Genomic DNA, 64975 nt, shown 5'->3' with positions numbered 1-64975 from the left:
GGCGAGAGGATGCCTGGTCCTCCAGCGTCACTGCCTTCTGATTCGGGGAGCACTTCCTTTCCAGCTGCACCACAAAGTCTCCCCTCTGCCCCCTGCCCCGTCTCCCTGATTTCTGAAGGTCCAGCCCCCGGGGGCCGAATCTTCACCCCCTTTTCACCTACGTTCCCTCTGATCTCATCCAGCCTCCTGCTTTCCACGTGGTCCATACCCTGATGGTCCCTAACCCATATCTCCTGACCAGAGTCCCGTCTGTCACTGCCCACCTGACATCTGCATGTGGAGACCTGAGCGGCGGCTCAAGTCCTCTCCTGGGCTTCCTAGCTCACTCCCCACCGGCGCTGTCCAAACCCTGGGGGTCATCCTTGGCTCCCCTCCAGCTCTCACATCCCATACGTGCTCCCCCGGCAAGCCCCGAGAGCTCCGACTTCAAAATTTACGATGGTGCCGCCACTTCTGTCCCCCACACCGTCCCAAATAGCTCAGGCCACCAGCACCTGTCACGTGGCTCAGGGCAGCAGCCTCTCCCTGCTGTGCCCTGGCCCCTTTGATCTGCCCCAACACAGCATCCACAGGACCCTTTCCTGAGACCCTGCCTTGCCCCAACTCCCGTGCCCCCCTCCCTCTCTTCTGGGGAAAGGAGGAGTGGGGAGGGACAGGCCGCCTTGCACGGACGGTGGCCCAGCTGCTGGTGGCTCTGGGCTCATGTGTGACGGGCTCTGCTGTGTCCAGTAGCCATTATACAGCAACCAAGATAATCAGTCAGGCGTACTGATCTCTCCCCACCTCTAGGGGGGTGATCTGGTTGCAGAGGCCAGTCCGCAATAATACCGCCCCTCTTAACAGCGATGGTTAAGGTTCTGGAAGTCAGTCAACGCAGCCCTTCTTCATGCCACGGTGAGCAGTGAAGGCCAGTCCAGCAGGATAGTTGGGGGAAGAGAAATCCTGCTTTCTCCTGTTCTCCCCCCCCAGCCCAGATGAGGAAGTTTGGTGCACTAGAGACACGGGGCTGACCACAAAGAGATAGAGGCAAAGAGATCTACACAGAGACGGCAAGGAACTGGGTCCTTGGTGACAGTGCAGAGCTCCTGGATCAAACCTGCCCCGAAGCCCGATCCGCCTCTGGACTTGCTAGTTAGATGCACCAAGAAATTCTCTCATGGTCAAAACTAGTTTGCGTTTTCTGTTTCTTACAACCCAAAGCATCTTCTGATAACATACCCTTATACAGTTTAACCAAGTTGTAGAGTTTGTTTCCTGACAACCCTGGCGAACAAACACACAAACAAACAAAAACAGGGAAGGCCTCTGACTGGCTGAGTCTGAGACCCATAACCTTTCCAGGAGTGGGAAAGGAGTTAGACCAAGCCCTGATCCTCCCCAAAGTCGAGACAGCAGGCTTCCTGCCAGTTTTGCTAACGATGACCATGAAATAAGCGAATGTGGATCAGTGTAGACAGGACCAGTGCCCGGCACTAAATGTTGGTTGTTTCCGTCCCATGGCAGGCCAGGGCCGTGAGGCTGTTTGCTCTCTGCCTGCCTCAGAGTTGGCACCAGCTTCAACGTGAATGAAGAAACAACCTCTGTCTCCTCCTAAGGTCGAAAGAGGACTTCCACGGCCTCCATTCTGACCTCGGTCTGTACCTTCTGATTAAGTTTTTTTTCCCCGGCGTATGTCTTAACTCAGGCAAAAGACCCTGCAGGCCAAGAAACCCGTGGCGGGAACCGAAATTACGCCCTTAAGCATTAGGGACCTGCCCTCATGCCAGCAAGTCCCCGAGTGATCGACCCCAGGACAATGGCCGGCCTTTACTGCCCACCTGCACGGACGCACCGACCTTCGTAAACCGGGAAGTATTTTCAGCTCTTTAGAGAGAGTCTTTGCGATGTTAGTCTGTTGCCTACCTGGTGTCACCTCACTGAAATAAATTCCTTTCTTCTTTACCCACCACTCGCTCCTCTGCCTTTGGATCTTGTCAGCCACGGTGGCTGAACGTGGTCCGTGTGGGAGCCCAGAGCCAGGCGCTCCCGTGCCCCTGTGCCCCAGCTACATCACCTGTCACCCGAGCGGCTGCCTTTTTCTGTGCAAAGAGTCTGTAAGGATCGTCACCGGCCGGCCCGTTCAACGGACACAGTGCACCTGCGGGTTCTTATTAGCACCGTCCTGCTCACGAGGGACTCTCGGGTGGAGGGGACTGTGGCACTCACTTCTCCCACGTCCACGTCTGAGCCTCTGGATGGAGCAGGAATGGGCCTCTTTCTACACCAAATACTTGGCTCCCAAAACAAGACAGTGAAATCGGGGAATTTGATCCAATTGATCGGATTGCCTTGGTGCTGTTTCTCTTTTCCTGTTTTGGAAGGCAAACGTCTTTTTTTAGTATCAGTGCGAGATCAGTCTTCCATGCAAGGGGGACAGTTTGCAGGATTTCTGTCCTAAAAAGTGACTTTGGGGGCGCGTGGGTGGGTCAGTCGGTTAAGTAAGCGTCTGACTCTTGGTTTCCTCTTGGGTCATGATCTCGCGGTTGTGGCTTTGGGCCCCAAGATGGGCTCTGTGCTGACAGTGCAGACCTTCTTAGGATTCTCTCTCTCTCTCTCTCTCTCCCTCTCTCTCTGCCCCTCCCCTGCTCCTGCTGGCATACTCACTCTCTCTCTCTCTCTCTCTCTCTCTCTCTCGAAATAAATAAACTTGGGGTACCTGGGCGGCTCAGTCAGTTAAGCGTCCCACTTCGGCTCAGGTCATAATCTTACCGTCGTTCCTGGTTCCCAAGTTCAAGTTCCACAACCGGCTCTGAGCCTGGAGCCTGTTTCAGATTCTGTCTGTCTCTGCCCCTCCCCCACTAGTGCGCGCGCGCGCGCGCTCTCGCTCTCGCTCTCAAAAATAAACTTTAAAAACATTTTAAACAAATAAACTTTTAATAAAATTAAAAGCGACCTTGGACAGAATTGCCCCCATAATTTCATGGTATTAAGGCCTGGAGGGGAAAGGCCACCCTCCTCGTATTTGTGTGTGTGTGAAAACCTCCTACCAATTCCACAACTGTAGCTTAGCGAGATTAAGATTCGCACAATCGAGCAATAATAACACAGACCGATTACCAGGGAAACAATGCAGGTGTGTTCCAGCATTCATAGTAAAAGGAAAGAGAGACAGAAAGGAACCGTAAAACCCAGGCGAATCCCGGTGAGGTTCTCGCTTCTGTTTTTCCCCAAGTGCGTCTAATCGGCAAGCCACCAGTCCCTCGTTTCCTTTTGTTGCTGTAACAATGACTCCGTGCATTTCAAACGCCCGGCAATAGAAGAGGAAGAATAATCATGTGAAACGGAGGAATTACATCTGAATGGCATTATTCCCGGCTTTATTAAATTTGCTCTTACAAATGTTTATGAAGTCAGAGTTGGCTCTCCCCCAAGGAGCCAATTCCACATTAATAAGCACTGGGGGTTGGAGAGCTGGAAGGAAGGAGGAAATAAAGATCCTTCGGTCCAAGGTCTTAGGCTTCACGTTTGTTTTCTCCCAAATTAACTCTCCCTGCAGCTGCTTGAGCCAAGACTCGCTCAGCTTTGAACCTTATTAAAACCGCGAAACCGCAGTTTCCCTGCTGAGCGTGGGCGAGGTAGCCGGGCTGAGCCTAAAGGGATCTAGAACGCGTCCCACGCCGCAGCCTGGAGGGCCGGGACCCTGAGGCCCAGCGAGGGGAGGGGCTTCTCCGCAGGCCGGCTCCCGCCGGCCTCCTGACCCCGGCCTCCTCGCAGGTGCCCCCCCTCCCCCCCGTTTCCGTTTCCGAGCAAATGCGCGTGGCTGTTGGCACTGCGAGCTAAATGCAACCCATCCGTGCTCCGCAATGTCTTCCGGAATCGTTTGGACCCAGCAATCGAAATCCTTTTGATTTCCAACTGAGCAGGCCACACTCTTGATGCCCTAGTTGATTGACATCAGGGAGGGCGTCGGGGTGGGGCGCTGCTTGTGGCCTCCGGACCCCGGCACCTTTCACATGCCCCCGCCACACTGGGATTCCTGATCTCACTGGTCTCTCTGCCCAGTGTGGCCAGACAACGGGTTTACCCAGAGCCTGCTTTGCAACCGGGGCCCAGACAGTGACTTAGGCTCCATCACTGTGATGTGGGCCTGGAGGGAGGAAGCAGCCCTGGGGTACATTGCGGTGGAAAGGGCAGCTGCGGGATGTTCAGCATGGGGGGTGGGGGAGGCTGCAGTGGCTACAAGTACCTGGGACACGATTGGTGGCAGCTGTGGGTTCTTCCGGCACAGTGGGAGCATCTCTGTGCGGGGGGAGCATCTCTGTGCCGCGGGAGCATCTCTGAGCCGGGGGAGCATCTCTGTGCCGCGGGAGCATCTCTGTGCCGCGGGAGCATCTCTGAGCAGGGGGAGCATCTCTGTGCCACGGGAGCATCTCTGTGCCGCGGGAGCATCTCTGAGCCGGGGGAGCATCTCCGTGCCGCGGGAGCATCTCTGAGCAGGGGGAGCATCTCTGTGCCACGGGAGCATCTCTGTGCCGCGGGAGCATCTCTGAGCCGGGGGAGCATCTCTGTGCCGCGGGAGCATCTCTGAGCAGGGGGAGCATCTCTGTGCCACGGGAGCATCTCTGTGCCGCGGGAGCATCTCTGAGCCGGGGGAGCATCTCTGTGCCGCGGGAGCATCTCTGAGCAGGGGGAGCATCTCTGTGCCGCGGGAGCATCTCTGTGCCGCGGGAGCATCTCTGAGCAGGGGGAGCATCTCTGTGCCGCGGGAGCATCTCTGAGCAGGGGGAGCATCTCTGAGCAGGGGGAGCATCTCTGTGCCGCGGGAGCATCTCTGAGCCGGGGGAGCATCTCTGTGCCGCGGGAGCATCTCTGAGCAGGGGGAGCATCTCATCCCAGTGGGAGCATCCCGGTACAGTGACTGCAGGAGCGGCTGTTCTCTCATCAGGTGTGAGTTGGGGGGGGGTCGAGGCACTGCTCCTGGAAGGCGCATGACGTCAATGTTGGCTCTCCCACGTCCCGACAACGCTGGGGGTCTCCCAGCATCCTTGAATGGCCTGCTTCTCCACAACCGGCCAGAATCTGCTTCGCTTGCTTGCAAATAAGAACCCTGCCCGGTCCCACATCCTAGCTCATGTTCCTCTCCCCCCACCCAAGCCAGGCTGACATAAATCCTCGCAGTGAACAGAGAAATGTCAGCACGAGAAATTCTTCTCGCCACGATGTGGATGAGACTCTACATTTTTATAGCTTTTTACAGCCTGTTCAAGCGGTTCTGAGCTCTAAGCAAACACATCAGTCAACGAGGAAGAGCGTTCTTGGGGTAAGACCATCCGTTTATTACGAAGCCATTATCACTTTCAGGTCAAAACCCGTTAAGTACTTGTCTGCCCGACGCACCATCATCTGCGTGGAGTTACTTAACCAGGGACGCTGGTGTCTAGGATCCTATGGTCTTATAGCTATGCTCTGCGTGTGTCCATAGTGCGTGGACAAGCAAAGAAACATCACCAGTCGCAGAATTTTGTATGTGAAAAGTCCTCGCTACAGATGCGGAAACTGAGGATAGAGGACTTGCCCGATATCACACAGGAAGTTAGTGACCGTTCAGGCTCAGAACCCAGGGTCCCGGCTCTGCCGACGAGGGCATGCGTTACACATACATATAAAACAGCATATCCCCCATTCTGCCTTCTCCCCACTCCTGTAGAGGATTCGGGAAAGAGGAGCGCGTCGGTCAGACTCAGCCAGGTTCACCACAGTAACAAACATCCCCCAGTCTCAGGGGTTTGCGCACACGTAGGTCTCCTTTTCATCCACACTACATGTCTGCAGCCCCCAGGACCCCACCTACCCCATCTGGAATCTGACCGGTCACCAGGCAGAGGAAAGGCGAGCTCTGGAGAGTCTTCACCTGGCAGAGAAGGGGTCCGGCTCCAACCGAAGCGTCCCACATCCCTTCTGCACGCAATGCATTGGCCAGAGCTGCTCGCGTGGCCCCCCACCAGCCACGGGAGACAAGGAGGGACGGGCCTTCCGTGTGTTCAGGAGCCAGGGCCCAGAAGAGCATCGTGGGGTCAGGGGCTCGAGTCTGTGCCCTGTGCACCCCGGGCTGGTGCTCCACTGAATCCCCAAGGTTATTGCCCACTCCACTGCTGGACGCTCGTGGAGCACGGGGACCACAGTCCCCACTAGAATGATGCTCCTCTCCACTCGTGCCTCAACAGAGGAGCCAGCACGGGGCATTGCACACTCCCCAAGGGGACTGCTGCAGGGAGGGGAGGAGGTCTTTCCTCTTTTCTCCTTCCCTCCCTTCCTCCTTTCCTTCCTTCCTTCCTCCCTCTTCCTCCCTCCGTCCTCCTCCTTCCTTCCTCCCTTCCTTCCTCCTTCCCTCCCTTCCTCCTTTCCTTTCCTTCCTTCCTTCCTTCCTTCCTCCCTCCCTCTTCCTCCCTCCCTCCCTCTTCCTTCCTCCCTCCCTCCTCCTCCTTCCTTCCTTCCTCCTTTCCTTCCTTCCTTCCTTCTTTCCGTCCTTCCTTCCTCTCTCCCTCTTCCTCCCTCCCTCCCTCTTCCTTCCTCCCTCCCTCCTCCTCCTTCCTTCCTTCCTCCTTTCCTTCCTTCCTTCCTTCCTTCTTTCCGTCCTTCCTTCCTCCTTCCCTCTTCCTCCCTCCCTCCCTCTTCCTTCCTCCCTCCCTCCTCCTCCTTCTTTCCTTCCTTCCTTCTGTCCTTCCTCCCTCCTTTCCTTCCTCTCTCCCTCCTCCTCCTTCTTTCCTTCCTTCCTTCTGTCCTTCCTTCTCCCTTCCTTCTTTCCTTCCTTCCTTCCTCCCTCCCTTCCTCCCTCCCTCCTCCCTCCCTCTTTCCTTCCTTCCTCCTTTCCTTCCTTCCTTCCTCCCTCCCTCTTTCCTTCCTTCCTCCCTTCCTCCCTTCCTTCTTTCCTTCCTTCCTCCTTTCCTTCCTTCCTTTCCTCTCTACCTCCCTCCTTCCTTCCTTCCTTCCTTCCTTCCTCCCTCCCTCCCTCCTTCCTTCCTTCCTCCCTCCCTTCCTTCCTTCCTCCTTTCCTTCCTTCCTTCCTCCCTCCCTCCTTCCTTCCTCCTTTCCTTCCTTCCTTCCTTCCTTCCTTCCTCCCTCCCTCCCTCCTTCCTTCCTTCCTCCCTTCCTTCCTTCCTTCCTCCTTTCCTTCCTTCCTTCCTTCCTTCCTTCCTTCCTCCCTCCCTCCCTTCCTTCCTTCCTCCCTCCCTACCTCCTTCCTTCCTTCCTTTCCTCTCTACCTCCATCCATCCTTCTTCCTCCTTCATAACCATTTCTTTTTTTTTTTTAATTTTTTTTTAACGTTTATTTTTGAGACAGAGAGAGACAAAGCATGAATGGGGGAGGGCCAGAGAGAGGGAGACACAGAATCTGAAACAGGCTCCAGGCTCTGAGCGGTCAGCACAGACCCCGACACGGGGCTCGAACTCACGGACCGCGAGATCATGACCTGAGCCGAAGTCGGCCGCTTAACCGACTGAGCCACCCAGGCGCCCCCATAACCATTTCTTTTTTAACAAATGTTTATTTATTTATTTTGAGAGAGAGAAAGAGAGAGAGGGAGGAGGGAGGGGCAGGGAGAGAGGGAGAGAATCCCAAGCAGGCTCCCGGCTGTCAGCGCAGAGCCCGACGCAGGACTCGAACTCACAAACCAGGGGATCATGACCTGAGCCAACGCCAAGAGTCAGACGTTTAACCGCCTCGGCCCCCCAGGCGCCCCCTTCACAACGCCTCCTAAGTGCGCATTGCACGCACATTGTGCGGTGTGAACGGGCCGGACTCTTTCCGTCCTGCGACGCTGCACCTCTCCTCCCAACACCCCATTTCCCCTCCTTGAGCCCCTGGCGACCACCTTTCCACTTTCTGCCCCTATGAGCGTGATGGCTCTAGGTGCTTCATAGGAAGTGGAATCCGGGGCTCCCGGGGGGCGGCTTCAGCCCCGCAGCCTGTGATACTGGTTGTGGCCGCAGGAGCTGCGACGGCAGATGCGGACAGAAGCCTCGGACGACCGTTTCTCCACACCTTTGTTCAGGTGGCAACGGGAGGAGGGCTCTCTGGGGGCGACGGGAGGTGGTCGGAGGATGTGTGACCCTCCTGTGCACGACCCCCCCCCCCCCCGCCCGGGGGGGGGGGGAGGCTGGTTTCCCAGAACCACGCGAGTGCGTGCAAACCTGCAGGTGTGTGTACGTGTGTGCGGGGGTGCGAGTGTGAGCCAGCACGTGCATGCGAGCGCAAGTGGCTGTGGTGTGCGTGTGCCTGAATAGCTCGGACCCGGGGAAGGTCACCGACACCACGGTGGGGACAAGCCCGAGAGCCTTCCCAGCGCGGGGCTCCGGATCTGGAGCCCGGGGCTGGAGGAGGGCGGGGCATCGTGCCCGGGGAGGCCACGGAGAGGCCACGGAGAGGCCACGGAGAGGAGGGGAGTTTCAGCAGTGGGAGGAGTGGACGAGTGGCCAGCTGTGGCAGGGGTGGGGCCTCCTGCGGCAGCTCGGTTCCCCGCCCTCAGCCAAGAGGCGGCCAGGGGAGCCCGGCCCGGCCCTCGGGACCCAAGATCGGGGGCCTCCCACGGCCTCGGGACGGCCGGTTCCAGGCACGTGGGTGGTGGATTCTGGGACGTCTTGGCTGTTGTGAGTGTGTGCAATTGCGGGACCCGCGTCCTTGGGAGCACGGGTCCTCCGCGTGACGGGGCGGCGATGAAAGCCGAGCGCAGCCCCCTCCCCAGGCGCGGGCCCTGCGTGGGGGTCCTGGCTGCCGGGAGCAGCGGTGGCGGCAGCTGAAGGGGACTGCTCGGCATACCCCACTGGGTCGCGCGTCCCCGTCTGCCGGTGAGGCTGGGAGGCTGTGCGTGCGTGTGCGTGTGCGTGTGTGTGTGCGTGTGCGCGCGCTCCCTGCGCGCCCCACAGGTGACCGCTGCGTTTGCAGTGTGCCCCAGCCTACAGTGACGCCCTGGAGAAACGCCAGTGGCGTTCTGAGCTGAAGTCTGGGACGACGTGAAGGAAATGGTAGACGAGGGGCCAAGAATACGTAGGGTTTCGGTTTCCCTTTTCCAAGAACAGGATCCAAGGCTCCCTCTGGCCTGGACGTCTCTCCTCCGAAAGGATCCTTTTCCGTTCAGCTCAGCCCGCAGACGTGTGCCACACGGGCAACCCCTGAGCCAGGCCCCGGGGGGTGCAGGCCCCCAGCCGTGGGTCCCACGACCCGTCCCCAAATGCTCGGGCCAGCGGCCACCAGAGCTCCGCAGTGGGACAGAGCTGGGACAGCGTTCCGGGGCCGCCATTCTCAGAGCCGAGGGACCACAGCCCGTCTCACACCCACCTCTTGGAGCCGCTGCCACCTGTCAGGTAGGGCGGGGACGGAGACAGGGATGGGGGACGGGGACGGGAGGACCGAGCAGACGCTGGCCCAGAGCGGGTGCGTGCGCGTGTATGCACGTGTGCCTGCATGCACGTACGTGGGCGTGCACGTGTGCGTGCATGGGTGTATACGTCCTGCACATACATGGAGGGAGTGGCGTGTGGGGAGCCCGCAGGGGAGGAAGGCCTGGAGTCCCTCCTGCCCTTAGAGGTGAACTGTAGGGTCTGGAGCGCCACTCCAGGCCCCCTGAGCGACCTCTGACCTCTGGGTGGAAGTTAGCCCCGCCCCCCCGTCCGCCGGGTCAACGAAGCCCCGCCTCATGAGCAGCCCCCAAGGTTTGTCCCCAGCAGAGATCAGACATGCTCACACCCTGGGGGGGGTCGATGCCCCGACCAGTCACGTCTGCTCCAGGCCCCTCCAGACTCCCAGTCCGCGTGGGACCTGCGTGAGATCGGGCAGCTGACGGGGTCACGGACACGCGTGGATGTTCCCATTGACTCGTTTCAAACATGTGTCAAATGCTGCTTCAACAGACAAGGTTTCCTTTGGGATCTTAGGTGTTTTGTTGTAAAAGCTATTCTAAGAAAAGTGTCCCTGGGCTTCCCTGGACGCCGGAAGGAGTCACACGGACCAACTCAAGACCCCCTGAGACAGAGTGGGACCCTGGCTCTGGTTTCCCGAGATGAATGAAAAAAATTTTTTTTAATGTTTATTTATTTTTGAGAGAGCAAGAGACAGAGTGGGAGCAGGGGAGGGACAGAGAGAGAGGGAGACACAGAATCCCAAGCGGGGTCCAGGCTCTGAGCTGTCAGCACAAGGGGCTCGAACTCACAGACTGTGACATCACGACCTGAGCCGAAGTCGGACCCTTAACCGACTGACCCACTCAGGCGCCACCCCCCCCCCCCCGAGATGAATTTTTTAATGCAATTTTTGTTCCCCCGGATCATCCCGCTGCGTGGCCTTCTGTGCCCTGCACCCCTCTTCACCATCCCCGTCATCTGGTGAGGTCGCCAGACAAAGGGGGCACCCCTTCCGACACGTGCGACGGTCCACAGCCTGCTTTTTGGACGTGTTTCTACCTGAAGCGCTATTGGTTTTGACTATGTAGCGGGACTTTTCGTTTCAGACTTTGGCAGCACCTGCCTTGGGCCGAGAGGGTTTCCAGTGTCTGGTGTGGATCGGGGCACAGGGATCCGGATCCCCCTGGGATCTGGCTGAAATGCAGATGTAGCATCGGCAGGTGTGGGCTGGGCCTAAAATCCCATATTTGAAAGGCAAGGTCATCAGAATCTACCACAAACAAACAAGGACAAAAACACTAAGAAGGTTTCTTAAACCCCAGCCCTGGGGATGCATAGGAAACATTCCATTGGAGAAGGTTCCCTGGGGATGCTGCCGACCGATCCCAATTATTTCACTCATTCAACAGATCCGTTGACCTGTGGCTGGGACAGGACAGGTGGCCTCCTCATAGGGGCAGACCGATCACGGACTCATCCGTCAGAGCAGGTCTCCCAGGAAGTCATGAGGCTAACGCCTGGGGGCCTCTCTTGGACTCAGGTCTTTTCCAGGGGGTACGGTGTTGCAGATGTACGGGTTTTTCCACAACTGGAATCTCTCTCCAGTCTGCTTTTAAAGAAAACTCCCACACTGTATGAGCTTCCGGTCCCACGACCCCTGACTCTACCCCTGAAATTTCAGTGCCAAATCCCATGGAGGGAACAGGGGGAGACACTGGAGGTAGGGTGTGGGCTGGGGTGTGAGAACAACAGAGCAGTGGGGCAGACACAACCTTGGGGCTTGACCTGAGCTCCCTGGCGGCCAAAGTGAGACCTGGTCAGGGATGCGACCTTCATCGTAAGAAAGTTTGGTTCTCGGGGGGGGGGGACACCAGTGTTTCATCTAAGGCCAAGGCCCACACATTCTGTGGATTTGGGGCGGGGGCTACCATAGCTGGTCATTTATCCTAATTTATGTAACGCTCGGCCCTGATTTTTCTTATGTAATTCACCAATTTATAACAAGATGTTTTCTTCAATATTTTTTGAACAAGGCTGAGTATAACACATGGTGCCTGGGTGGCTCAGTCTGTTAAATGTCCGACTTCGGCTCAGGTCACGGTCTTGCGGTTCACGAGTTCGGGTCCCACATTGGGCTCTGTGCTGACAGCTTGGAGCCTGGAGCCTGCTTCGAATTGCGTGTCTCCCTTTCTCTCTGCCTCTCCTCTGCTCACCCTCTGTCTCTGTCTCTCTCAAAAATAAACATTAAAAAAAAAAGGCTGGGTAGAACATGTGGACATGTTCCAGGCCAATGTGATGAGCGGCTCCTTTAAAGGGGTTATGGGGGCAGCCCCAGCAGAAGCAGCCCTTCATTGCTTCAGGACCCAGGCTCAGCACCCATCCCGCCGGGACCCAGGCTCAGCACCCATCCCACCGGGACCCAGGCTCAGCACCCATCCCGCCGGAACTCAGGCTCAGCACCCATCCTCCTGGGGCTTCAGCCTCTCTGTTGCAGGTGAGGCACCACTGGCTGGTGTACGGGGCCTCCCTCCCACCCCCCAGGGGCAGGATTTGTCACAGAGCTCAGGGACGCCCACAGAGCGCCCACACTTGACCATGAGCCCACGTGCTGGCAGATGCCACTGGAGCCCACAGGGGCCTGGGATGCTCAGACCCCCACAGAGGAGGTCATCGCTAGGGGGTGGGGGCAGAACAGGGGGCCCAGCACCCCGGTGAGGGCAGAGCCCAGCCAGCCAGGTCCCTGCCATTTCCGCCCTTCGCTGGGCCCTTCTGCTTTGAGGGGACCCTGCTGATAATGGTCACCCCCAACCCCCACCCCCACCCCCACATTAGCTGGTCTCGAGCTTGTCCCGAGCTCCATGAAGGAGCTGGGAGCCAAGGAGGGCAGTGCAGGGATCTCAGCCCCATCGGCCGAGCAGCACGGCCTTTCCCTTTGGTTCTCGGACCGGGGACAGCCTTCCGGCCCAGTTCCCAACCCCGAGCCCAGCTCCCCGGCCGAGCCCTACCTGTTCCTAAAGCACCTTCTGAGTGCTAAGTGGTTGTGAACCTTGTGAAGGTGGTAGGTACATTCTGGGACCACAAGTGACAAGACTGAGCTCCTCGGGGCTCCTCCGCCCCACCCCGCGTCTGCACGAGCCAGGGGCTCCTGGCTGGTCTCTCCCGGTAGGTGGGAGAAACTTGTCCATGCGGACGGATCTTCCAGCGGATGCCCGCGGGCGGGGGGCTCCCGTGACCCCGCACTGGCCTCCCTTCCCTGGCCACCCGACTCCCAAGAGTCCCCGGTCCCCCTTCCGTTAGGACTGCTCACCAGGCGCTCTACTTGTTGTTTGCTCATGGGACACTCCCCACCCCACCTCCAGCAGAAAACTCCGGGAGGGGTGGGTCCTTTGAAGGGGGCCAGGGGGTTGGATTCTAACCTGGTGCAAAAACACCCCCCCCCAGGAGAAACCCCGCACTCCCTTCGCCCCCTGGTGGCCACGCCGACCCCTGACCCTTTAAGAGTGTGCCCCTACCCGCTGTGGTCCCAGCCACTCCTGAGGCTGTCCAGCTCCTCCCCCAGGGGCCCCGCTGTCAGGATGGGACACAGAAACTAGGCAACGGGAGCCCCCACCCCCACCCCCCTGCTCTGGGAGCGGGGAGGGGTGGTCCCAGCGCGGGTGGTGGGCGAGATCTGAGGGTGGGGACCGCGGGAGGACATCTGGGGCCTGGCGTCGCAGACACGAGCTCAGGATGGGGGCAGACAGGTTTTATTCTATCCTCTTCCTGCCCGCGGCCGCCCTGCTGGGAGGGTCTGGGACAGGCTGGCACAAGGAGGTCACGTCGTGGCCTGAGGTGAGGGGAAGGGGGAGGGGGGCCTGCCACCGACCCCCCCCCCCCCCCCCCCCGTTGCTCTGGGAGTCATTCCGGAGGCCTGGCTGAGCCACAGGATTCACAGTCTCTGCGGATGGGGACGCCGGAGGGCCAGAGTGGCCGTGTCTGTTCCGCGCACACGTGGCTGACCAGTGCCCCCGGCGGCCCGTGCGACCCAGCATGGGGTGGGGCCGGGGGCCGGGGCGGTGACGGTTTTTCCAACAAAGACTCCGGAATGGCAGAAGGGCCAGGGCCCGTGGCGGACGGGATGGGACGGGACAGAGTAAAAAAAAAAACCTCTCGCACGCACGCACCCCACAGGCACACGCACACGGGGTCGGTGAAGACGCGAGGCCCTCACACGACGCTCTGCCGGTCCCCGGTCCCCTCGAGCTCAGCCGTGCCAGAGCTCCGACCCCGGCCAAAGTCAATGAAGATCCCTTCGGAATCCGAGTCCACGGACTCCAGGATCTGGTCCACCAGGTTCTCCGGGCTGGAGGAGGGAGGGGAGCCGCGGGCTGGGTCTGGGCAGGGCTCAGGGGGCTGGGCGGGGGGATACAGTCTGCTGGGGCAGGGCCCCGACGGGGGGACCGGAGAGTGTCTGAAGGCCGCGGTGGGGCCCTGGCCAGGCGTGTCGGAGAAGCCCTGGGGCTCGGGGAAGGACGTCATCTCGGAGACGGAGTGCCTGCGGATGCCCGGGCCGCCAGCAGCCGCGCCCTCGGCCTCGTGCTCTGCCACGGGGTTCAGCAGCGGGGTGTTGTAGCTCTTAGAGCGCACTACTGGGTTCTTGGCCAGGACGTCCCCTGAGCGGGAGCGACGCTGGAGGTGCTTCTCTGCAGAGACAGGCAGACGAGGGGTCAGGGCGGGAGGCGTCTACTCGGGAAACGGGGGCACCTGTGTGTTCCAGGCCATTCCTTCGCCAGCACCTGCCGTGTGCTTAGCTCTGCAGGAACGGGCGGCCACGGGGAAAAGCCCAGTGAGTGCAGATCCCCGGCCCAGCCCCACCTCACCCCTCTGCGGGGGCGGCCTGGCAAGTGAGGGAGGGGTGCACGGATTCCCACCCCAGCTCTGACACTGCGTCTGGCCCGATGAGACGCCTTCCTCTCCCTCCTGAGTCCCAGCCTCACCCTGGATGGGCAGGAGCCGGGCAGGGGTGGGTGGAGGGAGCGGGGGGGGGGGGGGGGAGGGTGCTCAAGTCAACTGCTTGGTTCAAAGGTACATATGCCTCAGTTTCCCCACCTGTGCAGTCAAAAATCTTAGCCAGCACTTTCCAGGCAGACTCAGCTCCTGCCTGGAAGAGTCCCGGTGTGTGTGTGTGTGTGTGTGTGTGTGTGTTTGGGGCGGGGGGGGGGGGGGAGGGATGACAAGCCCACGTGGGTGGGCCATAGGTCAGGAAGTGGTGAAATGCCAGGACAGAGGCAGGATGACAAAAGGCCTTTCCACGTGAGGTCGTGGCTGAGGTTTTATTCCGAGTGTGGTGTGGTGGGCGCCCCGGGCGGGGGGCAGGAGAGGACAGCGGGGGTGGGAAGGGAGAGGTGGGCAGAGCTCAGGCTCCCACTCGGGGCCCTGCAGTTCCGCAGACTGAACCCTAGGTGGCAGCACTGCGCACGGCCAGCGGCTCAGCGGCCTTTCCGGGGCGGGAGCCAGAGGCTCCTTCCTAGCGGGGCAGGGTCCGAGTTCTCCTCCCTGTGGCCCTCCTGCCTCTGTCCCCTCCGTCCAGGACGCGCTACGTGCACCTCTTCCCAGGCCTGGCTCCTCCTGGTCCTTCAGCTCAGCCGTCACCCTCCAGTCTGGCCTGGGCTTTCCACCCACAGGCCTCTTATCACTTGGGTATGGGTCACCTTGGGGACTCCTCTGGGGACTGTTTAGTCGTTGGTCTGCCTTCCCTGGTGGCGAGAGCCCATGTGGGTGGGGCTTGGTCTCTGCCGATCCCTCAGGGCCAAGAACAGGGGCCGGCACATAGGAGCCACTCTGTTGACAGAGCTGAACGAACCAGCGGGCCCTCTGTTAAAGGAGCACCAAGCCAGGCAGCCTCACTCCCCCCTTCCCCCTCCCCTGCGATTCTGCAAACAAGGTAGGTTTCTCGGGCTCCCGGCCTTTGCACATGCCGCGGCCTCTGCCGGCCGGTCTCGACTTTCAGGACTGAGCACAGATGTGACCCCACTGGGAACACGGAGGCCCCTGCGGGGCTCTCAGGGGGGTCGACGCATCACCGTACACGGTGTCTGCCTGCCGGGCCCCCCTCAGTTCTTGAAGGAGGGACCCCAGGCCCTAGTGGGTCCGGGGCCCGGCACATAGTGGGGCTCCTGCTTTCATAACTGAAAAGCAAATGCCCAGTGGGGTGTGGTTCTGGCCGTCTGTTCACTGGGAGGCCTGGACCCTGGGCAGAGGTGCACGGGGCCAGTGATCGCCCAGCTTCCCGCCCCAGGCCCAGTCAAGCCCTACCCAGCATGCAGGAGTGTGTGAAGGGGCCCTCGCTGGAGTGGAGGCCGTACGTGCCCAGGTAGGGCGACACCACCTTCTGGATCAGCGTCTCCAGACACAGGTAGTCCTTGGTCACACCCCGGGACTCGTGCACCCCCTGCAAGAGAGGGAGGGAGGGAGGCAGGTGGTCACTAGATGGCCTGTTCCTTGCCTCCCTGGCCCAGCCAGCCTCAGCTCAAAGGTCACCACAAACGGCCCGTCCCTTCTCCCCATTCCCACGGGGTCTCTGGCCCGATCGCAGGGCACACAGTGACCTCCCCCCTCTGCCCTCTCTCTCGAGTTGGGGCCGCCGAGTCCCTCTCCTGCTTCGACACCCCGGAGCCTGCCCCCGGCGCACAGCAGCCGGCGCGGTCCGAAAGCATGTGACGTCCCGTGGAAAAGGGCCCGGTGGCTAAGCCAGGCTGAGCACTCCGAGCTCTGCCCTTTGGGATAGAGTCTCCTCCCTCTGGGAGCCCTCGGGGAGACAGTAGCTGACCTCCCCCAGCGAGGGCAGCTCATGCCCTGGGGCCCCCTGCCCTCGACCCATAGAGCGCTACGGGCAGAGCAGGTCGAGCCAGCCCTGCCCCTCATCTGCCGGCCCGGCCAGGTCCCGTCCACCTCCTCCCTGAGCCCCCTTGTCCAGAGCTGTGAAGGGATCTCTACCCCCTCCGGTTCCATTAGGGCCAAAACCTGAGGAAGGCGGCCGCCCCCAGGACAGCCTTGGTCTTGCTGATGCGGGGAGTGGGGGTGGGCAAGCTCTGTGCCCCCAGCAGCCGAGGCAGAGGGCTGGCACATGGGAGGCCATTAGTGAGTGCTCGCCGAATGAACGTCTGAATCCACGGGAGCAGACGCCTCTCTTCTAGGGGGTTGCCAGCTGCTCACAGGACAAGATACACTTGGACGCGTGTCAAAAGACAGCTGCAGACGGCCAGAGAGTCCACCGACATGCTGCCCCCGAGAAACCCACACACAAATTAAAAGTAAGGGGCTGAAAGAGCCCTGCACGCCGACGCCAGTCACAGGAAAGCCGGAGCAGCGAAGCTGATTTCAGACAGGGTGGACTTCAGACCAAGGAAAGTCAGCAGGGGTCAAGAAGGTCGCTATGCCACGATGAAGCGGTCAAGTCTCTGGGACGACGTAACCACCTCTAATGTGCCTGCGCCCGACGAGAGCGTCAGATGGTGTGAGGCGAAACTCGCGGGAGTTAATCCGCTCCCTCGGTGGGGGGACCCCGTGCTCGCGCAGGGACAGACCGGCCCCGGCAGGAGCTCGGGAAGGACACATCGAACTCAACACTACAGCCGATCGACTGGCCCTAATCGCCGTCCTTCACCCAACGAAGGCAGAACACACGTGTTCTCCTCCAGCCCACGCGTAACATCTGCCAAGCCAGACCACATTCTGGGCCGTAAAATACACCTAATTTAAAAGGATTAAAAAAAAAAAAATCATACAATACCTGCTCTCGGACCACTGAACCAGGAGTCAAGAACAGAAAGATAACTGGGGGAAATCCCCAAATACGTGGAGACTAAGAAACTCCCTCACTTCTAAATGACACGTGGGTCAAGGAAGAAAGCCTCACAAATATCTTAAAACGATTGGAAACAAATGAAAATGAAAACAGATCCACATTTACCGGATGCACGGAGAGCTGTGCTTTGAGGGCAAGCGTAGCCTCGAACGGATATATATTAGAAGAGACAAAGCGCGAAAGTCAGCCATCTAAGCGGAGACCAGAAAAGAAAAGCAAAGGAAGCAGAAGATGAGAAACAGTAAGAGCAGAACTCAATGAGACCGAAACAGGGAACCGACAGAAAAAGCCAAAAGCGGGCTCTTTGAAAAGGTCCGTGATGTCGCTAAGCCTCCTGCCAGGCCAACCAGTAAAGGGAAGACACGAATTCCTAACGTCAAGAATGAGAGAGGAGCCATCACTACCGACGCCAAAGGTCTGGGGGGCGGGATTCCACGGGCACCCCATAAGCCATCTAGATGGGCACGAGGGACCCCACATTCCCCGGAACTGCCTCTGGCCCCAGCAATGGTGGGGGGTGGGGGGAAGGGACTGACTGCCGGTGAAGCAAAGGGCACACAGTAGGCCCTCAGCACAGGCTAACCAGCATTTGTGCCTTCAGATCTATCTGGGACGAGTTCACTGGGGGTGTGAGAGGAGGTCGCTCAAAGCGCAGGCCAGGAGGAGAGTGGGGGGAACGGTGCTAAGCCCAGGACGCTGCGTCAGGCACACGGGCCACCAGGGGGCAGCACCGCCCCCAGCCTGGCCACCCACCTGGGTGCCGGGATCCAGGTGGGACCTCCGTCTTGGCCCCAAATCCCAGCCCGGCCACCGCGGGCTCCCAGAAGCACCACAGAGGGCTTTACGTCTGATTTCTCCCCCTCATCCTGGAACCTGCCCTGCAGGCAGGTGGTTCCACTGTGTCACCCCGGTGAAGAAAGAGGCTGAGACACCCTGCTTCCACCGGCCAAGGTCTAACCTAAACCCTTCAAAAGCCCGGCGGCGGGCCCGTCCCGTATCCTGCTTGGCTGCCAGGACGACCACCAGCTCTCACCTGCCGCTGGGACCCTTCAAACCCCGACATTCATCCGCCCTTCCCTTGCCCTGGAATCCGCACGGGCTGGGCTGCCCGGGACCCCGGGACCAACCTCGCAGACCCTGATCAAGGGTGCCCGCGTGCACGGTGGGGGTGGGGGGCGAGGAGGAAGAACAGGACCTCGGAGCCTGTCAGACGTGGGTGAGGCCAGGCCCTCTTGGCTCTGGGCAAGCGAGGATCCTATTTCCCACCTGTGAAACGGGGTGGTTGATAGTGCCTGCCTCCGTCCTGTCACCCTGGAGGGTAAGCCGGCAAACCGTGGGGTGCCGTGCCCGTCACGGGGCTTGGGGCGCAGCGGTTTGCAAAAGACCCTGTCTGCAGTAAAGGCTGTCGGTGGCCCGCCGGATCCTCTGCTGTCTCGGCCAGGCCACTCGCCCCCAGCTGCCGGCCCCCTCCCAAAGCCGCCCTCTCGGGGAGAAGCCACGTGCCCCGGAAACGTCTGGAACCGTCGCGGGGCGGGAGGGGCGTGAAGGCGCAGCCGTGGGCCCGTGCCCGCTCCCGGGCTCCGCTTCTCTCGAACCCCCCCTCCCCTGTTGGCAGGTCACATGCTCTGGGCCTGGGGAGCCTGGCCTTGCCCCCCCCCCGCCCCCTCCCCGGACGCCCCCGACACAGGAGCGAACGGTGGCCTCCCGGGGGCCCCGCCCACCTGCAGCACCAGCAGCATCTGCACGATGGCGGGGGGCACGCGGGCGTGGGTGCGGGCCAGCGCCCCCTCCAGCTTCACGCTGAGGGTGATGGTGTTCCGGAAGTGCAGCAGGGCCAGCTGGCGCACGGACGGCTCCTTGCCCTGCAGACACAGAACGGTGTGCCCCGCCCGGCGGCCGTCACGGGAGACCCCCGCCTCCCTCACCACACCCGGGGCCGCGGCCCCGCCGGCCCTCAGGCCCCTTCCACCCCGTCCTCCTCCCTGGATGACCCTCGTCCTGAAGACAGGGCCCCGTCAGCTTCCTCAGGCGAGGGGAGGGTCGCGGTCCCTGGCCGAGCCCCGACTGTGTGCTGGGCACAGCCTACTCCGTGCTGCTCAGGGCCTTACGGGGCCCGGACGGGGGGGCACCGGCCTTCTTTCCAGACTGTGGGTGGGAGACAGGCTCTGGGAGGTCCAGGCACCTGCCCATCACCGGGCCGGGGGGCCTGCAGCGAGGCCAGCACGGGCCGCGCCCCTCCCCCCCGGGCCCTGGGGGTCCCACAGCCGCAGGGGCCACTCGCCTGCACCGGGTAGAAGATGGCCTGCAGTGTGGGGAGCACGTCACTGAAGAAAAAGTCCCACGTCTCCGCCAGCGAGTCCAACAGCTTCTGTCCTGTGGGCACAGGGAGCCGTCGCTGCGCTTACCCTGAAAGGGCCGTGTCAGACCCTGCATGCACCCCCCCCCCCCGGGGTGGGAGTCCTCCCCCGTCCGCAGGAGGACACAGGAGCAGAGGGCCCGGCTCCGGGCCTCCCCCCCCCCCCCGCCACCCCAGGAGGCGCCCCCCGCCCCCAGGTCGACAGCACAGAGCGTTCAGCAGCTCCGTGGCCCGGAGTCCGCCGTTCAGCCTCCCCACTGATAAAACGGGACAGTGAAAGGGCCACCTCCCAGGGCTGCAGGGATGAGATGGGCTGAAACGGGGCCTGGGGCGGAGAAAGTGCTGGTTAGTGCTGCCTGTTGGTTCCTGGTCCCTCGTCACACCCCAGGCCCACACAGGACCCCCCCACCCCCGCCCCAGGAGCCGCAGCGCACATCCCGGTCCCGTCCGATTCCCACGGTGACCCTCAAGCAGGTGGGGGATCCATCCACCCATGCAGGTGTTTCCAGAGCCCGCGCTGGGCACCCAGAGGAGCCTCAAAGGTCCCCAGACCCATCACAGGACACGGAAGCAGGACCCTGAATGGCAGCTATGAGCACAGTCATCTGTCCATTGAAGGGGTGACCTCAACGGGCAAAGAGTCGGAGTCTCCAAGAGATTCAGGCCGCGGGTCCCTGCCACCCCGGGCTGCCTGAGGTGGGATCCGGGGAGCCAGGGAGACCACATCCAAGAGCAGCAACATGCCCCAGGCAGGAGAGGAAGTGGAGAGAACCAGGCAGGGAGGGCTTCCTGGAGGAGGTGCCATCCATCCAAGCTGATTTAGGAGGATGGTTTGGCCAGGCTGACTGACATCCTCGGGGTGGAAAGGAGGCACGTGGTCAAGCTCTGGGCATTTCCGCCAGCCCCGGGGAAGGAGCATCCATCCTCGGGGAGGACAGCCCCTGAGGCTGAGGACAGAGGTGTCCCCAAGCCGGCTCTGGGCTCCCCCAGCAAGTGCAAAGCGCCGAGCCCTCAGCCCCCCTGCCTGGACTGGACGGAAAGCGAGAATGAACGGCTGCGGGGTCTCAGACAAGCAGACCCCGGGATGTGTCACCAAAGCCTCTGTTTGGTGGGAGCCCCCCCAACCCTCTGGGAGCCAGACTGGAGACTGGCTGGTTTTCCAGACCACGCTGCTCACGTGGGGCTGTCTGGACGCTTCCACGGCAGCCAGGGGGCTGCACAGGGGCCTTTGCCGCTCCTCCTTACTTTCTCTGGTTTCTGGGCCCCACCCCTCCCCCGCCCATAAAGCCCCCCAATCTGCGTAGGGCTCCGGGAGGGGGCAGCCCCAGGAAAGCCCACCCAGCTGAGGTGGCGTGGCCTCTGTGCACGGCCAATCTGCCGGCACCGAGGCTCCGAGCCGGCGGCCGGCTCCTGACCCTCCCTGGGGGCCCACACCTAGCTCTGCGGAGCCCTGCCCTCCAGAGGTCCCTTCAGGTCCCCGCCGTCGGGGGCAAGAAGAAAGACGGCTCAGTTCCCTGGGCCGGCCGTGGGGTGGCTCTGGGCACCGGCCAGGCTGGCGTCCGCGGGCCGTCCTCCAGCCCACGGGGCGGAAATGCTGCGGAAGGCAGATGTCGTAAAACACAGACTCCGGGCCCCACGAGGGCACGAGGGGCCGGGAAGCACGGCCTCGCCCACTGGCCACGTTCTCCGCTGGGATCTAGGGGTGCCGGGGGAGGGGGGCGGTGACGGGGTGGTCAGTGGGCAGAGTCAGGCGGCACGGCGCTGGGGCCCTGCTCTGCTTTGCTGTGGGACCCCAGCGTGATCCTCCGTAGGGCGGGCGTCACGGGTGTCCTCATACACACGGGGCCTGGAGCCTGCGGGACACCCTGCGCCCCTCCGGGGAGGTCTCACGTGCCTGCCCGCTGAGGGGACTGTCCTGGCTGCAGCGAAGACCACCGAGCCACACCCTCAGAAATGGCCCAGGAGAGGGACTCTCCCTCCAGGCTGTCCCTCCGGACTTCCTGCTTCTCTCTCCGCTTGGGAGCTGACGTCCAAGGCCTCGCTGGAGGCCGGAGGGAGTGCGGGGGGCGTAGGCAGCAAGGTCCTGGGGCCACCCCGCGTGAGACCACCCATCCCCCTCCAGCAGAGGCACAGGTGAAGACATGGCTGGCCACAGGGAGGGGTCTCAAGGAAGAGCTCCCCTGGGACCCACATGGGGGCAGGAGGCGGGTGGAGTGGGTTCCAGAGGCTGACCCTCAGGGTGCGGCATCAGCTGCTGTCCCCACGGTATGTACTGAAGGGGCCAAACGTGCTCCCGAACGGACCACGTTTTGAGGCCTGACTCCAGGACCACCACCTCCGTGCAGCCCTCCCTGATTGCCAAGACGGAACGGACTCTTCCTTCCCCACGGCTTCCCTTCACCCTGACAGTCCTCACACTGAATTGCCACCTTCCGGTCCGTGTCTGTGTCCCCAGCTGGGCTGGATGGGAACTGGAGGCCAGGCCCTGCGGCCCCCGGACTGGGGCTCCATGCCTGCCCCCGAGGCCTGGGGAGGCCGGCTGGGGCCGGCACTCCCCTGCTGGGTGGCCTGGCGGACACGGCCGCTCCAGGCACGACTCCACTAAGCCGCACAAAGCTTCTCTTCTCTGAGGATCCCAGCCCCGCTGGTCCGGAGCTGGTGGGAGGCACAGCGCGCTGGAATGTGCCGAGTAAGGAGACGGGCGTGGGAGGGCGTCTCCGCCCGGCGCCAGACCCCCACTGCCCTGCCCGGCTGGCTTCCTTTGCTGCCTCCTCCAGGAAGCCAGCCTAAACCTCTGGCGGTCTCTGTCTCCGCCTCCCCTCGACTGGTTCTGGTGGCCCTTCTCGGGCTCCTGCCCCGAAGCTTCCGCCCGACAGAAGCAGGGGGTACAGCAAGACCGGGGGACAAGCGGCTCTGAGTTCAGCCGGCACCCACCAGGCCACTGGCCTCGGCGTCCTGCTCTGCGAAATGGGCTAGCGCCCCTTCTTTCCAGGATCAGAGTGGGAACCGAGGCAGCAGCGTGGGCCCAGAGAGCAGGCCTGGGTGCCTCGGTTTCCCTCTTTGTGCAGCGGCTGCAGCGATGACGGCCCTTTCGCAGGGTCGTCGGGAGACCCAACGGATCGGTAGCCGGAAAACACTCAGGACGGTCCGGCACAGAGGAAGCACGTGCCCGGTGCCCGGTGCCCGCTGCCCGGTGCACGGAACGTGCTCAGAAACGTTCTGGGGCTTGAACTCGGTGCAGGGCCTGCAACGAAACCGGCCTCGGAAAAGGCGGCGTGGTTTGGCCGGGTCCTCCCGTGACTCCATCTTTCCCTACGCCAATTCTCTCCTGCAAGGAGGCCGAGCATCGTGGCTGCCCCGAGGCCGAGGGCGCGGGAGCCTGAAGATCCTTCCCTGCTTGCTGAGGCCCCGGCCAGGCAGAGGCCCGCTGGAGCTCGTGGGGGCCGGGGCCGGGCTGGCCTGGGCTCGAACCTGCCCCCACCCTTTGCTCCCAGCGCGGCTGCAGACGGAGCCCCTGTCATCACTGAGCTGCCACTAGCCGTGAAGGGGACAAGGACCCGAAGGTCTCACGGGTGGGTGTGAACTTTAAAAGAGAAAACTCGTCTGGAAGGCCCAGGGCCAAGCTGAGGCCCCCCAAACCCCACAGGGCAGCTGTGCCCAGCCAGGGAGCAGCCCCCTGCCAGCCTCCCCCTTCAGGAGCATCAGGGCAAACCTCTGCCCTAAGCTAGTTCCCTGGTCCTCAAACTGGGGCTCCTCCGGGCTGCTGGGACGGGGTTCGCTGGCGGCAGAAGGCCCCGGGGGCAGCGAGGGGAGGCAGGGCCTTTCCCCCGAGGGCTCTCAGCACCCCCGGGCTCTCGCAGGTCGTGGGAGGGCACACGCTCTCCCCAGTAAGGTCCCCTCCTGGGGTCAGACGTGGTCTTGCCGCCTCTCCTGCCCTCCCACCCAGAGCCCTGGGGGCACAGAAAAGGCCGGCAACGTCACGCCGCCCAGCGGCCACACCAGCCGGGAGGGTGGCCGGGCGCCCGGTCCCCGCCACGGGGCCGCCAGACTCACCCTCATAGAAGCGGATCTTGTCCCGCAGGATCACCATGCCTTTCGTCAGCAGCTGGTTCTGAAAGCCACACACAGAGATGCCGTCACTGCTTTGGGGGGGGGCGGGGGCCGGCAGGCAAGGCCCCCGGAGTCCCCCAGCCACAGCTGAGGCCCAAGGGTGAACGTCAGCTCACCACCCCCCCCCCCCCCCGGAGGGCAGTGACAACTGTCGGGGCTGGTCAGACGGGAGGTGGCCGCGGGGACCCCTCAGAGACAAGCCGAGTCGGGCGGGTGGCTGCCTTCACATCCCACGGCGAAGGAAGACCTTTCGGGCAAGAGGGGCCCCGTGCCGGACGTCCTGGCGCGTGAAGCGCCACCAGCGACCTGAGGCCCAAAGTGCGCGGTGCACGCGGTCACGCTGCCCCCGGGGTCTTGGCCGAGAACGACACCGTGTGGCCTCAGCACCACCGACAGCCAGAAGGTGGAAACAGCCCAGTGCCACCGACGGACGGGAGGACAAACAAAACGGGGTGTCTCCGCACAGTGGAATATTATTTGGCCGGAAAAAGGAGCGGGGCGCTGATGGTCGCAACACAGATGCCCCTCGCTAAGGCCATGCTCGCGGGAGCAGCAGGCTCGAAAGGCCACCGACACGAAGTCTCCAGAATAGGAACATTCTGGCACAGAGAGCAGATGGCTGCTGCCAGGGGCTGCGGGGAGCAGGGAACGGAGGATGTTTAGAAACGTGGGGCCCCTGGGGCGCCTGGGGGCTCAGTCAGTTAAGCGTCCGACTCTTGGCCTCGGCTCAGGTCACGATCTCGCGGTTCGCGAGTTTGAGCCCCACGTCGGGAGCTTTGCGTGGATGGTATGAGCCTGCTTGGGATGCTGCGTGTCCCTCTCTCCAAACAAATAAGCGTTAAGAAATTATTTTTAAATGTGGGGCTTCCGCTGGGGAGGCTCTGGAACCAGAGGGGAGGACAAGGAGCCCCCCCGCCCCGAACCGCACGCTTTAAACGGGGGCGCTGCACGGGAATCACGCCGCGGCAAAGCTGTTAAATGAGAAGAGCAGCCCTGAACCCACGGGAAGGGGGGGCCCTCTGCCGGCCCCTCCCGGCTGGTGACCTGGACAGGCAGCATGTGTTCGTGACTCTGCAGGCCTGTTGGCCAGATGAGGGGTCACGGATGTCAACTGAGGCACAGCCGGGGACACAGAGGCCTCGCGTTGCTGACGCCACACGGTGACCCAAATGCGGACGTCTGGGAGCCCCCAGGGCCGGTGTTCCAGGAGGCGCACAACCCCTAACGACCCTGAATGCTGATACTTTACCTGCCCGTCGCCGTTAACCTTCACGACAATCCACGCTGCACAGATGGGGAAACTGAGTCAAGGGGAGGCAGAGCCCCGAAAGCCTGTGCTCCACACGCCCACCGAGAGCGGGTGACCCCGGCCCTTCTGGCCACCGCGGAAAGCAACCCCGGCCCCCTGGAGGGCACGGACCACCCACCTGCAGATACTCCGTGAAGAAGGACCCCAGCTCTGTCTTCAGCAGCTGCCTGCGGGCAGGAGGGGACACGACAGTGAGCGGCAGCAGGACTCAGAGGCCACGCGGTGGGGACAAGGGGGCCGGCTGGGCAGCGGGAGGCTGGCCTGTCCCACCCGCCCCAGCCCTGCGGGGGCTCGGTGGGCCTCGGGCCTCCGCGGCGTTCAGCTGTGGCTCTTTACACACCCGCCGCCACCTGCCACACCTCCCCGGGGGGCGAGCACCTCTCACGTTCTCGGGGAGACCCCCCCCACCCCCCCGGCCGTGCTGGGCCTCCACCACTCGGCTCACCCCTTCTTCCGCCTGCCCGGCCCCGGAGCTCGCCGCCCCGCACCCTCTGGGCTCTCTCCTCCCGCTGTAGGTGCTGAGTATGGTTCCCTTTTACAAGTGAGGCAAAGGAGGCTCAGAGAGGTCAAGGGACTTGTCCGAGGCCACACAGGACACACCGACTTAGGATCCAAACCTCGTCCTTTGTACATACGTTGACAATTCACTGCGCCGCTCTGGGGGCAGAGAGAACGGCGGGCGTCCCGTTCCACACCACGCACAGCCTGGAACAGGTCAACGGTAGGCCCAACGCTCAACCTCACGTCTCCTCTCGGCCTTGTAGCTGTGTGTGCGCATGTGCGGGCACGCCTGGGGGGCACTGAACTCGCCTCCCTCCCCCCCACTAAGTAGGTGCTCTGGTCCTCAAAGGCCTTTTAGGGGTGGCTACATTCTACCTTCCCAGTGGAACTGAAAGCGGGACCCCGGCTCAGGGCTGGCTGCCCCCCAGTGGGGGTGGGCCCCCGGGGCTAAGTGATGCACAGAGGACAGGTGGCTTGTGGGAGGTAGCTAGCACCCCAGCGGCTGACCGGCTGTCCTCCCTGGTGCCTGGGGCTCGGGCGGGATCCAGAGGAGCAGAGATGGGGCCGGGGGCACAGGGAGGGACACGTTTCCTGACAGCTCCCGGGGGCCACAGCCAGGCCAGGCACAGACCTAAGCTCTCAACCGCCTGACAGGTGGGGCTGGTGTCCCTGGACGGGATGGACGAGGAACCTGCCTTTCAGAGCAAAGGCAGCCCCGGGGCCCTGTCCCACGCCCCTGGCGGGCAGCTTCTCTTACTACGGGACCCACACTACGTCACAGCCCGACGCCGTCCCCGCGTGGCTGTGAAGTTAGCAGCGGAGGCGCTCAGCAGGCTGAGCTCTGCCGGGACAGCGAGGGGACGGGGTGCTGACCCGTCTGAAGCCAGGTGACCCTCTGCCGCCAGCCCCCAGCCCCAGCCCCTCCACCTCCTCCCAGCTGTCTGGGTTTCCAAGGACCAGATGTGACCTCAGCTCCTCGTGTGACCCCCCCCCACGTCCAGCCTCGGTGTCTGTCTCAAGGTCACCACGCGCAAGACACGAGGGGCCGCTCTGGGCAGGGCCAGGGAGCAAAGGGCGAGGAGGGAGGGTCTTGTTTTGGGCCCAAGGCTGAGTCTTCTCAGATAGCCCCTCCCCCGACTGAGCTCCAGGACCCTCATCTGGGGTCTGGGACGCGCCAGAGGGTAGAACAGAAGGGCCCAGGCTGTCAAGTGAGGGCACGGCTCACCCTTGATGTATACAGCACCTGCTGTATACAGGGCTCAGTGAAGCCCTCCTCGCCCTCTCCCTGGCCCATCGCTGGTGGAAGTGTGTATGAACATGAATGAATGAATGAATGAATGAATGAATGAATGAATGAATGAACGAATGGTCTCCTTCAGGGCGGAGCAGACCCTCTGCCCCGCTGCTGACCCGCTACATGAGCCCAAGGGCACGTCCGGCCGAGCGTCCCCCAATGTGTGCCCACCGCCTCTCCCAGTTGCCGACGAAGGGAACCATGGCCGTTCCACAGATGCGGAAACTGAGGCCCGGGGGAGGGCAAGTGGTGAGGTCCCGTGGGGCCTGCTGGTTAGGCTGCTCCTGTACCCACAGGGGAGCCTCCGGGCGGCTTCTGCACCCTGGGACACCACTTGGGGAAGGCGCCGCAGGGGGACCGGCCTGGGTGTCGTCTGAGGGGCCGCGGCCACGGCCACCCACAAGCGCCCACAGGCACCCGCACGGCCCTCAGGACTCCACGAGCCCCCTGGCCCCAGGCACACCAGTAGCCGTTCCGTCGAATGTTGGGGGAGAGGCCGCCCCAGACAGTCACCCTGGCAGGAGCCGCAGGGTCAGGGCAGGCACAAGGAATGCAGAACGTACAGCGGCCTGGGTTGCTGGGCCTGGGGCAAGAGGCCTTGCACAGCTGAGCACAACCAGGGCAACCGGGGGCCTGACTGTGTAAGAAGGGGGGCTGCGGGGCGCCGGGGTGGCTCAGTCGGTTAAGCGTCCGACTCCTGATTTCAGCTCAGGCCATGATCTCGAGGTTCGTGGGTTTGAGCCCCGCACTGGGCTCTGCACTGACAGTGAGGAGCCTACTTGGGATTCTCTCTCTCTCTCTCTCTCTCTCTCTCTCTCTCAGCCCCTCCCCTGTGCCCACTCTCTCTCAAAGGAGATAAGCACTTAAGAAAAGGAAAGTAGGGGCTGCACGAGTCCTGCAGGGGCAATGCCATCCGAAGTGGGGTAAAAAGAGGTCGGGGTGCTTAAGCACGAGTCCTCTGCAACCCAGAGTGACTTATTCTCTATCTGGAGAAACTATCCTGCCAAACGTGTCCGTCTGGGGGGGCCTCAGGAGAAAGGTGGTCAAAGGAACCGCTGAAGAGCGAGGGCTAGACCCGCGGCCCGGACCCCGCCGAAATGAAACCTGCGGGCTTCCAAGGTCACTACCGAGAACACGGGCATACATCTCACTGATGGGGGCACGGATGTGCAAAGCGGTACGTGGCGGGGGGGTCTAGATCCAGAATATATAAAGAACTCCTGCGATTCAACAACAACAAGATAAACGATCCCACTGAGAAATGGGCCGGGGACGCGGGGACACATCTCCCCCCAAGATGATACGCAAATGGCCAACGGGCACGTGATGCTCCTGTCGTGCGTCATCGGGGAAATAGGAGCCCAAACCACAAGACAGCACTTCCCTCCACCCCCCACAAGCGCTGTTAGAATGATCCCCCCCCCGCCCCGGGAGAAGGTGGTGGAGCAGGGCCCTCAGACGCAGCTCGCAGGAAGGAAGCTGGTGCGGCTGCCGTGGAGGGAGGCCGGTGGCTCCTCAAACCACAGCAGTGACGCGACGCAGCCGTCCGCGCCCAGGTGCGCCCCTGGGAGAGACGGAGACGCACGTCCCCACCAAAGCCTGCACGGCACGTTCAGAGCGGTGCCGTCCGTGACAACCCAGAGGTGGCCACGACCCACAGATCAGTGGTGAGCAGACAAGCAGAGCGCGGTTTCCCGAGCAGGGGGTACTACTCGGCCATGAAGGGAATGACTAGTGACACAGGCTCGGACGGGGACGAGCCCTGAAGGTACCGGGCTGCACGGAAGGAGCACGTTGCGCGATTCCGTTCCGTGAAACATCCGGGACAGGCCAAGGTACAGAGATAGAAACTTGACTGGTATTTGCCAGGGGCTTGGGGTGGGGGTGGGGGGGTGATGAAAACGTTCTGGAATGACACAGGGGTGAGGGTTGCACCACTCCGTGAATATGCTGAAAACCACTCAACTGTGCATTTTTAAAAAGTGAATGATATGTCGGGGCGCCTGGGTGGCTCAGTCGGGTGAGCGTCCGACTTCGGCTCAGGGCATGATCTCGCGGTTCGTGGGTTCGAGCCCCGCGTCGGGCTCTGTGCTAATGGCTCGGAGCCTGGAGCCTGCTTCAGATTCTGTGTGTGTGTCTCTCTCTCTGCCCCTCCCCCGCTCACGCTCTATCTCTCTCTGTCTCAAAAATAAAAACATTAAAAAAAAAGTGAATGACATGTCAAAAAAATATATATATGTATATACATATGTAAAAAACAAAGAAGAAAGGGTCATGGCCAGACATCAGAGTCTTGTTACTATTCACCGTCTCTGGACTTGGCCATGCCTGGGCACAGCCGGGGAATGCCCGCGCCCCCTGCCCCCCTCGACCCCAATCTCACTCCCGGCCACGAGAACCGAGGCGGACGTTCAGGTGACGGTACGATCAATGGTTCCCGTCACAGGGCTCTCTCGTGAGATCAAAGCTAATGACCGGCGACGGATATCACGCATAATTAAATTCACTTGACTTAATGTGGCCATGTGATGGAGAAAAGGAAGAGATGGGGGGCGGGGCAGGGGGGCAGGCCCGAGGGACCCACAGGCCCTGGGGTCAGGGACCTGAGTCTCCGTTCCACTGACCAGCCCCGTGAGCACGAGCAACCTGCGATCTCTGTGCCTCAGTTTCCTCATCTGGAAAATGCAGATGAGAAGGTGCCCACCCCTCAGGGCTGCCTCAGTAAGGGTTCTGGGGCTGGAGAGGGGAGCCTAGGGCCCCGGGGGGCTTGTCTGTTCCCCCACCTCCCTCGAGAGGCCGCCTGCTCTGGAGGTACAGTCCCTGTGGGGAGGCGGAGGCAACAGAGAGCCAGATAATCGTGACCACTGTCTAGGCCACTGGGGGGGCAAGGACGTGCCGGGGGGGGGGGGGGCCTCGCTGGCTGGCTTGTTCCTGGATTTAGAAATATCTCCCCTTGCTTTGTTGTTTAGACATCCAGCAGATTCCTCAGGCTTCCTGCGAACTCCTGTTTCCTTAAGGGGGGGGCGTGGTGAGGAACACGGGCTCCTGGGGCCCCACCCGTAGCAGCCAGATGAGCCCCTGGCCGGGTCACACGGAGGGGGCCCGGGAAAGGCAACAAGCCTCTACTCTGTGACTTCGGCTGCTCCTTCCCCTCCCTGGGCCTCACTTTCTCTCTCTGTAAGGGTCCCCTCAGCCCTGCCACTCAGCTAGGGTGCTCTGTACGCGAACGATCCCTGTCCCTATCGTCCCTCATTCCCACCTTGGGCCGATGAAGACCTGGGCTGCCTATTCTTCCCAGACGCTGGCACGGGGACAGGGCGGCACGGGGACAGGGCGGCACGGGGACAGGGCGGGAAGGGAAGGGCACAGCGGTAGGAAATGCCTCCCTGAGCAGCTGTGTGACCCTGGGCAAGTCTCTTGACCTCTCTGAGCTTCAGCCTCCTCCATCACAAAGCAGGACGAACGCGGCTGGCCTTGCGGATCCCCCGCAAGTGACGATGGGGTCCGGCCCACAGCGGCAGCTCTGAGCGGCTGGTCTGTCTCAGGCTCCCTCACCAGTGCTCACTGGTTGGCCATTCACAGGAAATGAGGGGCGTTCGGCCGGGTTGTGACTGCCTTTCCGGGAACGACACTCCCGTCATTAGACAGGTGGGTCCTTCCTCTTTAACAGGATAATATCCTTCGTGATGTTCAGAACCAGCGGGGAATGTGGGCGTTCTCTTGAGCCACTGTCCAAGTCCCACCCTGCTTGCCCCGAAGAGAAAGTCCTCAGGACGGGTGGGGGTGAAGGTCCAGCGGGCTCAAAAGCCACACGACCAGGGCCCGTAGTCAAGGTGCACACGGTGGTGGCCCAGGGGTCACTGCCCACCGTGGCTTTAAGGGTGGCGTCTCAGGTGTGCCTGGGGGACCAGGGTGTGGCCGCGGCCTCCCTGCCGCTCACAGGCCCAGGACGGGACACGGGGCCACTCACCGGACGCCTTCGTTGAGGCTGAAAAGCTCCTGGTCGGGCAGCCCCTTGCGTTGGAAGACGGCAATGACCCCGTTGTGGATGCTGCAGGTGGGAGAAAGAGATGTGTCATCGGGGCCCCGAGACCCCCTCCCCGCCTTCCCAGGCCTCCCTTCTGCCTTGCCTCTTCCCAGCAGCCCACCCTGCTCTGCTCCCGGGACAGAAAAGGGCCCGGTCAGAAGCAGGTGCTGGCTTTTGCCAGGCTGTCCTCCTGGGACCCTGTCCACACCAAAGGCTGAGTTCCCATCTCACTGCTGGGGTCGAGCCCTGGGCCCGAGTCACCAAGGCACCTCCCAGTCACCTCCCCAGGAGGTCTCACGTAGCCTGCCCACACTCTGCTCCCTCCCCTTCCTGTGTTCTCGAACCCTCTATTCCCGGGCACACCCTTTGATCACCAGTCCCACCCGCTGATGTGTCCAAGCCTGGCGCTCACTGTGGGTTTCCCGGTGCCCCCTCCCGGCTCCTGGCATCCCTGAGCACTGGACGCTCACGTTATCTGTCCCGCTGGGGATGGGGAAGCTGCCTCCGGCCCCAGGGCCTTTGTACACGCCCTTTCTGCTGGCTGCTCCTCCCCCACTTCACATTTACCTCCTTTAGATCACGTGTTGTCGCCAGTTTTCACAGCACTTGTCCGTGTGTAACCACACGTTTATGTGTGACTTGATTAACTTGTTGCCACCATTATCTACAAAGCCCTAGAGCCCAGGGTCCTGCGTTGTTCGTGACTCGCCTGTATATACCCAGCACCCGGCTCGAAGGAGAAGCTTGTAAACATCTGGTGAAAATTTATCCTTGACTATCCCTCGTCCTCCAAAGCCAATCTATCCTGAAGTCTGATCCCTTTCTATCGCCTGGATCTCCGCAGCACCCCTCCCCTCCCTGCAAGCCAGGGCCCCTCCCTGCATGCCTGGACCTATAACACCAGCCCTGCCTCCCTACTGCCTCAAGTCAGGGAGTCACCTCCCTGACCAGGGTCTTGTGAGGCCTCCACTGTCCTCAAGATACAGCCCAAGGCCTGGACATGGCATTCAAGGCTCGTCAGGAATGCCCCCTCCCTGCATTCCGGGGCATCCTACACTCAAGTCTCAGAGTTCTGGACCTGCCCGAGGCTGCCACACCTCCGGGTCTCTGCACCCACTGCCCTTTCTCCTGGAAGGCCCTTCGCTCCCCTATGAGGCAAGCAACCATTCATATTAAAGACCCAGCTCAGAAGCCACTGCCTCCAAGAAGCCCTCCCGACTTCCCGCCTTTCCCATGAAGACTCCCGTTCTGCAACCTTCCTGATTCACTTTCCTGTTAGCACTGCTCCCCCGCCCCCTCCACGAGAACCGGGTGTGGGTGGCTCCACCCCCCTCCACCTAGGACCCAGTCACTGCTGTAAAGCTCACAGACCTGCTGCTGTGGTTCTCAGGGCAGAGAGGATGGCTGGACCCACGCTGCCACTCCCATCACGGATCGGGCAGCAGCCACGAGGCTCCCGATGCCTGTCTGTCTTCATTGGCTCTACCTGTCCTGGGAATGTGGACTGGCCCCCCACGTCCCAGATGGGGAGACAGAGGCTCATAGAGGCCAAGTCCCCTGCGGGCGGGCACAGAGCTCCCCACCCGATAGCTGCTCCCTCTCTCCATGCAGCCTCCCCACAAAGAGCCGGGTCTGGGCAGGGCTGGGGCGCGAAGGGGCCGTGCCCACCAGGAGTTACCAGCGTCTCAGCAAGTGCTGGCAGAGACGGGGAGGGACACCAGTCACACGACCTGGGATGCCCAACTACCCCAGGCCTGGCGTCGGAATGCCACGTATTCGTGTGTCTAAGACACGTGTCCTCCAACTTCTGTTTCCCGTCTCTGAAAGGGGGTCACGAGTGTGCCTGCCCCCCACCCCCTGGGCTGCCGTGAGGAAGAAATGCCTGGCCAGAGCCTCAGGGCGTGGTGGGGCCCGGACCGCGCTCGCCTCTGTTAGAAGTCCCCGCTGGCCCCGGCCCTGCCACTGTGTCACCGTAAGGCTGCTCCCCATCTACAACCCAAAGAGATAAAAGTCCGCCAGGAAGCCAGTGGTCCTCCAGCAGCCACGCTGAAGTCCCGACAGCTGCAAGATCACTTCTGGCCCTGTGGGGGCTGCTGGGGGGCCGCGCCGCCCTCAGGCAGACGTGACCAAGAACGGAGGCCCCAAGGTGGGAGGAAGCCGGTGCAGGCCGAGCCCTGGGCGGCTCATCGCACAGACCTGCTCCTGGCGGCCTGCCGGTGGCCCTCCTCCTCTTCCGGTCAGCCTTCCGGAGGGACCCCAGCCCAGGGGTGACCCTACACCTGTGTCACATGCATCACCCCCTCCTGCCTCAGGGCCTTTGTCCTTGCTGTCCTGCCCACCCGCCCCCGCAGACCTCACCCCCTCCCCTGGCCCCCGAGTCAGGTCCTTCCTTCCTTCCTCACCCCGCGTTGCAGAAAAAGTTGACCTCGGCCTTCTTTGAGGAGAGGGGAGGCCTTTGGCTTTACTATGTAGCCCTGGTCCCTGACCCCCAGGCTCGCGCTGGGGCTGCACGGGGAGCCTTGGCCAGCGAGGACCCGTCAGCGAGGGAGTTTATCACCTCCCTTGACTCTCCCAACGCCTGTATCTGAGCAGCACCCCGCCCAGCCCAGGGGTGGCCCTCGAGCTCTCCCACCCCTCCCCCATCCCGCGAACCCGGGCCACCTGGGCCCCCGGCTTCCCCATCCACACAGTGGATTCCTAGCTGCGACCTGCCCGTGGGATTCTTCAGCAGTGACTCCGGGGAGGGGCGTGTCCCCCGGACCCACCACCGCTCAGCGTCTGCTCTGTGGTTTCTCTCCATCTCTGCCTTCTATAACCACCGTACGGGGTGAGCTGTCACACCCAGGCTACGGAAGGAAACACCGAGGCTCGAGGCTCCGACACGCAGCGCCGCACTGGGTGGCTGGGAAACCGCCTCCCGCCCGGCCCCTGCCCACACGGGGACCCGCACAGGCAGCGCCCTGCTCCCTCCAGCTGTGGCCTGAGATCTCATTCCTTTGCGCACTCCAAGTCGGGCAAACCAAAAATCTTGCTGTGAGCCACTCGGGGAGGGGAAGGGTGGGGGGGCGAGAGGGCCTCACATGACTTACCGTCTCCCCAAAAATAGAAGTGAAACCCCAGCCACCCCGGTCTGGGGCCTCCAGACCAGGGGTGGGCCGGCCCAGCCACGGGCCCTGGCAAACGGTCCCATGGAAACCACAGGTGGCCTCCAAGGGCACTTTCGGGGGAGGCCTGAGTGGAGGTGACCCATGGCCTCCCCTCAGCTGGGCAGTCCCTCACAGAGCGTGTCCCCCTCCCCAGTGCACGAGGACAGGAGGGCAGGGCCAAGTCCCGGCATCTCTTGCCTGGGCACCGGGTGTGTACAGGGTGAACGGGAGAAGGCGCGAGACCCCCCGGTGAGGCTTTGGGGTGTCCTGGGCAGTGCTGAGACCTGCTGTCACCAGGGCTGGCCTGGACCACACGGCCCAGGAAGAGGGCGGGGCGCAGCCAAGCCGGGAGAGGAAAGGCTGGCTGTAGGGCTCCCGGGGGCACTTGCCCGGGGCCACCCTGGCTTGGGCTGGCGCCCGTGTGGGGCTGCAGGCCGAAGGGGCCCCTGTGGCTGGTTCTCTGGCCCGCCATCACCTTTCTTAGTGCGGCCCACCTGCCCATACGGGAAGCCCCAGCAGAGAGTGAGTGGATGTGGACCCACCTAAAGCCAGGCTTCTGGTCGGTCAGGCCGATGCACCTCCCTGGTGCCCTGGAGGCAGAGCCCTGTCCTTCTCCGGCGCCTACCCTGATTTGGACACCGGAGACCTCAGAGGACACAGAGAGGAGGGCAGGTGCCCCCAGAAGGCCACCCCAGACCCTGAGCGGGGTGGCCACCTCCTTGGGCCCCTCCCAATGGTGTCCAGGCCTGGGGCATCTCACGGGCTCCGTGGGAAGGGATGGTCGAGTAAGTGATGAAGGGCAGGTGAGCTGGGCTCCACTGGGTCCCCATGGGGCCCCCAGGCTCCTCCTGCCACCCCCCGACAGCTGGGCTCTGGTCCTCCCTCTGCCCCGTCCCTCCAAGGGCAACCAGATGGAGCCCCGATGTCCTCGTCAGTACCCCGGGAATCACGCCCAGCCCGGCCTCCAGGCTGTTTTAGCCGCTCTAGGCGCAGTGCCCACGGCCTCCTCCGCACGTCCAGGTGAAAGGCAAAGGAGGCAGGTGACTTGGAATCCAACCCTGCCCCCAGGCCAGGCCCCGAGCGGACCCTCTGGAAAATGGGGGTGATGGTGCCCCTTCCAGCCCTGTACCAGCTTCCTCTGCCCCTCAGCAAACAGGTGTCGCTCACATCCCGGTTTCAGTCCACCCGGCTGATTCACATGCTGCCTCCCCCCCCCCCCCCCCAGCAGGGTTCCTGGCTGAGCAGGAGGGACCCAAGGCCACCTCTGCTCCTCCCTGGGCACCCGGCAAGGGCCCTGACCCACTGGTCCTGACCACAGAGGGGACCGTGGAGTGCCCACGTCCTCGAACACCTGCCTGGACTCCGCACAGCCCTTTGCAGTGGCGAGGCGGGTGCGGGATGCCGTGCTGGGGAGGGCTGCAGCGGGCCCAAGCCCGGGCTGGTGGGTGGGAGAAGTGACGACCCAGAGCACGTGGGGGGGGGGGGGTGTATGAGCGTCACGCATGCCGCAAACACAGTGGCTCACAGCGACCCAAACGTGTGTTCTTAGGTTTTCGAAGGCCAGAAGTCCTAAGTCAGTTTCACGGGGCTGAAATCAAGGTGTTGGTGTGACTGGCTCCGGGGAGAGTCTGGCTCCGGGCCCTGCCCGGTTTCTAGAGGCGCCCACGTTCCTCGGCCCGGCCTCCTCTCTCCGTCCCCACAGCCGGCCGCGTGGCGCCTTCGGTCTCTCTGATTCCACCCCGCCACCTCCTTCCCTGACGCCGCCCCCCCCCGTGCCTCCCTCTTGCGAAGACCCTCGAGACGACACCGGACCCCCATCTCGAGATCCTTAACTCGGTCACACCTGCGAAGTTCCTTCCGTAAGCTACCACATGCACAGGTTCTGGGGGGCCAGGGTGTTGACATGTTTGGGGGGGCCATTGCTTTGCTGACCATACCCAGGCTGCCTTGGGGCGGGCGGGAGGCTCAGGACCCAGAGCGAATAGGCAGGGGCCGGGTAGGGAGCCAAGCACAGGTCCCCAGCAGCCTCTGGCCCCCACTCCCAACCAAATGATCACCCTCGAGCCTTCAGCCAGCCTCCCGTGGCCCCTCAGAGACCCCCTGAGGTGTCGGCAGAAACGCAGACTTCGGAGTTGGCCCCAGGTTGGATCCCCGCTTCTGCCCTGACACGCCGTCACCCACCTTTCTTGGTCCCTGGGCAGTGACCTCAAGCCACCCCTGGGGCAGGCGCCCCCTGCCCCCGCCAAGCCCCCCCCCCCCGGAACTTGAGCAAGTACCCCCCCCGCCTCAGTTTCCCTATCTGTAAGCTGAAGACAATTATCCCAGCCTTGGAGGGAGATGATGGGATGATGGGGAGTGAGTATCACACACAGGCAGTGTGCCTGGCACCACAGGGGCACAACTCTGCCCTGCTTGGGGCCTCCCCTCCCACACTGAGCAGGTGGGGTGGGCACTGGGATCTCTAGACCTCAAACATTCGGGAAGATCCAGGCCTGGCAAGGAATAGCGAACTCCCGGATGGTTTACACCCTTTGGCCCAAATGCATGCACAGGGGACCTGTGCTGGGGAGGCCTTTAGGGCCAAGGTTTGGGGAGCTCCCTCTCGCCCCTCGGCTGGCCCCTCAGCTCAAGGGCATGACCTTCATGGAGCTAGAGACCCCACGCCTGCATGGGGTCCAGAGGCAGTGAGGAGCTAACTGGGGCTGGCCAGGGGAACGCGTGGACAGAGCGGGACACGGCCTGCCAGGTCCCGGCCCTCGAGGAAGCGGGGTGGGGGGGGGAGGGGGACTCCAGGTGGGGGCGGCAGGTAAGCCCTCCGAGGCCCCCACCCTGACCGTGCTGTACACATGCCCCTGCCTGCAGCCCCGCACTCGGCTTGGCTCGAAGGACAAACCCGCCCGTGAAGAAGCAGGTGCTCAGAAAACACCTTGGATGGTTCCAAGGCCGGCCACCGCCCACCCCTCACTCAAACCTCCCCTGCACCGCTATGGCATCGACGTTCTAGACGCAAGAATGAAATGCGGCCGGCCAGCTGCGCGGTCAGCACGTACCGTCCCCCCGGTTATCTTCTCCCCGGCACTAAACACGACCTGCGGTGACCTCACTCCTTTACTTGCGTCCCTGTTTCCTTCCTAACTCCCTCCACCACGTCCAAGCTCAGGACGCTGCTGTTTCTCTGCTGACTCTACGCCCCCCGAGCAGCTCAGGGCCAGGGAGCGAGCGAACGAATGGATGGTTAAATGAACGCGTGGATTCCGCTCTCACGAGAGCGAGCTTTGTATTTTCGCCCCGTGTCAAGATGAGGAAGGGGCCACAGGAAATTCAGGGGACGTGCCCAGGGCCCCTGTAGTGGGTTGAACAGCATCCCCTAGAAATCCAAGTCTCCTGGAAACAGGGTCTTTGCAGATTCGTTAAGGATCTTGAGAAAACATCATTCCGGGTTAGGGGTGGCCCTACGACCAATGACGGGTGTGCTTATACGAGAAAGGAGGGGGAGGATCCGGCCACAGAGACCCAGGAGAGACCACGTGGAGGGAGAGGCAGACGGCCACAAGCCAAGAAACCACCGGGAGCTGGAAGAGGCAGGATACTCCCCTAGAGTCTCTGGAGGGGGCATGGTCCTAACGCCGCCTTCCTTTTGGACTTCTGCCTCTGGAACCCCGGGAGACCACGTCTCTGTTGATCTCAGCCACCCAGCTGCCGGCAATGTGTTTCGGCAGCCCTGTGACACTAGCACAGTCGCACAGATAAAAGGGGGTGCAATCTGGGCTCCAAATGAAGAATCCACAGCTCAGCGAGGCAGGCCCCGGAGACTGAGAGCTGTCTTGCGTGAGGCCGTGGTCCCGAGGGCTCTGCAGGGAGCAGCGAGGGGCGGGCAGGCAGGCAGAGACGAGAGAGGACCCCCCCCCCACACACACACACACCGCTCCTGCTCAGGGACCCGGCAGAGGAAGGTGCTTTTGCCTGCCCTTGGCTCAGTCTCCCCTCTGCCTGGGGAGGAGAGAGCAGGGGCTCCGGTTCTGCCATGTCCTACATGGGTGACCGTGACACGGACAGGTCGGCCGGGTGCTCGGTGTCCCCCTCTGCACCTCTAAAGTGGGGGAGGTGACAGAAGTAACTCCCTCGCTGGGCAAAGTGAGCTAAGGGGCACGAAGGGGCCTGGCGCATAGTAGGAGTAGAGGGTGGCAGCAGGAGACCCCAGCTGGGGGAGAGGAGCTCACAAAGCTGCTAGTTGGTGAGTTGCTGAGCCCCCCCCCTCCAACCTCTCCTTACAAACCCACCCCAACATCCGGGGCTTGAGTCATGAATTACAGAGGACCTACTGTGTGCTGGGCACTGTGTAGAGGGTTTTAATATGTGTCTTTGCACTTAATCCCTACAACAGCCCTGTGAGGTGGACACCATTACTAGCCCATTTGATGGATATGGAAATCAAGCACCAGAGAGGTTAAGTGACTTGCTCAAGGCCACACAGCAGGGAAGAGGCAGAGCTGGGAACTGAACTAAGTCTGTTTGGCTCCTCCCTCTAAACCAAAGCAGAGGAATGAGGAGGACAGCTGCATCTCTCTCCCTAACTCTGAGAGAGAAGAAAACAACTCATCACATAGTGAAGTCATTGCGTCAGTGAGATTCCCCAATGACAGTCCTTCTTTCGCAGTCTCCCCACCAGCCCTGTAAGGAGGAATGCACAGGCACATGCCCGCTGACAGCTAGGGAAACTGAGGCAAACGCAGCTCCAAGCAGTTTGCGACTTGGTAGGGGACAGAAGACAAGCACGTGGACAATGGTGTCCTACCCAGTGCACAGACAAGGCTCTTAGGCTGGCGGCCCTGTGCCCACTAAGGTGTTCGAGAAGTTCTGGATCAACAGAATGAACGTGGGTCCACACTGAGGGCCGGGGTCCTGGGGGCCAAGACCACAGCCAGCGGGTGCATCTGGCCACGCTTCACTGCCCGCATCCACGGCCCCCCCTCCTTCCCCTCCCCTCCCTTTTCCTTTCCGTGGAAACGTCTACTTTGAAAAGGGCTCAGGAGCAGACACGCTGGGGAATCCCACTAAATAAACCATCTCTTTTCCGGATCCCAGCCCTGCTCTTCAAACAAAGCTTGGGGGTGGGGGTACTTCCCACGCCCCTGCTCGTCTGGGAACGGCCCCCGGGGAGGGGGAGGGTCGTCTGAGGAATGCCTGGCAGCTGCTGCCTCCCTGCAGACAGCTGGGAGGACCAGGGGCCGCTCGGGGGAAACCGCCCGCCCACCCCCCTCCGACCAAAGGGACCTTTACTCCGGGACAGGAAGCGCGGCGGCCACCCACCCGCGGCGCCCTTGAGGCTCATTTGCTCATCCGAGAAATGGGAAAAATACTTCCTGCTCTATTTACCTCTCGGATTGCCATGAGCCGCGGAGCGGCGACGTGGGAAGACCCCGGGCGGGAGAGGCAAGCACGCGGGCGCCAGGCCCACCCGGTCGCCCACCAGCTGGGCGCTTCGGGACGAGCCCCGAGGTCGCGGTCTGGTCCCTCCGTTCTAGAAACACGTTGCACTAAACTTCCCTCCCGGCCCGCACAACTCCGGCGGAGCAAGTTCTCGGCGAGCTGTTAAGCGCCGCGGTGCTGAAGGCGCCGTTCCTCGCCCGCGGGCCGGATCGAGGGCTCCCTCTCCCCCCCTCCCCGGGGCTCGGGGGCCCCGGGCCCGGCGGGCGGCCCGGGAGGGCGCGGCCTTACCTGTTCCAGGTGGCGTTGGCGCAGGCCCGGCGCTGCTGCGTGCCCCGCTCGTCCGCGGCGGCGGCGGCCGGCTCTCTCTTGCCCAGGTCACTGAGGCTGGGCGAACTCATGAACTTCAACCTGCGGAGAGTCCTCATGGTGACCCCGGCGGCCCGCTCCGCGCCCACGCGCGCCCGGCGCCGCGCCCTGCGCCACGCCGCGCCGCGGGCCCCGGCCGGCACTGCGCCCTCTACGAGGAAACTTGGGCGAGAGCAGGAAGCTGAGCGGCCCTCGGGGCTCCCGCCCCGGTCCCGCGCCTCCGCCCCGGGCCCCGCGCCGGCCGGCCCGCCGGGTTAATCATTGCTGGGAGCGGCCGCAGCCTGGAGCGCCAGGAGCGCGGCCGGCAGCGCGGACCCGGCGCAAACGGAGGGCGGGGGCGGGGCCGGGGGCGGGGTTCAGGGCGGGGCGGAGCAGGGGCGGGCCCGGGGGGGGGCGGAGCAGGGCAGGGGGCGGGGACGAGGCGGTGCCTCAGGCGAGGGGGCGTGTGCGGAGGCGGGGCCGGGAGGGGCGTGGCCACGTAGCGGGGACGGGGCCCCGCGCCTCGGTGGCCGCAGCCTCCCCGACGCCCCCTTTGTGTGCCCTTCCGGGTCGTGCTTGGACCCCTCGTCTTCCGAGGGCCGCGTGTGCTCACAGGAAACCAACACCCATGGGACGCACGACCCAACCCCAAGCGTCGGCCCTGAGCCGGCCACTGCGGCCACGCACACGCGCAAACACACACACACACACACACACAACGCTCCGACCAGACCCCCTTTGCCAATGCCTCGCCCAAAGTCACCACCTCCCTGCCGTCCCTCCCCACAAAGGCTGTGCCCACACACGTCCCTCAAGACCCTGCCACGTGGACACAGACTCCTCCCAGGTTCTCACGAACACCTGGCCGAGATTTTCGGCCCCCTCGGGCTGCGTGGCCAGGACCCCACCCCACCGGGCCTGACTACCCTAATCGCCCTCTGACCTGGCGGGGTTGCCAGGTTGGGGGCTGGGGGAGTCAGGCGTGGCCTCTCCAGGAAACCGGCAACGCTGTTGCTCCCCCCGCCCCGTGGGTATCCGGGGTGGTGAAAACAAGTGGGTCCCCCAAGCCTCTGCGGCTGGGGAGAGGGACCCCACTGAAGGGAGGGCACCGCCTCCGTGCTCCCCATGCTTTACACAGCACTTTTCCATGCTTGGTCGCAGGCCGGTCGCCCTCTGTGAGGCAGGAATTCTCGGTCTAGTTTTAATTTTTTTCGAATATAGTTGATGCAGAAGTAGCCACGCTTCGCCCCATTTCCCAGTTGAGGAGATGAGGCCCCAGGGGGTGAAATAACCTGCCTGACGTCATACAATCAGCAAACGGGGAAGCTGGGCCAGGCCAGGTCTCCTAAGCACGCGGCACGGGCATGCGCCCCTCCCCTACCACCCCCCCGCACCCCCAATCAAACAGGGCACGATCGCGTCGCTGCCCTCATCCTACATCCTGGGCCTTTCCTGGGGCCGTGCCTGTGCTGAGCACGTTCTGGTGATACCACAACCCCTGCCCCATGTCTTTCCATAAGCGCTTCCTTTGTAAATCAGTGGGGAGAAAGGGGGGCTGATCCTCAGAGGGGCTCAGTAGGTGAGGGATGCTCAGAGCCCCCCACCATGTTGTACAGAAGAGGGAACTGAGGCCCAGAGGCCACTGCGTCCCTTATGCCCGGTGTGCACATCTCCTGCTTCTCTTCGATGGCAGAACCCAGGAATCTTCCCCCTGTGCCCCCTGCGCCCCTGAGAAAGGGGTTCCTTCCATCCCATGGATAGGGGCCAGCCAATTCAGTCTGATGCAGTGTAGAGACAGGAATCAGCCTGCAGGAGGCAGTGACAGGGCCTGGCTCAGCCCCCAAAGCTGGGGCTCTTTCTGCCAAATGACCCAGATGACCCAGGCCGGATGGTTTGCCAAGGTCAGGCCAAGCAGTGGTTTCAAGGGCCAAGAAAACCCCGTGTGAAGTGTGGGAGAACCTCGCAAGGGTACATTGCCCAGTTAAAATCAGTCGGCATTTCCTGAGCACCTGCTATTTGCCAGGCATTACCCTCATCCTAGGGAGGCAGAGTCATGACCGACAGACTCCCTGGCTCTGAGCTCAAGATCCACGGAGGGGTGAGGCCTGAATGATCTGGTGAGAAGTGACAGGCCAGGAGGGACTGAGCTTGCCCCTTCCTCCCCTGTACCCAGTCACATGGTCTCTCACCCCTTTAGAAACACCTGTGGACCCTGTATGCTCCCTCCACCCCCTCCGCTACCTCCCCAGGCCAGGAAGCCAACTGTCTTCCAGTGCCAGCCATCCCCCCACTCCCTTCTCCAGCTGCCTTCACCCCGGGTTAGGCTCTGGGGTTGCCCTCTGGTCATTTGGTGGCTTTTCCATCCTGTTGCCTTGAGCCGGGAGGGCAGGGACTGTAACACCTGGCTCAGCACTACATTCCCAAGCCCAGCGCACAGTAGGGATGCAGGATGTATTTGGTTGAATGAAGTAACTACCAGTGGAGCAGAAGACTGAAGGTGGGAGGGAGGCGGGCCCTTCTGGATGAGAAATTAAAGGGGCAATGGGTGGCGTATGGGTAAGGGCAGCGCGTGTGGGAGGCAGGAGGAGGGGAGAAGAGGAGGGGCCGGGAGGGGGTCTCGGGAGCGGCGGTGGAGAGCAGGGCTCTGGGAGAAGTGGCCAGCCAGAAATCCCGGGGATGGCCCTTGAAAGCCATCGGTAGTCCCACAGCCCGTGTTCAGGAATTAGCTGTAGCTGTACCGCCCGGACCGGCTGCAGACCTTTGTAAAATCTGTCTACACCCAGTAGCCCGGAGCAAGGGTGTGGTGACGAGTCAGGGGAAGGTGTGGCTGCCTTGATGTCCTGGCAGGTGACTTACCCCCAGGATATGGGGGGTGGGGCTGGGGTTCGCCAGGGCAGGCGAGGGGAGCAGCCAGCCCCCAGGGCTGGAACCTGAGGCACAGGCCAGGAGCAGACGAGGCCATCACAACCCCCCCCAGAGAGGGGGGTTGCTGGGTGGCCAAGAAACAAGGCAAGCCCCTGAGTGTGTTCTGTGCAGCCTGCGGTGTGGGCAAGAGAAACAAAAAACAAAACTGAATGCAGCCAAGGTTTCACAATGGAGAGATTGACATAGAAACCCTGATTTCTGGCTTCCTGGGAAGCATCAGATGACCAGGCCTCCTGGGCCTGAGGCCCCACGTGATAGCTCGCGCTGAGAGCTGGCCCCACGGGCGGGCGAAGGGGTTCTGGGTGCCCACCAGGCCCTCTGCTCACTTACGGGGTCTTCTAGGCCTGAAAAGCGGTCGGGGACTGAGCCACTGTATTGCAGGGGTGGCCCTGGGCAGGGCCCATCAGTAGCGAGACGCAGGGAAGGGAAGTGTTCTCCACCAAAGAGACTGGGAGACTGGGGCCCCAATCACGCGTCCCCAGAGCTGCCAGAGTAACCTTGCTCTGGATCCATGCCAGGCCAGATGGCCCCAAACGCGCCCTCTCCTTCCCCGGGACCCGAGTTTCGTTCCACACTCCCACCTGCTAGTCGAGTGGGTATTGGGAGTTGGTACAAGGCACTGGTCACTAGGAGGGATCCCAGGACTTGGGAGGGAGCGGCCAGAACTGCGGGCTAGCAGCCCTCCACCGAGTCCGGTGATTTCTAGGGCCTCAGTTTGCCCATCTGTAACATGGATGAAGATTAGGGGCCCTGTCCTCCGCCACTCCCTTTCCCCAAGCCTCCACTGGTGAGTTTGAGGGACAGGGGAAACCAGAACCCATAAAGCCCTTTAGAGGTCCCGTGCTCCCTGTGGACGTGGCCGGAGATGGTGACCCGGGTGTCTCTGATCCCTGAGGTATGACGGTGCTGAGGGGCTGGCCCAGAGGTTTTGTCATCACAGGTAAAGCACTGGGACCGGCAGTGACCTTCAGGACGGGCCTGGCACCTGCAGCCGGGCTCGTGGCATTGAAACTTTTCATGTCAGGATCTTTGGGGGCAGGGCCTGGGGCTTACTAATGAGCATCTGAGAGGACTCTCGTGTGCCCTGGGCTCTGCACTCCCCTGAGCCTGGCTCAGCCCCTCATGCACAGATGGACAGTCTGACACCCAGAACGGACTGCGGGAAGTCAGTGCAGCTCCAGAAGCCAGGCCTCCAGACTTCGAGTCCACCAGGGAGAGTTCTGGAGCTCCGGGGCACCAGCCTGTTCCTGTATGCCAACCCGAAGTGGGGAGTCAGCCCGTCCCGAAGGGGCCGGGTCGGAAGGGGGCCCAGGGATGGGCAGAGAAGCAGGGCACGGGGACCGTCACCGTGGCTGTACCGCGGCGTCCAGGCTCATCCAGGCTGGAGAGTGGGGGTGGGGGGAGGCCCGTGCCCAAAGTCACAGTCAGCGAGTGGCCGAGCGGAAGCTGGAGCCGGGCCAGCTTGGGGGTGAGGGGGTGGACGGCCGCCAGCCCCGTCACTGTCACTGTCACCGAAGCTGTCCTCAGCTGGCCTGCGCCTTGCCCACTCCCAGGCACTGCCTGCTCTGAGCGGGGGTGCTTCTGCCCCCCCGGTGGCGAAGGCTGGTGCTCTCCAAAGCTGACTGGGAAAGTCCGTCCAGCACCCTGGGGTCTTGGACACCGGGCACGGGGAGCCGCGGGAGGAGTGCCGGCTCATCCCTCCCTTCTCGGGGACGGACAGGGATGGTGACACGCCTGCCCCACGAGGGGGTGAGGTGGGATGAGACAATTCAACTGTCACCACGGGTCGGTTATGGCCGCGTGGCACAAAGATTCCCGAGTCAGGGCCGCCTGTGATTAGGTTGGTCGTCTCTGATGGCTTTGCAACGCGCCGTTCTCAGTGACCCTCCCGAGGCCGGACAGCAGGCCATCCTCCAAGGCGGGATGGGCGTCGGGCCCGTCAGGAGCGACACGTGTTATCTTTCATGAGTGGGGGGGGTGCCTCATGGGGGTTCCCGCTTGCCAAGCCCGGGGTGCGTGGGTCCTGCCCTCAAGCCGCTCCAGAGGAAATGTCCCTCTGGTGGCCTTAGAGCCGGGCTCCACTATTATTACTCCCGTTTCACAGATGTGGAAACTGAGGCCGAGTGGGGTTAAGTTGCCTGCTCAGGGGTTGTCGGCCGGGAAGGGTTCGAGCTGGGATGCGGTGCCACCGGAGAGACAAAACCCACCTCCCCAGTGCTTTAATAAACACTGTAGACGCATTTATTGAACACCTACTACATGCCTGCCCCTGTTCGAGGCGAATACAGCAGGGGACAAGAAAGACGCGGTCTCTGCCATCATGGGGGGGAGCTCCCGTCCTGTCCGACGTCTCCTAACATCTTCGTGTGCCCCTCAAGTCCGCTCTCTACCCGCTGGGCCCCCAGCCCCCCATCCCACGCCACCAGGACCCCATCTGGGGCTCTTCCCTAAGCTGGCGGTCTCTGCCCTCTGCTCTCAGAACACTCCCCCTCCTCTTGCTCTGGATCCTGTTCTAGAGGCGGGGGAGGGGGTCCGATCAGCAGAGGCCCCCTGTCTCCGACACCACGAGCCCCTAAACGCATTCGCGGGACTCTTTCTCCGAACCTCACGTTCCCCTCGGCGGACGAGGTCTTGAACAACCAGTTCCCCGGACCCTTCCCGGGGAAGGCGTTGTATAACCCTCATTCTGCTCTATAAATAGGTGCCCGGGGCGCGGTGAGCGTAAGGGCAGAGCAGAAGTGTGGTACAGAGGAGCTGGTAGGCTGCACAGTCCCCCCAAAACCGGGGCGGCTCCCTGCCGGGCCACCTCCTCTGCCAGCCTCTCAACCTCCTGGAGCCTCGTCTCCTCGGATGAACACAGAAGGGGGGTGGGGGGTAAAACCACGCACCTCCCAGCGTGAGCGTGAGGGTGCGGTGAGAGCAGTGACCGTGGACGATGCTTTCGGAGCACTCGCTATGGGCCGGGCACGTTGTGGCGTTCATCTCCGACTTCCCCAGCAATTTTAGACGGAGGCAGCCACCCACGTCATCCCGGTCTATAGGGGAGCCAGCCGGGGCCCCGGAAGGTTAAGTGACCGGTCCAAGGTCACGCAGCCAGGCCAGGACCCCAACGCAGGCTGCCCGCACGCCACGTCAGCGCGTTGATGACCTTCGCGAACGAGGCAGCGGGCCCAGCACAGAGCAGGCCTGGAATGAACAGCAGCTGCCGCTGTTTCGTGTGCATGTAATCACCGTCACGTCTAGAGGCTACGTCGGCAGCCTGCAGGGTGGGGGGAGGCGAGCCACCGCCACCCAGGTGCCCGCCCCTCCCAGCCTCCTCCAAGGAGAAGGACCCCGACGGCCCCATCCAGCGCCGCAGACCTGACTCGGGTACGGACAGAGCAATCTGCCTGCTGGGCTGAGTCCTGGGGAGGGTTTCCAGACTGCTCTCCTGTCGTGGGTACAGTTGTGTCCCCCAGAAAGACACAATGGAGTTCCTAAGTCCTGGCACCTGTGAACGTGAACTCGTGTGGACACAGGGTCTTTGCAGATGTGACCAAGTTGACGCAGGGTCATACTGGAGGAGGGCGGACCCTACCCTACGTCCCGTGACGGACGTCCTTATAAGAAGGACACAGAGATGGCCACAGAGGGAGGACGGCCACGGGAAGACAGGCGGACTGGAGGGATGTGGCCACAAGCCAAAGAGAGCCAAGAAGGGACAAGGAAGGACGCTGAGCCCATGCTGACACCTTGATTTCAGACTTCTGGCCTCTAGAACCGCGAGAGAATACATTTCCGACGCGAGCCCTCCGCTCTGCGGTCATTCGGGAAGGCAGACCGAGGACACTACTGCATCGCCAGCCCCCGGGGCCCTGGCTTTGACCTCACGTCCGGCAACCCCGCGCCCGCGCGTGAAAGGTCGGGCCCCAGCGCCAGCACACTGGAGACCCCTTCGTTCCCCTGCCCCTGCTTTTTTCCAGCAGGAACACACAAACCCCAGGAGATGGGGTGGCGAGCAGTAACTTCTGCCCAAAGCATCGCACTCGGGCCCCGAACGCTAACGGTATGCCCCGTGGACTCATTCCTGGCTGCTCCACGGACATTTCTCGACCTGAACGTCTGTAGCAACTCCGGAGGTCAGGCCCCGTGATCATCCCCACTATGCAGATGTGTAGACTGAGGCCACGCAGGACAGAGCTGGATGGGACGGGGCTTGACTTCCGGCTTTATTTCTCCCTAAGGCACCCCCACCGCCGCTGCCTTGGCCAGCGGCCTTTTCTTAGCAGAATCCTCGGGAAGAACAGCTTCTCGGGACATCAGAACTCACGCTGGTAACGAAAACACCCGGGAGGAGAAGCCTGAGAGGACGGGCAGGCGTGGTGCGGGACTGGGGGGGTCTCGGGACGTGTTTTTGCACTCACCGCTGCCTCGTTACCCTTCGTTACCCTTCCAGGCAGCTCCCAAGGCCCTGGGAATTACTAGTCCCAGGCGGGAATTCAGATCCAGCAGGGTATGTAGAAAAGGGTGGCATCCGAACTTGGCCTGCATTCTTGACTTTGTCAATAAAGCCCAAAGAGCCCCGTGAGAAGGTGACATTGGGCCGTCCGGACTCTGCCAAGTCCAGGGCTCCGCCCTCGGAGGAAGGGGGCGTCCACCCAGCATGGCGTTCCATGCACCATTTCCCCACTCCTGCAAGAATGCGGTTCAAAGCCCACGAAGGGATGGACTGTTTTTTTTTTTTTAAAGCTTATTTATTTATTTATTGAGAGAGAGAGAGAGAGGACATGGGGGAGGGGCAGAGACAGGGAGAGAGAGAGAATCCCAAGCAGGCTCCACACTGTCAGCACAGAGCCCGACGTGGGGCTCGAACCCTCAAACCGTGAGATCATGACCTGAGCCGATATCAAGAGGTGGCCGCTTAACCGACGGAGCCCCCCCGCCAGGCGTCCCAGGGACAGATTTAAGGCAGGAGAAAACACTGCTGAGATTCACTGGAGGGTGGGCCCGGCCCACGTATCCCCACCGTAACCCTGCTCGAAGGGCAGCCTCACCCCTGCAGGTGGACCCTGACGTCCCAGAGCCTGATGTCACCCACAGGGTCACAGGCTGGCGAGGGGCAGGGCCAGCGTGGACACTGGGGTGCCTTTCCAGTCCCTGGCTTCCCGCAGTGGTGGACCGTGGACGGAATTCATCCGCCCGGAGGCCAGGACCTTCCGCACCTGAAGCCTGGTCAGGCACAGCTCCCCTGCCAGGCCGGCAAGCACAGGTCCCATGCCCGCGCCCACAGCTTGCCCACCCCTCTGGGCCCTCGAGCCCCTGCAGGCTCAGGACTCCCCCCTCCCCCCCGCCCCGCCCCCAGACACGGAGGCAGAGCCTTCCGGAACCCAGCTTACTGCCAGCACACCCACTCGCTCCCCAGAGGTGATCTGCCCCTCCAGCTTGGAGACCTCAGACGAAGCCCTCTGCCTGCAAGATTTCCAAATATCCAGGCTCAGAGTCCAGGACCCTCCACAATCTGGGCACAGACTTTCGTTCCTTCCGTTTCTGCTTCGTGCCCCACGGAGTCCCTCCAGGCCCCTTTCTGCCACCAACCTCCAACCAGAAGACAAAGTGACGGCTTATTCTCCAGACTTTCTACCTGCTTCCAGCCCCTGGGACTTCAGCCAGGCGCTGCCCTTCCCCCCAGGGTGGCCTTCCTCCCTTTCCTCCAACTAATTTCTTCTTCAGCGATCATAATCACAATAATGCTGCTGCTGATGATGTGGATGCTGTAGGGTGTCTTGATTCAAGGCATCAGCTGTGGACCCAGAAGACTGCCTGGGCTGGGTTGTGGCTTTACCACCTCGGGCGGACTGCTTCCGTTTCCCTGGGCCTCAGTTTCCTCGTCTGTAAAATGAGAACCATAATAACACCTTCCTCCTTGGGAGATCTCAAGGCTGAAAAAACATGTCCAGAGACGCAAAATGGGCCAGGCGCACGGTAGGGGCTCGTCAGTACTGACCGTCCTCCCTCTGCCTCGCGTCCGGATCTCGGGACAGGGCCGGCGGCCTCCTCTAGCCGACTGGGCGTTGGCTGAGGCCGAGGGGGCGGCCTGCAGAGGGTAGAGGTGCGAGGTATGTGCCTGGTAGACAGACAAGGACTTTCTTGACCTGACTTTGTTCGGGCTCTTTGAGCCCTCTGCTGGACGAGGCCCTTCCTTGGGCATCTCTCTCTCTCTCTCTCTCTCTCTCTCTCGGCGTCTCTCTCTCTCTCTCTCTCTCTCTCTCTCTCTCTCTCTCTCTCTCTCTCGTCTTGTCCTTGCAGGATCCAGTTTGAGCAAGAACCCTGCTAGGTCAGTTTCGCCCATCCCCCACCCCCCCCATGTCTTATCGCCGTGGCCTGCCTTCAGCGAGAATTCCCTTCAGCAGGTCACCGAGAGTGTCCCTTATCCCACGTGCTTCCTCCCCGAGTACCTTCCTCCCCCCGACTGCTCCCGGCCCTGCTCCTCGGCTATAAATCCCCGCTCATCCTTGTCGGCGGAGGAGTTGAGTCTAATTTCTCTTCCCCACTGAACGCCTCTGTCCACAACTAGGAAACACATAAGCTCGGCCAAACTCAGTTTTTTTAGGGCCCGTCTGGCCGCGGAATCTGATCCACTGCGGCGTGAGGCTATTTAGAGCCCTGGTCTACCCCACTCGGTATAGACCTGGTGCGGAAACGGTCCCCGGGATGCCGCCCTGGTGCCTCCAGCAGGGTATCATCGGATTGAGAGGGAATCACAAGTCACATCTGGCCCTGAGGGTGTCCGCTAAGGGCCGCGGGACTCGCACGGGACTCCAGAGATGACCTACAACGGAGCAGGAGCCTCAGAGACAGGCTCTGGAAAGTGCTTGGTAAGAAGCAGTAATCCCGGGGGGGGGGGGGCATTATGATTATTTTGCGTTGACCACTTAAAGGCCGAGAGGCTGGACAATTCAAGGAATGGCCACAACCTGAGAGCTCTCTCCCTCCACAGCTCCTAGAAACGCTGGGTAACAAAATTACAGACATCTTCTTTTTATTTATTTTTTTAACATTTATTCATTTTTGAGAGTCAGAGTGTGAGCAGGGGAGGGGCAGACAGAGAGGGAGACACAGAATCGGAAGCAGGCCCCAGGCTCCGAGCTGTCAGCCCAGAGCCCGACGCGGGGCTCGAACTCACGGACCGCGAGATCGTGACCCGAGCCGCAGTCGGACGCTCGACCGACAGAGCCACCCGGGCACCCCTACACGCATTTTCTAGATGGATAACTGAGCTGGTAAGAAAATGAGGAGCATCAACAGGACCCAGAATGATAATACTAATATTATCATTAAGATCGTCTTATCACCTCACTTCTATCACATTTAATTATTGATTTTCCTGAAGGCCAGAATAGTGCTTGAAAGAAGCAATGATTCAACGGGGAGGGACATTCTCAGTGCCTCAATGCATCAGGCCATCTAGCACTTGCCACAACCTCAGTCAGGGCTGTCCCCATTTCACAGATGAGGAAACTGAGCCCTTCCCGTGCTGGCAGAGCGGGGACCCAAGCCCCGGGTAGTCTGGCTCCCGGGTCTGTATTCGTCGCTCGTTGCGCTCTAATCAGCAAGATGGTTAAGTCACAGGAAGAGGCCTGTGTGGCAGGGAGAGGGCGTTGAGACAGAGGGTAAAGCCAGCAGTCAGGAGGGGAGACACTGAGCAAGCAGGCTGATGGCGGAGGTAACTGACCTCTTCACACAAAGCCAGGGGCCACGCCCCTAATAAATGGGTGGCTGGGGAAAAAGATCTGTCCCCTGACAAAGAGAGATGACAAAGAAAACCTGTGTGTGTCCCCCTGAGCTCGAGAAAAGAGAAAGCATGAGAGTCTCCTAGAATCTATGGCCCTGCATCTGGATGAGGTTTGACGGGGCTGGTGACAGCCGGGGGCTACCCGCCAGAGCCGTCTTAAAGGTACCCTGGAGGGGCGGGCCCCCCCAAGCCAGGCCAGGTGTCCACAGGTAACTCCCGGCTGGAAATAAACTCAAGATCTCGATGACACGGTGCACAAGGAAACAGGCCACCAGGAGGGAAGGACAGCACACATGACAAAACTCCCGAGAGCTTGAGCCAAGAAACTCTTGGAAAGAGCCTGTCCCGTGCATTTGCTCAGCGTAGTCAAAGGGATACGAGAAAGCAAGACTGGAGCATGATGTTATAAGAGCCAGCTGCCTTCTAGGAAGCCGGCGTCCCGGGCATGGGACGGGGCTCAGTGGTCCCAGCTTCCTGGGCGCCCCCCTCGGTGCGTGAGCGGACAGGACCACGCAGTCTCACTGTCGATTCCCCCGCCGTCCCTCCTCGACGGACCGCAGTCTGCGGAAAGATCCCAGCCGACTCCAGGGCCCGGGGAGCCTGCTGAGCTGGGGTCCCGGAGTCCCTGGGGTTTTCAGGTTCTGTGACCCCCCCCCCCCCCAGACTGTCTGCAAAACTCCTTTTGCCTTTGGCCGGGGGGAGGGGTTCTCTGAAAGGTGAAGGTGAGGCATGAGCATGGCCCACTGGAACGGAGCATCCGCGGTGCCCGAACATTTGGAGGAGGGAGAGCGTTGTTCGCGTACGAAACTACGCGCGGCTCTGTTACGGATGAAGGTGAAACCCTTGTGCCTTCTGTAGATGAGGCGGGAGGCTTCGGCCATCTCAAGGTGACGGGACCTCATTGGGTCCCCAGCAAACCTGAGGATGCCCTCCTCCCTCTCCCCTGCAGTTAGCAGAGCCTGAGGACCCTGTTCCAGACGCCGTGTCCTCGGATTAAGCCCGTCCACAGGAACACCGAGGATGCTGCTCTGCTCGTCACACGGGGACCCCTGTATGAGGGCTCCTAGAAGGTCATCCCTTGGGTCTCATTACCAGGAAAACCTGTGCTCTCATCTTAAGGGTTTGCTCGAGCCCAACATCACTCCATATCTCACAGGTACACCGGACCTCCTGGCAGGTTTTTTTTTTTCTTTTTTTTTAAATCTGGGTGCGTCTGGATGATGATTCTAGAACAACACTATGGCAGGTATCACCTTAGGAGCATTTTTCATAGAGCCAAGCTCGCCCAAGGGAGGGGCGCATACAATCACATCATCAACATCCACTCCCCTGCAGGTATCAGCATTCCTGCCTTACAGAGGCTGAGGAAGCTGTTCCTGGTGAGGCCATGTTCCCCCCCCCCCCCCCCCCCCCGGGACACACAGGGAGTCGGGGAGAGCAGCCAGGCACTTCCCCAGGTGGCCCCGCAGCAGGGGAGCGGTAACGATCTGACTCCCTTCCTGGGGCTGGAGGGGGCAGGTTGGGGAAGCTAGAGACTCCAGATTCCACTTCCAGAGGAGTCTGGAGGGAAGGAACCTTCTCCCACGGTCCCCTGGGGTCCCTGAGCCCCTCAGCTCTCCTTCGCGCTCCCCTCCTCACACACCCGTCTAGGGCTCCCACACTCCCCTTGTCCGCTGATGTGGTTTAACTGGCACAGGGTGTCTAAGAAAGGCATTTAGCCAAAACCACCTGGCCCTCCTTTCCTACAAGAAAGGCCCTTTCAACACCGTAGAAGCAGGAGGAAACCAGAGTCAGGCTTCCCAGGGAAGGACGCCGGGGCCGCCCTGTTCCAACATCGCCTCCCAGGCCCTCCTCGCTCCGCTGTTTCCCGCAGGAAGCCATTTTACAGGTGGGGAGACCGAGGCCTCAGGCAGGGGTGGGACACACGGGCCACCCACCAGCAGGACTGTCCTGACGTGTGGGGAAACGGAGGAGGACTTGCTGAGGTCCCACCGGGTGGCCCGGCACCCACCGCCCTCCCTCGCGGGGCCGCCCTACCAGTAAGAATTCCCGCCCGGTTTTCCGGGGAGCAGGCTGCAGGGCACGGGGCACTGGCCAGCCCTGGATGCCGGAGGCAGTGGGTGGAGGACGGTGATTGCCCCGGGGAGTCCTGAAGAGCCCTCAGCAGCTGTGACATTTTAAACAGGCCTGGAAGGGGGAGCTTGCCCAGCGGTGGGGCGATTGGTGGGCCACACCATCAGTAGGGGCCGGCCTTGCGCTCAGCAGCTCCACCCGCCCGACGTAATCTCCCAGCAGCTCCCCCTGAGAGGCTGTGGTGGGGGGAGGTGACCCTAGGGGCCTCGTGAAGGCCTTCAGGGGCCCCTGAAGCCAGGGGAGGGTGAAGGGCGTTCCAAGGGATGCAGTGTGGTGAAAAGGGACCCGACCAGACCAGACGGGCAGTCTGGATGCTGGGGGGGGGGGGGGGGGCAGAGTGGGCACCATGCTGCTGGCCTTGGGGTGCGTGAAGGTTTCAGAACTCTGGAGTCCGTGGGTTAGCTCTGCTCCCCTCCGCTCCCTGCCCTGCAGGCCCAGCCAGCCCCCAGGCTCTGGTTCCACCATCACCAGCCCTGAAAACGTGCACATGTCACGTGGGGGTGATGCCAGGACCACACGGGGCGGTGGAAATGGCGGAAAGGGTCACGGATGTGACCTTTGGGCATCCCCTCCCACCGCGATGCTGAGATGAGGCCAGGCCCACAGCTCGGGCTCTGTGGGCACTGGGGTGGGGGGGGGGGGTCCACGTGGCTCGCCTAGCTGAAAAGCCCCAGGCCCTGTCCCCAGCCTGCCCCTCTGACCCAGGCCCTCCTGGACCTGTGTCAATTTGGGAACCCCTTGTCTGTGGGCAGGTCTCACGGCTGGCCTGAGACCCAGGCCCTCTGGGGCCCCAAGGGCACTGATGCAGTCACCCCAGCCCTGGTCTCCCGCTGCTCATCTGCTGTCCTTTGAGCCTCGGTCTCTTGATCCGTAAGACAGGAAACCAGGGAACGGCAGGAGCCCCCTCCCCACCTGCTCTCGCGCGCGCTCTCCTCCTCTGGGTGCCGGGCATGGGAGGACGGCTCTGCCCAGTCGCCCTGCCTGGTCCCCAAGGGGGCCCTCGTTCCAGTCCTGGTGGTTTCTGGTTTTGCATAACCAGGGCTCTGGCTCTTTCTCTGTGGTTCCCAGTGTGGGTGGCAGATAACGTGGGGACGGAGGTGAGATATCTGCACCCAGGAACAGAGGCTGCCCGGGGACCTTGGGGCACCTTCAACCTCAACAATTTCCCCAGACCGGAGGGACAGGTGACAGGAAGGGGTCTTGGGGCCCCTCGGACCACAGGGATGAGACAAGAGGGTGGGGTTGTAAGCTCCCAGCCCCTTGCAGGTACCCCCAGGCTGTCAGCTCTGGCGATATCTGAGAGGAGAGGAAAAGGGGGGTCAGGAGCCTCCTGAACAAACAAAAGTCAAGGTCAACATTCTGATGAAAGGCGCTGTCCTTGGAGGCCGGGCGCAGTTCACGTGCACATACCTGGCCTTCCCTCTATCTGGAAAGACCTTCCTCTAAGCCTGGCTTGGTTGGTCAACTCCTATTCATCCTGCAAAACCCTGCCCGGGGTGACCTCCCCCAGCAAAGTCTTCTCCACGGGCCCCACCACCCTGCCTGTGCGAGTGCATCTGGGGGACGGCACTGCCCAGGCTTCCCGCCACCACGGGCACATTCCCCAGGAGGTTGAGAGTGAGATCCCTGACTCCTGAGGACATGCTCCTTCCGGACTCTTTCCTTAGCTGGCTCCTGTGGCACAAGTACTATGTAGAATGCACCACACGTGGGGTCTGGCTCCACAGCATTCCCGGGTGGGCGGGCCCCTAACAGCCTCGGTCTGCACTGAGGACACAGGGCCGAGAGGGCAAAGCCATGAGCCGTCTACTCTTCCCTCCTTTTCGTTCTCGGTGTCTATTTGGCCATCATAACTGCTCTGGGAGGGAGACACAATGCCGGGGGGCAGGGAGGAGTCCCCATTTTACAACGGGAGGCCTGCACTGGGCATACGGCAGCGTCTAGAGCCCAGCATCTGAAACTGCATCCAGGGGGCCCGGCCCACCCCACCTTGTCTGTCCAGCTGCAAATGGGGGGAGGGGACCCTCACCGTCTCCTGGTGGAGGGAGGGAAGGGTGGTGGGCTCTGAATGGGGCCTGGACAGGCCTCTTCCTCCTCCCTCCTCTCCTCTTGTCCCCCACTGCCCACGGCACCTGTTAGCAAACAGGCAGGAAAGAGTCGTCTGACTGCAGACATTCTCAGCCCCTGACCATCCAACACCAGGGCCCGCAGTCTCCTGGAGGGCCTCCTTGGCCTTGGGGCCAACAGACCAAGGGGATGGCCTCCGACGTTGACGGTCAGCATGGAGGCCTTTTCTCTTCACGCTCACCTGTGCTGGCCCCGCCCCCTCAGTGACTCGGTGGGCAGATGCGTTCCCTGCCTGCCTCGGCGGCAGGGGCCCGCTGCTCTCAGGGCTCTCTCTGGGTGACCTCGTGAAATCAAACTCATTTCCCTTTGGAAATGAGTTCCATCTGGCCTTGAACCTGTGGGTTCACTCCGTCCCCGAGATGGCTCCCGTCCCCTAACCAGCCACCCTGGGTGATGCTCTGACCACAGACTACAGAACCAGTCCCGGCAAGGACTCGGCATGGTGAGCTTTAAGATTCGTTCTATGAATGAGTGGTGACTGATGTCACTTTCTAATCCCCTCTCTGCAGATGACACAGCGGAGGCCCCGGAGGCTCAGGGACAAGCAAGGGGTACAAGAAAGATGCTCCAAGTTGGGCTCCGGGGACAAACAGACCTGGGCTCAATGTATACCTGTGACTCGGCCTCAATTTCCCCATTCTGTGAAATGGGGACACAGCAGTGCCTGCCTCACAAGGTTGGGTGAGGATCTCATGGGTTCCTCCGTGCAAAGTGCCTCCCCCAGTGGCAGCCTAGTGGGTGGAGCGTTCAGGGCTCAGGGGGTGCAGGGGGTGATGCTCTTGGGGTGGGGGGCACCCCTCCCCATCACTCAGGATCCAGTCCAGCCCTCTCCTTCAGGGTCTCCCCATCCCTCCGTCACCTTTCCCCGGGACTCTAGCCACACAGCACTCACTGGCCTAGCACACCTGCCTCCCCGGCAAACCCACCCTCCAGCAAGGTGCCAGCTATGCAAGGCTGGGGCGGGCGTCCCCGGGGCCTCCCTCTGTGATAGCTCCATCACACCTTGGGTCCGTGTCCCATTAGCCTCCCTCATCAGACTACATCATGCCAGTCTGATGGAGAGCCAGACCCAGCAGGCAGGAGCTGCGTCTTCATGGCATTTGCCTCCCAGGGTTTAACACAGGCCTCTCAACACACGTGCAAAGCCACCGAATGAACACCCATGGACACGCCCGGCCACCTGCCTGCCTCCCTCGGTCAAATAAATGCTGGGTTTGCAGAATGGACGTGGGGCCTGACAGACGGGGTGAGTCGCTTGGGGTCGCACGGCTCCAAGAGGAGGGACTCTGGCCGGGAGGCCAGCTCTCCTGACCCCCAGGGTTCTGCAATGCCGCCCCCATCCCCGGCACCGCCTGTCTCTCTCCTGGCCCCAGAAATCCTGACTGTCCAGCTGAACATCCATTGTCTGTGAAGGTCAGGAAAATGGAGGCCCCGTCTGCAGACTGTAAATGCACTGAGTTTCCTCACAGAGCACACCTTACAGCTGTTCTCCTGTCCCTTACCACATGTTTCTAAAACCCCACCTTGCCCCAGGGGAGTGGGGCGGGGGATGCAGAGCAGCCTAGAAGGCTTCCTGGAGGAGGAGGGCCTTGAAGAACCAACAGAAGCCCTCGGTGAAGGTGAAGACGGACAGGAAAAGAGTTCCGGGCAGAGGAACCCAGGAAAGGCGGAGAGCAACTAGGCATATACAATCTGACCTGCGTGCATGCGCACGCAGTGAGGGGCGACGCCGGCCCGGGGCCACGTGTCACCTGGCTCCCTCTTTGAGCCGTGGTGGCGAGCCTGGCTCCAGGACCAGAGCTTCCCTTCAGAACTCCACGGACAGACGGCTCGGCCAGGCCCCCGGGCACCAGCTTCTGGTTACTCCCCGGGAGAGCCGACCGCAAAGCCTGCTGGGGCCTCTCTGGAAACCAGTCCTGGTCCAAAGGCCAATGAACGCCTATCCGGCCGATGTGCACATGTGACGAAGGACAAGGACACAGGCGTGATCCTCACTGGAGAAGGCAGAGTTTACCCCTAATTCGCCAGCGGGCACGAGGCTCAGAGACGCGGAGCGAGCTGCCCGGTTCACCCAGCAGGTGCGTGAGCAGAAGAGCTGGCCCAGGTGCTGAACCCAGCCCTCTCCGGTTCCACGCCCCCCACCCCGTCCCCGGGGCGTTGGTGTCCCCCCACCGGTCCTCGGACCTAGGACGCTGGCCTCTGGGCAGCGCACCCAGAAGACGTTTTATGAATGAGTGAACAAAAGAATCTGAAATCCTTGGTCTTTCTCCCCCCACCACCCGCCAGCAGGAAGGAGCCATCTGCCACTGTGTTTTGTCGTTGCTGTTACTCTGAAAATCAAAAGCACAAACCCAGAGTCACAGCTCCGTGTCGCATCAGGTCGGACAGACACCCCAGCGCCTGATGCCAGGCTGGAGCTCCGTTTGGCCTCGCGGTGGACAGACGAGGACCAAAATCCCACTCAGCCACCAGCCCCTGGAGACCTGACCCACTGCACCACCCCCCCACCCCCACCCCCACCCCTGCTCTGAGCCTTGGTGTTCCCACCACCGAATGGAGGTGCCAGGGGACCCACCTACCTTGCTGGCTGCCGTGAGGACTAAGGAGAAGGGACCCTGCAGGGGTGAGTGCAGGGGGGATCCCGGCCCGCTGGCCTCCTCTGCCTGTGACCTTGGCCGCTGGGGAGGCTCTGGAACCCTCTGCACTAACTGCGCCCGATGCCCTGGTCCTGTGGGCAGCTGAATGGCTTACCCATTATGAGGCACCCACACGGCCAAAGGGCAGAGGGGCCAGCGAGGGCGCGGGCAGGTGGCTCACTGGGCTCCCCCGTGACTCAGCAGGACTCAGGGAGGCTGCTGGTGTAGGGGTGGGAGCTGCCCCTGGCCATACCCTGTGCAGGGAAGCCCAGCTGCCGCTGTTTCTGATAAATATTTTATCACTGCTCACAGAGCGGTCCCCGGGAAGGCACCCCTTCCTGCCCGGACAGGAGGACGTGGCTGGGTCGGGTGCGGGGTGGGGTCAGGAGCCCAGACGGCTAGCTCATTCAGGTCAGCACAGCTCAGCCGATGCCCCCTGAGCCCCACCCACACTCTGCCCCACGCCGTGCTGGGTGCTGGGCTTCTCCACCACGCCCAGCGTACCGGCCCCCTGCCCTTTGGCCCAGTCAAACGGTCCATCCTGCTGGCCCAGTGACAGTGCTACCTCCTCCGGGAAGCATTCCCGATGCTCCCCTTCTTACTGTGTGACCTCGGGCAGGGCCGTCACACTCTCTGGGACTGTTTCTAAAATGGAAGGGATGACCCCCGCCCCCCAGTCGTGGGGAACAAGGTGAAATTATACAAATGAAGGGTCTCCCAGCGCCTCGCCCACCTGGGCACCTTCCATTTGGAGGGCGCTGAACATTAGGAATCCAGTCAATAAATATTACTGAGCGTGTCTCAGGGTGGGACACAGGGACATACGGAGCCTGGCCCCTGTTCGCAGGGGTCCGTGACTTTACTGGGGACACAGGACCTAAATAATAATACTCCTACTGCTAATAACAGCAGCCACAACCACACAACAGTAATAACAGCTGCCACGGTTCAAGCCCCTGTCAGATAGGCGACATCACATCCCCTCGTTTATGTCCCCAGGAGCCCTGTGCCGTGCGGTTCTTACCCCCATTTCACAACAGAGCGGAAGCCACAGCTCCCCGTCTCTCCATCCTTGGGCCTCCCAGCACCCCTGACCCAGCATGGTCAAAGCCAAGCTGGGGGTCTTCTCCCAGCCTTCCCTCTCCACGCTGAGTCTACTGTCCCAAGGATCACCCGCCCCCTACTGAAGTCTGAGACCGATAATCCTGGGGACTCTTAAGGTAGTGAGCTCCCTGTCACAGGAGATAATCAAGCAGGGGCATCATGCCTATCATCAATAAGTGGCCTCACTGGCTGGCTTTCGGTCCATCTCACTCAGACCCAAAGGCTTGACCAGCTGTGTGACCTTAGACAAGAGACTGACCTCTCTGTGCCTCGCCTTCCCCATCTGTACAACGGGCTCATACGATGGCCTCGGCGGGTGAAATGAGGGCAAATATGTGAACTTGCAAGCTGTCTTCCAAGTGCATCTCAAGGGCTGCCTGTCTGTTGACTATTATCAGTTCGTAGCTTTACCTTACCCCCCTCCCCCCAGTCCCTTCCCGGGAACCAAGCAGGGTGGGAATCAAAATTTCCATTTTGCAGATTTGAAAAGTGAGGCACAGAGAATAACCCCTCAGACTCAAAGGGTCTGTGGTAGAACCAGAACCAGAGTGTGGGTCTTCTGGTGCTGAATGGGGGCCACCCTCCCAGCCTGGGTCCTCCCTCCCCACGGTCTTTCCTCCCGGGCTCTCTTCTGGGCTCCAGGCAGACTGGTTTTGCCGGAGAAAGTGCTTTGGCAACACACAGAAGGTTCTTAACCAGTTCAGCTGATGGCACAGGAAGCAAAGCCTTAAGAACCTTCCGGAAAATGAGCAAGACTTCTGCTGGGGTCAGAGGAGCCCCACTGTGGTAGCTCCTGATGGCGAGGTGCCTCGGTGACAGTCTCTCACCTTCAGGCAGGTAGCGGGATGGGGTGAACAGGGGGCAGGCGCACCACCGGCCAGAGACCCTAGGTTTGAGCCCCGCCCCTCCCTCCTTGCTGCCCTCCTTGGTCTCTCGGCAACCACTTGGCCTCTCTGAGCCTCGGTTTGCCTGTCTGTTAATTGGGGATGACCACGATCACCTTCTGGGCTGGCTGGAAGGAGTGAATGGGGTGGTGCCTGGGGAGGTCTGTGCACAGGACCCGGCACATAGTAGGTGCTCAGGAAACAGCAGCCCCCCCCCCTTTCTTTCCAGACAGAAGCCCACGCCCTGGGGTCAGAACTGAGGACAGCAATATTCTGTGCTGAAACGAGCTGCATGCATTTTCCTGATCGTCCTTTCAGAAGGGACCTGGCCCCGGCGTCCCCACCCCCACCTGCCCCTGTGTGTAGACGGTCAGTGGTGACGGGACAGTGAATTCCACCTCTGTCCTCACTGCTGGCCCGGAGGGTACAGATGGGCACAAGCGTCAGCCGAAGGTTCCCCTGTGCCAGGCATCGAGTCCTCCCGCGACCCAGAGGCGGCCATCAACACCGACATCAACACCGACGCTGACAGTGACTCCATGGCACCTGAGCACTCTTCAGCACTGGCACAGGGCACTGTCCCCTCTCAGGGCCCTAGACGAAGTCACAAGGCCCTTGCAACAACCCTCTGCGGTGAGTGCCACAACTGTCCCCAAGAAACGAAGGCAGACGGAGGTTTAGTGACTCACCAATGTCACCCAGCCGGGAGGGGTGGGGCCGGGACTCGAACCCAAGCAGCCTGGCTCCGGAGCGCATGGTTGTAATCACCTAAACAGTTTATGCCAATCTACATCATGCAAACGGCAGAACTGAAGCTCAGAGAGGCCAGGCAGGTTTCCCGTGGCCACACAGCTATTAAATGGTGCCGCCAGGATTTACAGCAGGTGGGCCTGACTCTGGGGTCCCCGGCCTTTGCAGCTGTGTCCGAGACTTAGGGATCCCTGAGTCACCAGAACTGTGCTCACAGACCTCAAGGTCCCCATCCCGCCGTGTGCTCCCCCCCTGAGCTTCAGCGTTGAGACCTGTAAGAGGGATGTGGTTTAAAGGCAAAAAGAGGGTTACAGTGTCACCAGGAAGTCACCTTCTCGTTCCACTAGACCCACATCGTCAAAGCAGTCCAAGAGTCGAAATGTGTATCTCCCGACTCTGTCTTGGGGGTGGCTGGCCTTCCTCCGCAGGCAGCCCTGGGCCACCGTGCTTCAGGGTGAGTCCTGAAGCAGGGCATCCTGATCCTGCTGTGTGACCCTGAGGACCAGTGACACCACAGTCTGACCCTAGAGCTCCCCATCCAGATTGCGCCGGTGGCCTCCCCCTTTCTGTGTGGGTCTCTTTGCCTTAGTGGGGACCCCCTGGCCATCTGCCAGGCCTGGAGAAGGCCGGTGAGAGTAAGCGAGTGAATGAATGAATGAATGAATGAATGACTTTTTCTGCCCCTCTATGGGTATCTTGGGAGCCCGCTCTCCTCACAGATGTCCCAGAAGACGATTTTGTTCATGTCTGTGAACGCCCAGCACTCGGGGCACGTGGAGAGGGCCCCAGTCTTTCTCCTTCCTTCTCCTCACCCCAGCCCCTCCTGGCTCCGCCGGGAGTCCCCCGGGGGACCCGGGTGTTATCTCCCAGGGCCTGTGTCGAGAAAGATCTGGCACCAGCAGCCCGGTCGGATCCCATAAAACGCTGCCTGACTCTGCCCAGGCAATTCTGCTCGACCATCCCCAGGCCTTTTAATCCATCCATTAGAAACAGAAAAATCCATTAGCTAACAAATGTTTCCGCACAGGCCGCTTTCCCTGCTTATGAGAAATTAGGTCCATGCAAATCTCCCCATCACCGGATAGTTAAACTCGCCGAAACCCAGAGAGTGCCAACCCCTCTCACGACGTAGGCCATGTTCATGGTGGGCTTGTGATGTATCAGGCATTATGCCTCTTTGGCATCCCTGGCCACCTGTAAGCAGTGGGCAATATTATGGTTTCCAGTTTTCAGATGGAAAAACGGAGGCCCCGAGAGGCAGTGACTTGGGTAGGGCCACACAGACAGCCAGCGGTGGCCCTGGGGTGCCGACCCAGGTCTGCCTGACTCCAGAGCCCCCCCTCTGCCCCCACAGTTTCAGCAAGCAGCTCAGAATCCCAGACCATTTGGCAGGAAGGACCCTTGGCAGGCCATAACCTGCGGACCGATGGGGACTTGGCCTCAGAGGGGGGGAGCGCCTTGCTCAGGGACACAGCGAGACCACGCCCTTGGGTTGCGTTGCTCTTGGGTCCCCCCCGCTGCCTACCGGCCAGAGGGAACTACGTGCCCTCATCCAAAGCCACCACGCATCGGTGTTCACACTTGTGTGTGTGCAGGGCGGGGGAGGGGATGAGTTGTAAGCTATGGATTCCTGGTGCCCCCATCAGAGGTCAGGACGAGAGCCCAGGAACTGGCATGTTATCAAGCACTGTCGCTGAAGGGGACAACCCGGTGGTCCCAGAGCCCCTAGCTTACCCCTCCAGGAAGGGTTCTCAGGCTGGGCCTGGTGCAGGAGGAGGTCTGAGGGCCACAGGGAGCCCCCCGCCCCCTCCGGACGCAGTCCAGGGAGTGGTGTTTGGGATCCCGGGGAAACTCCGGCACAGCCAGGCTTTCTCCAAAAGCATCACGAATCACCTGCACAGCAATGGCCACTCCACGCATCCTGCCGGCAGCTGCCCGTGGTTCTCACTGCTGCCCCACGGCTCGGGTGGGGCAATGGAGGCCACCCACAGGAAGCGGCCTGGCCCAGCAGGGCCAACACCACACCCCGTGATCCCCCCCCCCCTCCACCCCAGGCGCCAGGGACTCTGCCCAAGCACAGCCAGTTCTCCCCTACCTTGGCTCCATTGGAAACAATCTTAGAAAGCGTCAGGCCCCGCTCCTGTGAACAGGGTCCAGGGCACGGTCTGATTTTGCCAGAGGCCCAGGCTCAGAGCCAGGCAGGTCTGCCCCTGTGCTGTCTCTCACGGGATGGGAGGGGGGCTCCCCTATGTGCTCCCGCCCCGGGGTGTCTGCCCTCAGATGTGTCTACTTCCCAGACCGACCCCCCCCCCCCCCCACGCTCTGCAGGGCCAGCTCCCCGCAGGAAGGTGGCGGGAGGCCCAGGCCAGAGGCCAGAGGGGTGGGGCCCCAGGCTGAAACAGGACAGGGCTGGGAAAGGAGGTGCCTCCCTCCCTCTACCGTCTTCCTTTGCTCTATTAAGGGGGGCACTGTAAAGGGAGGGGAAGGGCTGCCGTGGGGCGGGGGCAGCGTTGGGGAAGGAAGATCAGGAAGCAGGGCAGCTGGACGCCCAGCTGGACGGATGCGCAGAGACCCACCCACAGAGACCGAGAGAAAGTCAGAGATGGAGACGAGAAGGGGGCGGGGCGCGACGGGGCGAGGTGGGGGGGGGGGTAGCGGCGAGGGGGCGAGACCCCGAGAGAGGAGCGGGGAGGTCCGGGGGTACCGGTAGTGGGTGAGGCTGGAGCCCCCTGCCGGGGGCCGCCCAACCCCTGTCCCATCCCCTGTCCCCGCACCCGGCGTGACGCGCGCGCGCGCGCACACACACACACACACACCGCGCCGCCGGCCCCGGCCACCCGCAGGGGCGCGCGGGCCACCCCCCCCCCCCGAACCCCCCGGGCCCCTCCCCCCGCGGGGCCTCCGGGACCCGCCGCCGCCGCTCACCTTGGTCCCCGCGCCGCCGCCGCCGCCGCCGCCGCTGCCTCCGCGCAGAGCTGGAGCCCGGGCCGGGGGAGGGGGCCGCGGAGGCCCCGCCCCGCCCCGCCTCCGGGCGCGCGCAGGGGCGCCGGACGCGGTCACGGCCACCGCCGCCCGGGCCGGCCGCGGCCGGGAGACCCGCGGGAGGAGGCGCCCCGAGGCCGCTGGTGGCGGGGGGGGTGGGTTGGTGGCAGCGGTTCGCCCCAGCTGGGAGCCGGGGGTGGGGTGGGGTGGGCCGGGGCGCCCTCCGCGGACCCCCCACCCCGGTGCGCTGCGCGGGCTGTAGGCGGTGCCCGGCCCGGGGATGGGGCGCTCCGGGCCACCCAGGAACCCACCCCTCGGCGGTCCCTAAACGCCCGCCGAGCGCCCTCTCCTCGAGCCTAGGGCCTGTGCGCGGCGCTGCGGACCGGGCGGAAAACCCAGACGCTCAGATCCAGTCCCTGCCCGGGGGCTCGGGGTCCGCCGGCTGGCCGAGGGGGCAGGGACGGGGGCTGACAAATGCTGTTGCAGTACCTGCACTCCGCGGGGCTCTGGTTCTCCGAGGGTGGCCCCACCTGCTCCGTGGGGGTCACGTGTGAGCAATGCACCTTCTCAGGCCCCACCCCGGGCTTAGAGGATCCAGGGCTGGGGCCTAAAACCAGGCTGTTTTGACAAGCTCCGCAGGTGATTCCCAAGCTCGGGGGAAGTTTGAGAAGCGCTGTCCTGATTGAAATACCCAGCGGCCCAGGCGCCAAAGCCCAGAGGACGGCCGACCCGGGGTCTTTTCACCCTTCGTTTGTTTACAAAGGTCCACCTCCCCTCCTTTGTGACACTGTGTTGGTGGGAGAGGGAGGGGGACAGGGGTGAGGGTGGCTAGCACTTCTCTGGCAGGATGAGCCATCAGAGCAGGGCGCAAGGCTGGGGCCTCCCCACGTGGTTACTGGTCCTTCTGTGTGTTAAGGTGCAGTGATGGTTTTTAAGTTTTGAAATGCAACTATGCAAATATTTCTGTCTGTAATCAAGACGAAAGCCTACCTTTCTCTCCCATGATTGTACCTGTTTTTAATACGCTTCACTTTTAATTTTTGTGAGAGAGAGAGAGAGAGAGAGAGCGAGCATGAGCGAGCAGTGGGCAGAGAGAGAATCCCAAAGCGGGGCTCGAGCTCACCAACCGTGAGACGGTGACCTGAGCCCAAGTCGGATGCTTAACCAACTGAGCCCCCCAGGCTCCCCAGATGGTGCTTGTTTGAAGCTAAGCTACCTGCCCTCGTTAAACTGGGACAGGTTGGGGGGCACCCGGGGAGGGGTTCAGTCGGTTGAGCAGCTGACTCTTGATTTCGGCTCAGGTTGTGGCCTCGCAGTTCGTGAGTTCGAGGCCAGAGTGGGGGCTCTGTGCTGACAGCACGGAGCCTGCTTGGGATTCTGTCTCCCACTCTCTCTGACGGTCTCCTGCTTGTTCTCTCTCTCTCTCAAAATCAATCAATCAATCAATAAGCAGTTCTCGAAAAATGGGAGAGGTGAGCCAGCAGGCCTTCCTGGTGAGTGGAGGCCAGGAGAGGGAGTGTGCTGATGGGCTTTGCCAGGGTCCAGGGACACGAAACTCTGCCTGGGCGGCGGGCCAGGGCGTCCAGAAGGTGGAGAGGGCATCTGGACAGAGGCACCAGCCGGAGCAGGTACATGCAGTGAGTGTGTCCTGGGAATTTCCAGCATGTTCTCTGGACTGTCTCAAACAGCTGCCCCTTCTTTTTTGTTCCCTCACCCTGCTTCGGTTTTCTTCCTAATGTTTGCACTTGGAGTTATATTCTATCATTGGTTATTTCTTTATGGTTGAGTTTGTCCACGAGGATGTAAATTCCCTGAGAGAGGGGACTTGTCTCTTCTCTTCGCCCAAAGCATCCCCAGGGTTAGGTACTTTGAAGGTGCCAATGAGGTGTTGACGAGTGGCCCCATAATGAACACTACTGATT

At 62.0% G+C, this 64975-nt stretch overlaps 1 protein-coding gene across 4 annotated transcripts; it reads right to left on the bottom strand.

The window, feature by feature from the left end:
- Nucleotides 1-13239: 13239 nt before the first annotated feature.
- On the bottom strand, nt 13240-63761 carry PRR5 (proline rich 5). Of its 4 annotated transcripts, none has more exons than XM_042993509.1 (9): nt 63543-63761; nt 39685-39804; nt 30764-30844; nt 25117-25165; nt 23633-23690; nt 19505-19596; nt 18945-19085; nt 15672-15807; nt 13240-14059 (listed from the first exon to the last, which is right to left on the bottom strand). In XM_042993509.1, exons 2-9 carry the CDS (start codon nt 39792-39794, stop codon nt 13584-13586), a joined length of 1143 nt encoding a protein of 380 aa, XP_042849443.1. In that variant the 5' UTR covers nt 39795-39804; nt 63543-63761; the 3' UTR covers nt 13240-13583. The 4 variants fall into 4 exon arrangements, with proteins under 4 accessions (XP_042849443.1, XP_042849441.1, XP_042849442.1 ...); XM_042993507.1 differs by lacking the exon at nt 63543-63761 and adding an exon at nt 57277-57372; XM_042993508.1 differs by lacking the exon at nt 63543-63761 and adding an exon at nt 32192-32324 and having other exon boundaries at nt 39685-39730.
- Between the last annotated feature and the right edge of the window lie 1214 nt (nt 63762-64975).

This window comes from Panthera tigris, chromosome B4 (genome assembly GCF_018350195.1).
Source record: "Panthera tigris isolate Pti1 chromosome B4, P.tigris_Pti1_mat1.1, whole genome shotgun sequence".
In the NCBI taxonomy this organism is placed as follows: domain Eukaryota; kingdom Metazoa; phylum Chordata; class Mammalia; order Carnivora; family Felidae; genus Panthera; species Panthera tigris.
This window is presented reverse-complemented; position numbering and strand designations above follow the sequence as displayed.

Coding starts and splice junctions, on each gene's coding strand:
- PRR5 (XM_042993506.1), bottom strand. CDS start 39,821: ATGAGGACTCTCCGCAGGTTGAAGTTCATGAGTTCGCCCAGCCTCAGT. Junction 30,845..39,684: donor GCCAACGCCACCTGGAACAG/GTAAGGCCGCGC, acceptor TCCCACCTGCAG/CATCCACAACGGGGTCATTG. Junction 15,808..18,944: donor AGATGCTGCTGGTGCTGCAG/GTGGGCGGGGCC, acceptor CCTCTCTTGCAG/GGGGTGCACGAGTCCCGGGG.